This window comes from Schistocerca gregaria, chromosome 1 (assembly GCF_023897955.1).
Source record: "Schistocerca gregaria isolate iqSchGreg1 chromosome 1, iqSchGreg1.2, whole genome shotgun sequence".
In the NCBI taxonomy this organism is placed as follows: Eukaryota; Metazoa; Arthropoda; class Insecta; order Orthoptera; family Acrididae; genus Schistocerca; species Schistocerca gregaria.
Window position 1 is genome coordinate 1,160,467,588 of NC_064920.1, and position 72,089 is coordinate 1,160,539,676.

Here is a 72,089-nt window from a genome sequence, read left to right on the forward strand (position 1 = left end):
TATACATTTTTCATTCATTGAAACTGATGACTTGTGTGCAGTTGGTGATACACGATTCAGTTTTAATTAGGTCTTCAGAATGTAAATGTTACTCATAATAATCAAGGAATTATTTCTGTAAGCTTCCACCATAGTATGTCAAATCTGCTCTGGTATAAATACTCTATATACCGAACCAAAACCTTGTTTAAAATTTAGCAAATGTAATCAAAGTGTGCTCAGTTCTCACTCCACATGCATAAACTCCTTCTTCCATCTATGGGGAAGCAAATATTTCCATTGTCATACCAAACTTGGGGCAGACTTATTCTGAATTTTAAATTTACTGTGCTAAAAAGTGTATTACCCCAAACTCGAGTCAGCTTGCTTCATTTTCTTGTGGTAAAAACTGTGCTTTATTGGTTACTGCTACTTAATTTTTTCCCATTTTTCTTGAGTACAGTATGTCAATAAGCAACTGTGATTGTTTCATTATCCACAAGCCTCATTTACAATGTGAGCAGAGAGGCATTCCATTTAACTACCTAAAACACGCGACTTTCCATTTTAATCATTCTCTGGTTTTGCCTCTATTCTATATCTCCTGTAGCATTTTTCTACATACTAGTTTTTCAATCTCCTTCATAGTGATTTTGCAAAGTTATGTTCACCACAGCATATGCGACAGACAGCTGCTGGTGTAGGATCATAGAACCATGATGTGGCAAGTACTTTTGCCTTTGTCACAGCTGGACTATTTACTGTGAAGTAAGTGAAGATAAACAAACACCACCATGCATTCCATTGTGCCCAGTGTATTAGGTCAGAAGTGCAGAACATTTTTTGAAATATTGGGAGTTTTGGGGACTTTGGAACAACTCAGGTAAGCTCTTCACTATTTTCTTAACACCCACTCATGTTTCAGTGTAATTAAATGTTTCCGTTTAGTACATGCCATATTCCTGCCTTGGCAAGGACTTGTCAGTGGTATTCTTCACTATTATGTAACAGTTGTTCTGGACTCCAGTGCCAGAATTGATTCCTAAACTCGAGTACAACCACCCCAGCCTATAGCAATGCATACAGTGGTGACTCTTGGGTACCACCCATTGTAAGGCAAGTACATTCAACACCACAGAAAACAGTTATCTTCATTAACAATACAGTATCACAATAGTTTTCAGCACAGTCACACTGAATGTGCTTTGGTAAGCGTCTGCACTGGAATGCAAGATTGCTCTGCACTGGAATGCAAGATTGCTTAATAGAGATACAATAGTTACATTTTAGCACAAGAATATGTGTACTATGAATATGATGACATGTGTATGACACCTCTATAAGGAAAATCTGCATTGAACACTGTTACTCACTCCTAATTGCAGACAGCCACCATTGCATTCAGTGGGAATATTCTGCATGTGCTGCGTATTTGTTGCCCTTGTGATCATATATTATCAAAGTGAGGTAATACACATTAGTATGAAAATTCTAGAATTGTGAAGCATGTATATGACACAATTCCATTACAGATTACAAAATTGTGCTCATAATGCAGATCAACATGAAAGACTGCAATGGGGCTGGCCACAGAAAGCAATGGTTGTTTTCAAACATTTGAGAACATCTAATTTGGAAATATGTGAAGAATAATGCAGATTGGACACAACTGTCATGGAAAACAGAGCTGCATCACCACCATACCTGTGTAGAAGATTGGTCTAAGTGTGATGTAATCCACATTTACAATAATGTAGTTTTATGGCTAAGGTAAAGGAAGAAACAATAACTATGTGCCAGGGTGTCCCAGGAGGAATGGTCAGTATTCAGGGATGTACTAGAATGATCATTCAGTGTATAGGAGTCCAGTGAACATTGGGTCTAAACTGCACACTTTAAGAGCTATGAACACTTGTTCATCTTCAGTACTGTGAAACATCACTTCTACTGAACAAGTGCTCATAGCTCTTAAGGTACAGTCTGTTTTGCTGCAGTTGATTGTTCTTGTAATATCCCAGAATATTGGCCCTTCTTTCTGGGATACCCTATGCAAAATGCATGTTGCTCACATGTAATGGTATGTCTATTTTGTGTAATTGTCAGAAGGAAGAGGATCACTCTAAAAAAAATTCATTACTTAAAATTTTTCAACACCATTACACATCTTGATGGATTACTGCTTTAGGAATGACATAACTACAGATTTAAAAAGCTTTTAAGTTGAGTAATCAACTGGCTGGGTTGGAGATTTTCTCTGCTCAGGGACTGGGTGTTTTTGTCATCATCATCATCATCATCATCATCATCATCATCATCATCATCATCATCATCATCTCCATTTCCTTCTCATCGAGGCACAATTCGCTGAAGTGGCTTCACCTAAAAAAGACTTGCACTAGGCGATCAGGTCTACATGCCGGGAGGCCTTTGCCACACGACATCTCATTACAAAGCACTGAGAAAACCCACATGTTTATTACATAAATTTTAACTTACCGCCAAGAAAATAAGATTGTCTATGGTGCATTGGCATTCTTCCCTCTACATTTATTTTAACAAAAACTGAGAAGAAAAATGGAGTTTCAGCATAATTTTAAAATCTGGAACCTTTTCTGTAGCTCATGAAAAGTTTAGTTTTTTGGACATGTGGGGTTCCTCAAAATTTCCATTCAAGTGTCCCAGTGTATGTCACTCTGTCTAAATGCAGGGTTACTGTTATTAAGGTTAAATCATACTCCCTTATAAGAAGAATGGGAATTATAGCTGTCAGCTAAAGAAAATTGTTTTCAAATAGTAAAACATAACGAACCAAAGGCACATTATCATCAATAAGCAAAACTGACTTCAGGCACTCAAAATTATGCCATCTTTATTCTTTCCATGTCTTTACATATAATATGTGGTAAACCTGTGTGTAACAAATTTGGAAATGTAAAAAAGTGGAAATGACATTTCACACGAACACTGTAGAAATACAAAACATATTTCCAAAATAAGTACTGTTTCTGTAATCTGTGTGTGGATACAAGAAGTGAAGCAACACTTGGTCACCTGCCCAACCTTCACCTATTTCATTAACAAACATTCCAAAAACCTCATTGAAGTACCCTCATGTTTCTCCTCTCTGCTTACAGTTACACAAAAAACTTTAATGCAGGTATTTCCATATTATATGTAATCTTCATTTTAGTAATTTATACTTAAATTACAGAAATAAGAATAACAATCTAATTTAAAATTAGCTTTGTCCATCACCCTCTTTACTTTTCTTTGAGGGAGATTCAAGTTCAACAGTTACAGGTCCATCATTCTCAATGTTCACTGTCATGTAAGCACCAAACTTTCCATCTGAAACAGCAAACCAGTAAAATTTAAATAACTTAAATTTTAGGCAAACACCATTTTATTTAAACAAACACACACACACACACACACACACACACACACACACACACACACACACACACACAGAGAGAGAGAGAGAGAGAGAGAGAGAGAGAGAGAGAGAGAGAGAGAGAGAGAGAGAGAGAGGGGGGGGGGGGGGGGAGGGGGGGTGGCATGCGTGCACTCTCCTCACGTCACTGTGGCTTGAGTAGTTGGATTAGACAGCATACAAACTCATTCTTCCCACAGCATCTGATAAAATTGATTACTTACAAGAAAACAGTCTGGATGATTGACTGATCTGGCTTTGTAACATCAACTGAAACGGCCCTGCTGTGCTGGCATCACGAACAGCTGAATGTGAGGGCAAACTACAGCCGTAATTTTTCCCAAGGGCATGAAGCTTTACTGTATGGTTAAACAATGACGGCATCCTCTTGGGTAAAATATTCTGGAGGTAAAATAGTCCCCCATTCGGATTTCCGGGCGGTGACTACTCAAGAGGATGTCGTTATCAGGAGAAAGAAAACTGGCGTTCTATGGATCGGAGTGTGGAATTTCAGATCCCTTAATCAGTCAGGTAGGTTAGAAAATTTAAAAAGAGAAATGGATTGGTTACAGGGAATTAGTGAAGTTCGGTGGCAGGAGGAACAAGACTTCTGGTCACATGAATACAGGGTTATAAATACAAAATCAAATATGGGTAATGCAGGTGTAGATATATTAATGAATAAAAAATATAAGCATGGGTAAGCTACTACGAACAGCACAGTGAACGCATTAATGTGGCCAAGATAGACACAAAGCCCACATCTACCACAGTAGTACAAGTTCATATGCCAACTAGCTCTGCAGATGACAAAGAGATTGATGAAAAGTATGACAAGATCAAAGAAATTATTCAGGTAGTGAAGGGAGACGAAAATTTAATAGTCATGGGGCAGTGGAATGCGATAGAAGGAAAAGTAGTAGGTGCATATAGAATGGGGGAAGGAATGAAAGAGGAAGCCACCTGGTAGAATTTTGCACAGATCATAGTTAACACTTGGTTCAAGGCTCATGAAAGAAGGTTGTAAACATGGAAGCTGCCTGGAGACATTGAAAGGTTTCAGATAGATTAAATAATCGTAAGACAGAGATTTAGGAACCAGGTTTCAAACTGTAAGACATTTCCAAAGGCAGATAGGGACTCTGGTCACAATCTATTGGTTATGAACTGTAGATTAAAACTGAAGAAACTGCAAAAAGGTGAGAATTTGAGTTGGGACCTGGATAAATTGAAAGAACCAGAGGTTGTAGAGAGTACAAAAGCGAGCATTAGGGTATGATTGACAAGTACAGGGGAAAGAAATACAGTAGAAGAAGAATGGGTAGCTTTGAGGGATGAAATTGTGAAGGCAGCAAAGGATCAAGTAAGTAAAAAGACGAGGGCTAGTAGAAATCCCTGGGTAACAGAAGAAATATTGAATTTAATTGATGAATGGAGAAAATATAAACACGCAATAAATGAAGCAGGCAAAAAGGAATACAAACGTCTCAAAAATAATATCAACAGGAAGTGCAAGATGGGTAAGCAGGGATGGCTAGAGGACAAATGTAAGGATGTAGAGGCATATATCAGTAGAGGTAAGCTAGGTACTGCCTACAAGAAAATTAGAGTGTCCTTTGGAGAAAATACAACCACTTGTATGAATATCAAGAGCTTTGATGGAAACCAGTTCTAAGCAAAAATGAGAAAGCTGAATGGTGGAAGGAGTGTATAAAGGGTCTATACAAGGGCAATGTACTTGAGGGTAATATTATGGAAATGGAAGAGGATGTAGATGAAGATGAAATGGGACATATGATACTGCTTGATAAGTTTAACGGAGCACTGAAAGACCTGAGTCGAAACAAAGCCCTGGGTGTAGACAACATTCCATTAGAACTACTGATAGCCTTGGCAGAGCCAGCACTGACAAAACTCTACCATCTGGTGAGCTAAATGTATGAGACAGACGAAATACCCTCTCATCTCAAGAAGAATATAATAATTCCAATCCCAAAGAAAGCAGGTGCTGAGAGGTGTGAAAATTACCGAACTATCAATTTAATAAGTCATGGCTGCAAAATACTAACACAAATTCTTTACAGGCAAATGAAAAAACTGGTAGAAGCTGACCTCGGGGCAGATCAGTTTGGATTCCATAGAAATGCTGGAACAAATGACAACTAGTCTTAGAAGATAGATTAAGGAGAGGCAAACCTACATTTCTAGCATTTGTAGATATAGAGAAAGGATTAGACAATGTTGACTGGAATACTCTCTTTCAAATTCTGAAGCTGGCAAGGGTCAAATAAATACAGGGAGCAAAAGGCTATTTACAATTTGTACAGAAACCAGATTGCAGTCATAACAGTCGAGGGGCATGAAAGGGAAGCAGTGGTTGGGAAGGGAGTCAGACAGGGTTGTAACCTTTCACCGATGTTATTCAGTCTGTATATTGAGTAAGCAATAAAGGAAACAAAAGAAAAACTCTGAGTACGAATTAAAATCCATGGAGAAGAAATGAAAACTTTGAGGTTTCCTGATGACATTGTAATTTTGTCAGAGACAGCAAAGGACCTGGAAGAGCAATTGAATGGAATGGACAATGGCTTGAAACGAGGATATAAGATGAACTTCAACAGACGAAAAACAAGGATAATGGAATGTAGTCGAATTAAATCAGGTGATGCTGAGGGAATTAGATTAGGAAATGAGATGCTTAAAGTAGTAAAGGAATTTTGCTATTTGAGGAGCAAAATAACTGATGATGGTTGAAGTAGAGAGGATATAAAATGTATACTGGCAATGGCAAGGAAAGCGTTTCTGAAGAAGAGAAATCTGTTAACATCGAGTATAGATTTAAGTGTCAGGAAATCATTTTTGAAATTATTTGTATGGAGTGTAGCCATGTATGGATGTTAAACATGGACGATAAATAGTCTGGACAAGACAAGAATAGGAGCTTTAGAAATGTGGTGCTATAGAAAAATGCTGAAGATCAGATAGGTAGATCACATAACTAATGAGGAGGTACTAAATAGAATTGGGGAGAAGAGAAATTTGTGGCACAACTTAAATAGATTAAGGTATCGGTTCGTAGGACACATTCTTGATGCATCAAGGGGTCACCAAGTTAGTATTGGAGGGCAGTGTGGAGGGTAAAAATCGTAGAGGGAGACCAAGAGATGAATACACTAAGCAGATTCAGAAGGATGTAGGTTGCAATAGGTACTAGGAGATGATAGAGTAGCACATAGAGCTACATCAAACCAGTCTCTGGACTGAAGACCACGATAACGACAACAACAACAACAACAACAACAACATACAAGCAAACTGTCTGTATAGCTCACACTCTATTTCTTCATGCATAACATGTTTCGGGGCAGACTACCATCATCAAACCTAAGAAAAATAACTACTTTTCCTCCTCTAATGAATTTTGAGTTGTATCTATAGCAGCAGCAATTCAGGACCATTTTTGTAAAAGTGCACATCAAGGTCACAGAACTTTATAAAGACCTCCCGTCTTTAATTAACAAAACTGGTTACATCTACTAGCCATCTTAGGGTATACAGTGGAGGGTACTTTCCGTAACATTATCATTTTTGCCCTTTTCTCTTTTATTCACAAATGGTATTTGGAAAGAAGGGCTTGCTGGTAAGATTACATATAAACCTGAATTTCTCTTATTTTACTGTCATTGTAATTACACAAGATATATGTGAGAGGAAATGATATTCTGGATGACTATGATGATCATCATCTCCAGCAGCATTTACTACTGTAGTTTGGTATGCACCTCTCTTATGCTCTCATGCTTGGTAGAGGGGACTGTGATGAAATGAAGTACTCTTCTTGGGAGCTTTTCCATCTCCTTTAATAAACATAACTTGTAAGTGTGTCACACAAGCAATACTCAAGAATCGGTTGAACGAGAGTAATACAAGCAATCTTTGCAATGTAATTACATTTCATTAAATTGTTTCAATGAAAAAACAAACATTGCAATGAAACAAGCGTTCAGTTCATAGTGCTGTGGAACGTAGGGGGGGGGGGGGGGGGGGAACACAAATTGGCATCCATAAGAAGAAGAAGAAGAAGATCGCCAAAAATGCAACACGAGCATAATATGTAGGAAATTGTCCAAGCAACCTGCCACTGATGATGCCTTGCAGAAAATAAAGGCAAAACACGTATGGCACAAAAATTGTGTTTTATTCAGTTGCTGTTAGATGGTCCATAAGTAAAAATTATCAAGGTCCCGTAAAAGTTGTTTGATTACATTGCCATGTGTGGTCAGACATTATTGTGAAAAAGCAACACCTTTTGACAGTAATCCTCAAACCTTGTTCTGTGTTGCGCAGCTCAATTTCTTAATGGTCTCGTAGTAAGCATGTTCATTGACTGTTTGGCCTTGTGGTAAGAAATCTACATCTACATGACTACTTTGCAATTCACATGTAAGTGCTTGGCAGAGGGTTCATCAAACCACAATCATGCTATCTCTCTACCATTCCACTCCCGCAAAGCGCGCGGGAAAAACGAACATCTAAACCTTTCTCTTCGAGCTCTGATTTCTCTTATTTTATTTTGATGATCATTCCTACCTATGTAGGTTGGGCTCAACAAAATATTTTCGCATTCGGAAGAGAAAGATGGTGACTGAAATTTCGTAAATAGATCTCGTCGCGACGAAAAACGTCTTTGCTTTAATGACTTCCATCCCAACTCGCGTATCATATCTGCCACACTCTCCCCCCTATTACGTGATAATACAAAACGAACTGCCCTTTTTTGCACCCCTTCGATGTCCTGCGTCAATCCCACCTGGTAAGGATCCCACACCGCGCAGCAATATTCTAACAGAGGGCGAACGAGTGTAGTGTAATCTGTTTCTTTAGTAGACTTGTTGCATCTTGTGAGTGTCCTGCCGATGAAACGCATCCTTTGGCTCACCTTCCCCACAATATTATCTATGTGGTCTTCCCAAATGAAGTTGTTCGTGATATTAACACCCAGATACTTAGTTGAATTGACAGCCTTGAGAATTGTACTATTTATCGAGTAATCGAATTCCAACAGATTTCTTTTGAGACTCATGTGGATCACCTCACACTTTTCGTTATTTAGCGTCAACTGCCACCTGCCACACCATACAGCAATCTTTTCTAAATCGCTTTGCAACTGATACTGGTCTTCGGATGACCTTACTAGATGGTAAATTACAGCATCATCTGCGAACAACCTAAGAGAACTGCTCAGATTGTCACCCAGGTCATTTCTATGGATCAGGAACAGCAGAGGTCCCAGGACGCTTCACTGGGGAACACCTGATATCACTTCAGTTTTACTTGATGATTTGCTGTCTATTACTACGAACTGCGACCTTCCTGGCAGGAAATCACGAATTCAGTTGCACAAATGAGACAATACCCCATAGGCCTGCAGCTTGATTAGAAGTCACTTTTGAGGAACGGTGTCAAAAGCTTTCCGGAAATCCAGAAATACAGAATCAACCTGAGATCCCCTGTCGATAGCGGCCATTACTTCATGCAAATAAAGAGCTAGCTGCGTTTCACAAGAACGATGTTTCCTGAAACCATGCTGATTACGTATCAATAGATCGCTCCCTTCGAGGCAATTCATAATGTTTGAATACAGTATATGCTCCAAAACCCTACTGCAAACCGACGTCAATGATATAGGTCTGTAGTTAAATGGATTACTCCTAATACCCTTCTTAAACACTGGTGCGACCTGCGCAATTTTCCAATCTGTAGGTACAGATTTATCGGTGAGCGAGCGATTGTATATGATTGCTAAGTAGGGAGCTATTGTATCTGCGTAATCTGAAAGGAACCTAATCGGTATACAATCTGGGCCTGAAGACTTGCCCGTATCAAGCGATTTGAGTTGCTTCGCAACCCCTAAAGTATCTACTTCTAAGAAACTCATGCTAGCAGCTGTTCGTGTTTCAAATTCTGGAATATTCCATTCGTCTTCCCTGGTGAAGGAATTTTGGAAAACTGGGTTCAATAACTCCGCTTTAGCACCACAGTCGTCGGTAACAGTACCATCGGCACTGCGCAGCGAAGGTATTGACTGCGTCTTGCCGCTTGTGTACTTTACATACAATCAGCAGAATGCCTTTCCTGTCCCAAAAAACAGGTGCACATGACTTTTCGAGGTGTCAAAATTTGCTTAGGCTTAATCTTCATTGGGAATGAAGTGTGCCTCCATTCCATTGATTGCCGTTTTGTTCCAAGGGTGTTGTACAATACCCATGTTTCATCCCCAGTGACTATCCGAGAAAGAAAACAATCTCCTTCTCCATAGTAGAAAAACTGAAGTGCACTGCCCATCTGTTGTTTTTTGTGTCGTTCAGTAAAAATTTTGGGTACCCAACGTGAACAAAGTTTTCAAAATTTTAGTTTTTCAGTAACAATTTCATGAATTAGTGATCATGAGATTTGCAGAACTTCCATAGCAAGGGCACTAAGTGTAAACTTATGGTCGTGCTTAATCTTCTCTTCAATTGTGTGAACCAGTTCATCAGTAACCACAGACGGACGTCCACTTCATTCTTCATTGTGCACTTCATCAAGTCCATTGAACTGTCTGACCCATCTTCCAACCATTGAATCACTCTTAACATTTTGTCCGTAAACCTCGCAGATTTGCCGATGAATTTCCTATGGTTTAACTTTCTTTGCATTTAGGAAATGAATCACAGATCTGATTCCACAAATGGTAGCATTTTCCATTATGGCTGACATTACAAAGAAGCACTAAAAAGCACACGTCGGCAGCAGTGATCTGAAAATGCTGTACATGTCTTCTCCTTGAGTCAGTAACTGCTGCTCTTGCTTGGAACTGTGATCAAAGCACTGCTACGGATAGAAATAGAAACGGAACTTACTTTGTGGACAACTTTCTTAAGTCTCATTATGTCTAGTTGCATTTCCTTTGTTGAGAAATTGATTTTATTTCTTACCCATGTTCACCTATCTCAATACCTGTCACTTTGGCCTTTGTGTGACAACTGAAAGTAATAACCAATAGTACTACCTTTCTTGGTGGAACAACTTAGGGAGACAATTCAAAAGGCTATTTCAGATTTCTCTCTGTTGTCTTATGATTTGGTAAAAACGACCACTGAGTTGAGTGCATTCTCCAGCAGCAATATTCTAAGACTAATATTGAACCCTAGTGTCTCTTCCAGTAATTCACAACTTTGCTCACCACATATATTACGAAAGTCTATTGTACAATGTCCTTGAATTTTATTCCCTTTTTCAATTTCAAAGATGAATCTTTGTTGTTGATTGCATGGTTAATCAGAATTATTTTACTGTGTTTACCAAGCAGAATGGTTTTTCTTCCTTTCTTAGTATTTCTTTAACCAGTTGTTGTTGTCAATTGATTGTTCTTCAAAATGGAAATGTCAACATGGCTAGGCACCTACAAACAATTGTCTAGCATCAGGGTCTAAGCGGTTTTCGAGGAGGAACACTGTGAGTTGGATAGTGTTACCCTGAGGTGTAGTAAGCTGACTTTCTTTGAATTGGTGAATCTTATTGCACCAACTGTCCTCCTCAGAGTCTCTAAAATGCGAACATCTCATCTCACCTTTACAATTCTACTAGCTGTTGACAAGCTTGCTCCCAACTGTGTATGATTTGTTACAAAGGCTTGTATAATCCTGGCACCAAGGAAGGTATTTATGTTCCATTTGAGCCAATTCTGTAGGCAGCCCTGCCATTAAAAATGTAACCATGGCTCTAATAACCATGTACAGATCTGATCATGCATATTGAACAGAAAGGCTAATGGGAAATGGAGGTTAGCTACATACGTCAAGTGAAGTGTTAGATACCAGATTATTTGTGCTACGTATGGTTTTGTAGTACCATAGCTTTAATTTGAGCTACAGAGGTCAAGTGAAATTTCTGGTACTGGTTTTTGGAGAGATGTCTGGTTGCATGGTATCATGGACTTTGTCTGAGCTATTTAGGTCAAGTGAAATTTCCAATAGGGTCAATTAAACCAATTTGAGAAAATGTTCCAGCTGATAGTCTCAGATTTGGCTGAAATGTAGCACACCAATGCTACCAAGTGTGGAACACTCATGTACAAAATTTTAAGCTCCCCTGAAAATTAGTTCCAGAATTATGGCAATCTATCTTCAGACCAAACTTCAGGTCTTAATAACTTTGGAACTATTGCGCACAGTCCAGTGAAATTTTCACAACCCAGTAACATCCACTTAGAGAACACACTCTATGAATCAAAACACCAACAACACATTTCTGAGGGAAAATAAAAAATTCCAACATGTGATTAAAACAATGTAATACGTTAAAAGGTACATATTGTATATGCCCTCTATGCCAAATATAATTCACTCAAAAAGGGTATAAATTTTTTTGTGGTAAGCTTAGTGTGGCCTAAACACACACAGAACTCATCATGCCCATATCAGTCACACAAACAGAGTTACATGCACACGAAAATACAAAAATTTGAAAAATTAGCTGAAAAACATGGATTTTCTAAGTGTGGTAGCACAAAAGGGACAAGTGATATCCAAGCCAAATTTCAAACACTGCATAAGTAGACCATAATATAATATGTGGCAAAGGTCGCATGGGATTTGCTGAGTGGTCTAAGACACTGCAGTCATAGATTGTGCGGCTGGTCCCGGCGGAGGTTCGAGACCTCCCTCGAGCATGGGCATGTGTCTCTGTCCTTAGGGTAATTTAGGTTAAGTAGTGTGTAAGCTTAGGGACTGATGACCTTAGCAGTTAAGTCCCATAAGTTTTCACACATTTTGAATATGTGGCAAAATTTCAACTTGTTATTGCAAGGCATTTGTGTACAATAAAAGTTGACAGAGATGTATTTGGTTACGTTTCTTTTAACACAATTTAGCAAGTAATAGTAATGTGCAAACAGATTGTTTCAGATAAAGCTGCAGCAATTGTTGGGAACCATTAGGCAACACAAAGCTAAACAATGGTAGTTTTCAGGGACAGAATGAGTCGTCATTAGGCAGGAACAACAAAGGAAATAAGCAACAATTACAGGTTACTCATGTTTTTAAGATTCCAGTTCAGACTGGTCAGTACTGTTGTTGAAAGTCAGTATGGAGACAGAAGAGTGTACTAGTGGCGCTTTTGTTCAAAGAAGTTGCAGCATTGGTAGAGAACAAGCATCTGAATGTCATAAAATAACATATGGAACAAAATGTGGCATTCGCTTTTTACTGTATGATCTGGATGAATCAGACCAAGATTTGTTGCTATGGAGATCCGGGATACACCCTGTGGGCACAAGAAGTACAGTTCCAGGAAACTTTTGTGTTTGTTATCATCATATGAAAGTGTTTCTGGATAAGTATTCTTTCCTACAAAGAAGTTGTTTTGATCCATTTCAGATTCTTAAGAAGACAGTGAAGTGTAGCCTCAGAGAAATTGATATAAAATCAGTATTGAAAGTGAATCAGTGCATGGAACTTAACATGAAACCAGGACAAAAGTTATGTTCCAGGTGTATTACACTGCTAAAAAATGAATATTCTGATAATTTACATGACTGTGATGAAGAGTATCACGCACCTACAACCACAGCGGATGAGCAATTAAATGCTTCAGTGACTGCTCTTGGTTTGTCTCCCATGAAGACACACAAAGTTGGGAAAAGAGACAGGCCCAGCTATGGTAGAAGAAAACTATAAGAAGCTCAAATGGAATTAAAACACAAAATAGCTGACACACTAATGCTGGAAGAGGAAGAACAATCTGCTCCAAAGGAACAGAAATCATGCCAGAAATGCTCTGATTTGGACAAAATTGTGCATGATTTGAAAGAAAGAAAAAGTAGCTATTGCACCTTCTAGCTGGTCTATTGACTACACTGCAAAGGAACTCAATGTTTCTACAAACACAGTAAAGCAAGCTAGAAAAATAAAAGCAACCCAAGGAGTGCTTCCACACGACTTCAGCAGGCTCAGGGTAAGCAACTGAGTTCAGAAATAAAGGTGCTAGTTGTCGGAGTTTTATGAAAATAATGACTACAGCTGAATAATGCCTGGAAAAAAAGACTACGTAATGGTGAAAATGGGAAATGTACGTGTACAGATGTGAAAAAGACTGTTGCTATACAACATATCAGAACTAAATGTAGAATTCAAAGAAAAGTATCCCAATACCAAAGTAGCTTTATCATCTTTTTTCTACCTTTGGCCAAAATGGGTTGTGCGTGTAAGTGCAAGGGGGGGGACACAATGTTTGTGTCTGTGAGACCCATCAAAATGCTAAGCTGATGTTTGCTGCTATAAAGGATTCTGGTCTGGATTCCAAAGGTGCAATGAAGCTGCTAGTGTGTGACAGCAGTTCCTACCAGTGCATGATACACAGGTGTGAAAAGTGTCCTGGTAAGGCAAATCTTGCAGAACACATTAATAACAAACTGTATGGTGAACTGCATGACGATGAACTTGTTTCTCATAAACAATGGACACACATGGATCACACAAGTCTTGAAACAAAGCAAAGTACAGTGGAAGATTTTGTTGAAATGTGTTGTCAAAAAACGGACAAACTGACCACACACAGCTTCACAGCAACAGCACAATCAGCTTATCTCCAGTTTTGTAAGGATAATCTGAAACAAGATGAAATTATAGTAATACTAGACTTCTCTGAGAATTATCCATTTATAGTTCAAGACGCCATCCAAGGATATCATTGGGACAACAGTCAAGCAACTCTCCAGCCATTTACGATTTACTATAGAGGTGAATCAGGTAATGTGACTGTCATGAACCTGTGCGTTTTTAGTGACTGTTGAATTCATGATGCCATTGCAGTTCACGCCCACCTTCGCACTGTCATGGCATATGCAAAAAACAAGCTGCCTCACATACATTTTGTGAAACACTTCAGTGATGGGGCACCTAGTCAGTACAAAAACAGTAAAAATCTCAAAAATTTATGCATGGATTACCATGATTTTCAGATACACGCAGAATGGAATTTTTTCGCAACAAGTCATGGTAAAAATGTATGTGATGGCATTGGTGCTACCATTAATCACATGGCATCACGAGCTAGTCTGCAGCACCATACAGAAGGTCACATTCTAACACCTCTTCAATTCCCTTCACTTAAAACTTCCGGGCTGTGGTCAAAGTATAAAATTTTCCCCCGACGCTTCATCTCCAACTGCGGCAGACATCCTCATAGGTACAGTGGCAAACTGCGAAGATAACTCGAGGAAGCGCTGATTATATAAGCAGTGAAAGCGTCTTCATTCACCTCCAACGATAAGAAGCTGCTTTGTAAAACAGAAACGTACCCACCTAGACTTTATGGCTTACCCAAAGTGCATAAACCTGAGATTCCGTTGAGGCCAATTGTCAGTGCTATAGGTGGACCAACACACGAGTTAGCTGTAACCTTATGTTGGTAGGATGGACAGTCATATTAAAAATTCAGCTTATTTCATTGACAAGTTAAAGGAAACGAGCGTGGGCCTGGATGATATCCTTGTCAGTTTTGATACTGTGTCATTATTCACCATGATTCTGGTAAATGAAGTTGTTGTTGTTGTGGTCTTCAGTCCTGAGACTGGATCGATGCAGCTCTCCATGCCACTCCATCCTGTGCAAGCTTCTTCATCTCCCAGTACCTACTGCAACCTACATCCTTCTGAATCTGCTTAGTGTATTCATCTCTTGGTCTCCCTCTACAATTTTTACCCTCCGCACTGCCTTCCAATACTAAATTGGTGATCCCTTGATGCCTCAGAACATGTCCTACTAACCGATCCCTTCTTCTAGTCAAGTTGTGCCACAAACTTCTCTTCTCCTCAATCCTATTCAATACTTCCTCATTAGTTATGTGATCTACCCATCTAATCTTCAGCATTCTTCTGTAGCACCACGTTTTGAAAGCTTCTATTCTCTTCTTGTCCAAACTATTTAAGGTCCATGTTTCACTTCCATATATGGCTACACTCCATACAAATACTTTCAGAAAATACTTCCTGACACTTAAATCTATACTTGATGTTAACAAATTTTTCTTCTTCAGAAGCGCTTTCCTTGCCATTGCCAGTCTACATTTTATATCCTCTCTACTTCGACCATCATCTGTTATTTTGCTCCCCAAATAGCAAATCTCCTTTACTACTTTAAGTGTCTCATTTCTTAATCTAATTCCCTCAGCATCACCCGACTTAATTCGACTACATTCCATTATCCTCGTTTTGCTTTTGTTGATGTTCATCTTATATACTCCCCTCAAGACACTGTCCATTCCATTCAACTGCTCTTCCAAGTCCTTTGCTGTCCCTGACAGAATTACAATGTCATCGGCGAACCTCAAAGTTTTTATTTCTTCATGGATTTTAATACCTACTCCAAATATTTCTTTTGTTTCCTTTACTGCTTGCTCAATATGCAGATTGAATAACAGCGGGGAGAGGCTACAACCCTGTCTTACTCCCTTCCCAACCGCTGCTTCCCTTTCATGCCCCTCGACTCTTATAACTGCCGTCTGGTTTCTGTACAAATTGTAAATAGCCTTTCGCTCCCTGTATTTTACCCCTGCCACCTTTAGAATTTGAAAGACAGTATTCCAGTCAACAATTTCAAAAGCTTTCCTTAAGTCTACAAATGCTAGAAACGTAGGTTTGCCTTTCCTTAATCTTTCTTCTAAGATAAGTCGTAAGGTCAGTATTGCCTCACGTGTTCCAGTATTTCTATGGAATCCGAACTGATCTTCCCCGAGGTCGGCTTTTACTAGTTTTGCAATTCGTCTGTAAAGAATTCGTGTTAGTATTTTGCAGCTATGGTTTATTAAACTGATTGTTCGGTAATTTTCCCATCTGTCAACGCTAACTTTCTTTGGAATTGGAATTTCTATATTCTTCTTGAAGTCTGAGGGTATTTTGCCTGTCTCATACATCTTGCTCACCAGATGGTAGAGTTTTGTCAGGACTGGCTCTCCCAAGGCTGTCAGTAGTTCTAATGGAATGTTGTCTACTCCGGGGGCCTTGTTTTGACTCAGGTCTTTCAGTGCTCCGTCAAACTCTTCACGCAGTATCATATCTCCCATTTCATCTTCATCTACATCCTCTTCCATTTCCATAATATTGTCCTCAAGTACATCGCCCTTGTGTAGTCCCTCTATATACTGCTTCCATCTTTCTGCTTTCCCTTCTTTGCTTAGAACTGGGTTTCCATCAAAGCTCTTGATATTCATGCAAGTGGTTCTCCTTTCTCCAAAGGTCTCTTTAATTTTCCTGTAGGCAGTATCTATCTTACCCCTAGTGAGATAAGCCTCTACATCCTTACATTTGTCCTCTAGCCATCCCAGCTTAGCCATTTTGCACTTCCTGTAGATCTCATTTTTGAGATGTTTGTATTCGTTTTTGCCTGCTTCATTTAGTGCATTTTTATATTTTCTCCTTTCATCAATTAAATTCAATATTTCGTCTCTTACCCAAGGATTTCTACTAGCCCTCATATTTTTACCTACTTGATCCTCTGCTGCCTTCACTACTTCATCCCTCACAGCTACCCATTCTTCTTCTACTGTATTTCTTTCCCCCATTCCTGTCAATTGTTCCCTTATGCTCTCCCTGAAACTCTGTACAACCTCTGGTTCTTTCAGTTTATCCAGGTCCCATCTCCTTAAATTCCCACCTTTTTGCAGTTTTTTCATTTTTAATCTACAGGTCATAACCAATAGATTGTGATCAGAGTCCACATCTGCTCCTGGAAATGTCTTACAATTTAAAACCTGGTTCCTAAATCTCTGTCTTACCATTATATAATGTATCTGATACCTTTTAGTATCTCCAGGGTTCTTCCATGTATACAATCTTCTTTCATGATTCTTAAACCAAGTGTCAGCTATGATTAAGTTGTGCTCTGTGCAAAATTCTATCAGGCGGCTTCCTCTTTCATTTCTTAGCCCCAATCCATATCCACTTACTACATTTCCTTCTCTCCCTTTTCCTACACTCGAATTCCAGTCACCCATGACTATTAAATTTTCATCTCCCTTCACTATCTGAATAATTTCTTTTATTTCATCATATATTTCTTCAATTTCTTCGTCATCTGCAGAGCTTGTTGGCATATAAACTTGTACTACTGTAGTAGGTGTGGACTTCGTAACTATCTTGGCCACAATAATGCATTCACTATGCTGTTTGTAGTAGCTTACCTGCTTTCCTATTTTCCTATTCATTATTAAACCTACTCCTGCATTACCCCTATTTGATTTTGTGTTTATAACCCTATAGTCACCTGACCAGAAGTCTTGTTCCTCCTGCCATCGAACTTCACTAATTCCCACTATATCTAACTTTAACCTATCCATTTCCCTTTTTAAATTTTCTAACCTACCTGCCCGATTAAGGGATCTGACATTCCACGTTCCGATCTGTAGAACGCCAGTTTTCTTTCTTCTGATAACGACATCCTCTGGAGTAGTCACTGCCTGGAGATCCGAATGGGGGACTATTTTACCTCTGGAATATTTTACCCAAGAGGACGCCATCATCATTTAATCATACAGTAAAGCTGCATGCCCTCGGGAAAAATTATGGACATAGTTTCCCCTCGCTTTCAGCCGTTCGCAGTACCAGCACAGCAAGGCCATTTTGGTTATTGTTACAAGGCCAGATCAGTCAATCATCCAGACTGTTGCCCTTGCAACTCTTCAGGAACCACATGTTTGTCTGGCCTCTCAACAGATACCCCTCCGTTGTGGTTGTACCTACAGTACGGCTATCTGTATTGCTGAGGCATGCAAGTCTCCCCACCAACGGCAAGGTCCATGGTTCATGGGGGGGTAAATGAAGCTATGTCATGCATAATGGATATTTTTCCTACCGATATTGTGGCATTATTCCGAGACTGCCTCACCACAACCTACTTTCAATACAATAATAACTTTTAAGAACAGATTGACGGGGTTGCTACGGGCAGTCCTCTTAGTCCTGCTGTGGCTAACCTATTTATGGAGACTTCTGAACAAAGGGTTTGTAGGCTACCAGTAAGAGACCAGCCAGAAGCTATCGCTATGTCGATGACACGTTTGTAATATGGACACACAGAGCAGAGGAATTGAATGCCTTCCTGGCACATTTAAACAGCTTTAATCTGAAAATCCAATTTACTATGGAGATGGAAATGAATGGGCAATTGAATTTCCTGGATGTGTCTGTGATTAAAGAACAGGACGGAACATTGGGCCATAAGGTGTATAGAAAGGTCACACATACTGATCGTTACCTACATAAAGATTCAAACCACCACCCTAGACAAAATGAGGTGTAATGAAAACCTTGGTAGACAGGGCGTACAAAATTTGTGAAACTGTTTAATTAAAAGATGAGATTGAACATCTATGGTCAAGTTTCATGAAGAATGGCTGTTCTAACAAGGATATAGATTGAGAACTTCACTCTAGGCAGAGAATCAAGAGCAACGACGTCAACAGTCACCCAAGGGCAAAGTTTTTCTTCTGTTCATTAGCAAGGTCACAGAATGCACTGGGAAAGTTTTAAGCAAGTATGGGGTGGAAACTATTTTCAGACCCACTAAAAAAATAAAAGAATATTTAGGATCGGCAAAAGATGCACTAGACCCTTTGGATACACCGGGGATATATAAAATTCCGTGTAGTTGTGGCCAGTTTTATATCGGTACCACAAAGAGAAGTGTGAACACACGTCTTGTTGAACATAAGAGCAATTTCTGCCTGGGTGACATGGATAAATCGGCCATAGCGGAACATGTTTATCAGGAAGGTGATCATGAAATAAAATTCAGCGGGACAAGTGTCATATCAAAAACCTCGCATTATTATGCATGCATGTATAGAGAGGCTATCAAGATATCAAACACCGCAATAATTTTAACAGGAAAGACGAAGGTGTTAAGCTGGATAAAATTTGGATGTCAGCGTTGCACCGCAAGCGTGATGATCGATTACTTACGATCGAGAATGTTGGCATTACCAGAGACAATCTCATAGCCGACGCCATGTGATCAACAGTGGCGGTACTGCCTATATAATCAGTGCTTCCTCGAGTTATCTTTGCAGATCGCCGCTGCACCTCCGAGGATGTCTCCCGCAGTCGGAGACGAAACTTCAGGGGAAAGTTTTATACTTCGACCTCTGCCTATTAGCCCGGAAGTTTTAAGTTAAGACAATACCGGCTGTGAAAGCTTACATTGTATGACCTGTTCAATTATTTACCTGGGTACAAAAAAATATCTCTGGCATACAATCATTCTATGTTTCGAAAGATGAGGTGAAATCAGTCGAAGAGTTGGTAAAAAGCAGACTAGAACACATTAAAACTGTTGCAGGCACAAGGAGCCATCATCACTTCTCTCCAGCGGACTCTAACAGTGTGGAAATGAGCAGACTCTCCGGTTATAACTATAGGTTCATGCACAACATGTGTCTTCACAGTGTGTCTGACTCAGGATACAGAAGCAAAAGCAGCAACATACAATCAGGTTGCTATGTTATTGCTGTTTATGATGACAAAGGGTACTTAGGATGTGTTGCAGAGTGCTGTGAAACAGTAGGTGATGTATTTGTGAACTTCATGGCGCCAGCAGGACCAGCAAGATCATTTCATTGGCCACTTTTGGCAGACAGGTGTTGGATTCCTTTTGAACATATTCATTTTATAGTTCCAGTTCCTGCACATTGTCAGGAAGACAGTACAATTTGTCACTCAATGTACAGAGTACAGTAGCTAAAGTGTGGAAGGACTTCTGTTCGAAGCACAGCAACTGGTTTTTAGCAGTTAAGGTGCAGTAAACATTTATGATAGTTGTGTTAATCTGTCTATATGTTGTTGCTTAGTGATTAAACAGTTGTGAGAGAGGACGAGAAGAGGCAGAACAGTTTACGATATGTTTTTACAGAATTGCGTTGTGGAACGATGGCCACATCACCAAATACATCTGTCAACTTCCACTGTACACAAATGTCTTGCAATAACATGCTGAAATTTTGAGATATATACGAGGGTCAGTCAAAAAGTAATGCCTCCTATTTTTTTTTCTACGTTTAATTGTCAGGAAATTTAAATGCAATTACATAGGTTGAAAACCACAACATTGAGGATCATTTTGTCATTTTTCAATGTAATCTCCGCCCATCTCTACAGTTTTGGTCCATCTTTGAACAAGGGCATGTATCCCAGCACGGTAAAAATCACAGCTCTGCTTCCTAAGCCATTGACGCACGGATGTTTTGACGGCCTCCTCATCTTCAAAATGAATCCCACGATGAGCTTCTTTTAGTGGCCCGAACAGATGGAAGTGTGATGGTGCCAGGTCAGGGCTGTATGGGGGATGAGGCAAAACTTCCCATCCAATTTTGACAATCTCGTCAGAGGTGTGACGACTGGTGTGTGGTCTTGCATTGTCATGCAAAAGAAGAACATCTGCCATTGATTTTGTTGGGCGAACTCGCTGAAGACGTGCTTTAAGTTTTTTGAGGGTTGTGACATATTGAACAGAATTTATTGTGCATCCCTGCTCCAAAAAATCAACCAGAATCACACCCTCTGTATCCCAGAAAACTGTTGCCATAACTTTCCCTGCCGATCGCACAGTTTTGAATTTTTTCTTCCTCGGCGAGCTTGTGTGACGCCACTCCATTGACTGCCTCTTTGATTCGGGTTCAAAAAAATGCACCCATGTTTCGTCCCCGGTCACAATTTTTTTCAGAAACTCATCTCCCTCCAAACGGAAGCGCTGCAAGTGTTGGGAGGCTATTGTTTTCCTTGCCTCTTTATTCTGATCGGTTAACATTCTTGGAACCCACCGTGCACAAACTTTTGAGTACCCCAATTGTTTAATAATCGTGATCACACTGCCTTTACTAAGAGAAATAATGCGACACACTTCATCTGCAGTCACCCGACGGTCACCACGAATGATGTCATCAACTTGCTGAATGTTGTGTGGAGTCACTGCACTCACTGGCCTGCCGCTCCGCTTTTCGTCAGTCAACGGTGTTTGCCCTTCAGCTTCCTTACAACGACGAACCCATCGTCTAACAGTGCTGACATCCACTGTCACAACACCATACATCTTCTTCAGTCTTTCATGAATGTGTATGGGCGTTTCACCTTCTGCATTCAAGAATTCAATCACACAACGCTGTCTCAAACGAACATCGATGTCGGCCATCTTACAAACTTCTGCTGTGCTGCCACCTGTTGACACAGAAAGTTACTACTGCAGTGGATTGCAGAAGAAGGTTTGAGGAATGGCGCCAAATTCAAATTTTTCACTTAATTTTTTTAAGTAGAAAAAAAAATGGGAGGCATTACTTTTTGACCGATCCTCGTACCATTATGGTCTACTTATGCAGTGTGTGAAATTTGGCTTGGATACCAATTGTCCCTTTTGTGCTACCACACTTCAAAAATCCATGTTTTTCAGGTAATTTTTCAAATTTTTGTATTTTCGTGTGCATGTAACTCAATTTTTGTGACTGAGATGGGCATGATGAGTTGTGTGTGTGTTTAGGCCACATTAAGCTTACCACAAAAAATTTTATCCCCTTTTTGAGTGAATTATATTTGGCATAGAGGGCCCCTACAATATGTACCTTTTAACATATTACATTTTTAAATTTACATTTTGAAATTTTTTATTTTCCCTCAGAAATATGGAGTTGGTGTTTTGATTCATGGAGTGTGTTCTCTAAATGGATGTTGCTGGGTTGTAAAAATTTCACTGGACTAAGTGGAATAGTTCCAAAGTTATTAAGACCTGAAGTTGGGTCTGAAGATAGATTGCCAGATGCGGGTTGCAATTTCCGGGTCACACCACCTTCTTTCACAAGTCATAATTGTGGAACTAATTGGCAGGGGAAACTAATACTTTGTACACGAGTGTTCCACACATGGTAGAATTAGTGTACTGAATTTCAGGCAAATCTGAGACTATGAGCTGGAGCCCCTGGTTGAACTGACATGGAATGGCCCATTACTTTTTTTTATAGCTTGTGTGAGTTTATGGTATCACAGAAGACTTCATTTGAACTATATAGGTCAAGCGAAATTTCCAATATCAGGTTTTGTTGAATGTTGAGATTTTTTTTTGTTGGATTTTTGCACAAGTATAGATTTTGTTATTAGGACTACTGGATATTTAGTTTTTCCCTGTCCAAAACTCCCTAATTTCTGTGATTGCCCCATTAGTTTTGTGTTATTTCAGCAATTAAATATTTCCTGTATTATTTCTGTCTGTTCGCATGTGTAATGTGTAATGTCGCGGTCATCTTATTGTATTAGCCTGAAATAGGAAAGAGCTTGATTTGTGATGGTAAATGCTGGTGCAACATACCTCTGGGGGAAAAAAAAAAAAAAAAATTTACAAATCAAGCTCTTAATAAGGGTGTCCTCCATTTTGATGAGGTCACAGGCCAAAGGTCAAAGCTGACAGGTTATCCTCGATGAAGCATGTTATCTAGGATGTAGAACTAATGTAGAACTAATTTTAGGTATGAGCCAGGGAAGGGAGTTTATATCCATGCTGTTCATATTGTCAACTAATGGCCTCGCAGATAAAACTTTATGCAGACGATAAATTTATCTGTAATGAATTACTGTCTGCATAAAGCTGCACAAATATTCAATAAGCTCCCCCCATGAACCATGGACCTTGCCATTGGTGGGGAGGCTTGCATGCCTCAGTGATACAGATAGCCATACCGTAGGTACAACCACAATGGAGGGGTATCTGTTGAGAGGCCAGACAAACGTGTGGTTCCTGAAGAGGGGCAGCCTTTTCAGTAGTTGCAAGGGCAACAGTCTGGATGATTGACTGATCTGGCCTTGTGACAATAACCAAAACGGCCTTGCTGTGCAGGTACTGCGAATGGCTGAAAGCAAGGGGAAACTACGGCCATAATTTTTCCCGAGGGCATACAGCTTTACTTTATGATTAAATGATTATGGCGTCCTCTTGGGTAAAATATTCCGGAGGTAAAATAGTCCCCCATTCGGATCTCCGGGCGGGGACTACTCAGGAGGATGTCGTTATCAGGAGAAAGAAAACTGGCGTTCTACGGATCGGAGCGTGGAATGTCAGATCCCTTAATCGGGCAGGTAGGTTAGAAAATTTAAAAAGGGAAATGGATAGGTTAAAGTTAGATATAGTGGGAATTAGGGAAGTTTGGTGGCAGGAGGAACAAGACTTCTGGTCAGGTGACTACACGGTTATAAACACAAAATCAAATAGGGGTAATGCAGGAGTAGGTTTAATAATGAATAGGAAAATAGGAATGCGGGTAAGCTACTACAAACAGCATAGTGAACGCATTATTGTGGCCAAGATAGATACGAAGCCCACACCTACTACAGTAGTACAAGTTTATATGCCAACTAGCTCTGCAGATGACGAAGAAATTGAAGAAATATATGATGAAATAAAAGAAATTATTCAGATAGTGAAGGGAGATGAAAATTTAATAGTCATGGGTGACTGGAATTTGAGTGTAGGAAAAGGAAGAGAAGGAAACATAGTAGGTGAATATGGATTGGGGCTAAGAAATGAAAGAGGAAGCCGCCTGGTAGAATTTTGCACAGAGCACAACTTAATCATAGCTAACACTTGGTTTAAGAATCATGAAAGAAGGTTGTATACATAGATACATTATATAATGGTAAGACAGATTTAGGAACCAGGTTTTAAATTGTAAGACATTTCCAGGGGCAGATGTGGACTCTGACCACAACCTATTGGTTATGAACTGTAGATTAAAACTAAAGAAACTGCAAAAAGAAGGGAATTTAAGGAGATGAGACCTGGATAAACTGAAAGAACCAGAGGTTGTACAGACTTTCACGAAGACCATAAGGGAACAATTGACAGGAATGGGGGAAAGAAATACAGTAGAAGAAGAATGGGTAGCTTTGAGGGATGAAGTAGTGAAGGCAGCAGAGGATCAAGTAGGTAAAAAGACGAGAGCTAGTAGAAATCCTTGGGTAACAGACGAAATATTGAATTTAATTGATGAAAGGAGAAAATATAAAAATGCACTAAATGACGCAGGCAAAAAGGAATACAAACGTCTCAAAAATGAGATCGACAGGAAGTGCAAAATGGCTAAGCAGGGATGACTAGAGGACAAATGTAAGGATGTAGAGGGTTATCTTACTAGGGGTAAGATAGATACTGCCTACAGGAAAATTAAAGAGACTTGGAGATAAGAGAACCACTTGTATGAACATCAAGAGCTCAGATGGGAACCCAGTTCTAAGCAAAGAAGGGAAAGCAGAAAGGTGGAAGGAGTATATACAGGGTCTATACAAGGGCGATGTACTTGAGATCAACATTATGGAAATGGAAGAGGATGTAGATGAAGATGAAATGGGAGATACGATACTGCGTGAGGAGTTTGACAGAGCACTGAAAGACCCGAGTCGAAACAAGGCCCCCGGAGTAGACAACATTCCATTAGAACTACTGATGGCCTTGGGAGAGCCAGTCCTGACAAAACTCTACCATCTGGTGAGCAAGATGTATGAAACAGGTGAAATACCCTCAGACTTCAACAAGAACATAATAATTCCAATCCTAAAGAAAGCAGGTGTTGACATCGACATCTACATCTACATGACTACTCTACAATTCACATTTAAGTGCTTGGCAGAGGGTTCATCGAACCACAATCATACTATCTCTCTACTATTCCACTCCCGAACAGCGAGCGGGAAAAATGAACACCTAAACCTTTCTGTTCGGGCTCTGATTTCTCTTATTTTATTTTGATGATCATTCCTACCTATGTAGGTTGGGCTCAACAAAATATTTTCGCATTCGGAAGAGAAAGTAGGTGACTGAAATTTCGTAAAAAGGTCTCGCCGCAACGAAAAACGTCTATGCTGTAATGACTTCCATCCCAACTCATGTATCATATCTGCCACACTCTCTCCCCTATAACGTGATAATACAAAACGAGCTGCCCTTTTTTGCACCCTTTCGATGTCCTCCGTCAATCCCACCTGGTAAGGATCTCACACCGCGCAGCAATATTCTAATAGAGGACGAACGAGTGTAGTGTAAGCTGTCTCTTTCGTGGATTTGTTGCATCTTCTAAGTGTCCTGCCAATGAAACGCAACCTTTGGCTCACATTCCCGACAATATTATCTATGTGGTCCTTCCAACTGAAGTTGTTTGTAATTTTAACACCCAGGTACTTAGTTGAATTGACAGCCTTGAGAATTATACTACTTATTAAGTAATCGAATTCCAACAGATTTCTTTTGGAACTCATGTGGATCATCTCACACTTTTTGTTATTTAGCGTCAACTGCCACCTGGCACACCATACAACAATCTTTTCTAAATCGCTTTGCAACTGATACTGGTCTTCGGATGACCTTACTAGACGGTAAATTACACCATCATCTGCGAACAATCTAAGAGAACTGCTCAGATTGTCACCCAGGTCATTTCTATGGATCAGGAACAGCAGAGGTCCCAGGACGCTTCACTGGGGAACACCTGATATCACTTCAGTTTTACTCGATGATTTGCCGTCTATTACTACGAACTGCGACCTTCCTGACAGGAAATCACGAATCCAGTCGCACAACTGAGACGATGCCCCATAGCTCCGCAGCTTGATTAGAAGTCGCTTGTGAGGAACGGTGTCAAAAGCTTTCCGGAAATCTAGAAATACGGAATCAACTTGAGATCCCCTGTCGACAGCGGCCATTACTTCGTGCGAATGAAGAGCTAGCTGCGTTGCACAAGAGCGATGTTTTCTGAAGCCATGTTGATTACGTGTCAATAGATCGTTCCCTTCGAGGTGATTCATAATGTTTGAATACAGTATATGCTCCAAAACCCTACTGCAAACCGACGTCAATGATATAGGTCTGTAGTTAAATGGATTACTCCTACTACCCTTCTTGAACACTGGTGCGACCTGCGCAATTTTCCAATCTGTAGGTACAGATCTATCGGTGAGCGAGCGGTTGTATATGAGTGCTAAGTAGGGAGCTATACTATCAGCGTAATCTGAAAGGAACCTAATCGGTATACAATCTGGGCCTGAAGACTTGCCCGTATCAAGCGATTTGAGTTGCTTCGCAACCCCTAAGGTATCTACTTCTAAGAAACTCATTCTAGCAGATGTTCTTGTTTCAAATTCTGGAATATTCCATTCGTCTTCCCTGGTGAAGGAATTTCGGAAAACTGCGTTCAATAACTCCACTTTAGCGGCACAGTCGTCGATAACAGTACCATCGCCACTGCACAGCGAAGGTATTGACTGCATCTTGCCGCTTGTGTACTTTACATACGACCAGAATTTCTTCGGATTTTCTACCAAATTTCGAGACAATGTTTCGTTGTGGAACCTATTAAAGGCATCTCGCATCGAAGTACGTGCCAAATTTCGCGCGTCTGTAAATTTTAGCCCATCTTCGGGATTTGGCGTTCTTCTGAACTTCGCATGCTTTTCCTTTTTTGTGTACCACGGGGAATCCGTTCCATGTCTTACCAATTTATGAGGTTTGAATATCTCAATTGCTGTTGCTACTATATCTTTGAATTTGAGCCACATCTCGTCTACATTTGCATAGTCAGTTCGGAAGGAATGGAAATTGTCTTTTAGGAAGGCTTCTAGTGACACTTTATCTGATTTTTTAAATAAAATTATTTTGCGATTGTTTCTGATGGATTTGGAAGAAATGGTATTGAGCCTAGCTACAACGACCTTGTGATCACTAATCCCTGTATCAGTCATGATGCTCTCTATCAGCTCTGGATTGTTTGTGGCTAAGAGGTCAAGTGTGTTTTCACAACCATTTACAATTCGCATGGGTTTGTGGACTAACTGCTCGAAATAATTTTCGGAGAAAGCATTTAGGACAATCTCGGAAGACGTTTTCTGCCTACCACCGGTTTTGAACAAGTATTTTTGCCAACATACTGAGGGTAGGTTGAAGTCCCCACCAACTATAACCGTATGAGTGGGGTATTTATTTGTTACGAGACTCAAACTTTCTCTGAACTGTTCCGCAACTGTATCATCGGACTATGGGGGTTGGTAGATGTGAAAATAACCAAACAATCAGTTTAATAAGCCACAGCTGCAAAATTTAAAACACGACTTCTTTACAGACAAATGGAAAAACTAGTAAAAGCCGACCTCGGGAAAGATCAGTTTGGATTCCGTAGAAATGCTGGAACACGTGAGGCAATACTGACCTTACGACTTATCTTAGAAAAAAGATTAAGGAAAGGCAAACCTACGTTTCTAGCATTTGTAGACTTAGAGAAAGCTTTTGACAATGTTGACTGGAATACTCTCTTTCAAATTCTAAAGGTGGCAGGTGTAAAATACAGGGAGCGAAAGGCTATTTACAATTTGTACAGAAAGCAGATGGCAGTTATAAGAATCGAGGGACATGAAAGGGAAGCAGTGGTTGGGAAGGGAGTAAGACAGGGTTGTAGCCTATCACTGATGTTATTCAATCTGTCTATTGAGCAAGCAGTAAAGGAAACAAAAGAAAAATTCGGAGTAGGTATTAAAAAACACGGAGAAGAAATTAAAACTTTGAGGTTCGCCGATGACATTGTAATTCTGTCAGAGACAGCAATGGACTTGGAAGAGCAGTTGAATGGAATGGACAGTGTCTTGAAAGGAGGATATAAGATGAATATCAACAAAAGCAAAACGAGGATAATGGAATGTAGTCGAATTAAGTCAGGTGATGCTGAGGGAATTAGATTAGGAAATGAGACACTTAAAGTAGTAAAGGAGTTCTGCCATTTTGGAGAGCAAAATAACTGATGATGGTCAAAGTAGAGAGGATATAAAATGTAGACTTACAATGGCAAGGAAAGCGTTTCTGAAGAAGAGAAATTTGTTAACATCGACTACACATTTAAGTGTCAGGAAGTCATTTCTGAAAGTATTTGTATGGAGTGTAGCCATGTCTGGAAGTGAAACATGGACAATAAATAGTTTGGACAAGAAGAGAATAGAAGCTTTCAAAATGTGGTGCTACAGAAGAATGCTGAAGATTAGATGGGTAGATCACATAACTAATGAGGAAGTATTGAATAGGATTGGGGCGAAGTTTGTGGCACAACTTGACCAGAAGAAGGGATCGGTTGGTAGGACATGTTCTGAGGCATCAAAGGATCACCAATTTAGCATTGGAGGGCAGCGTGGAGGGTAAAAATTGTAGAGAGAGACCAAGAGACGAATACACTAAGCAGATTCAGAAGGATGTAGGTTGCGGTAGGTACTGGAAGATGAAGAAGCTTGCAAAGGATAGAGTAGCATGGAGAGCTGCATCAAACCAGTCTCAGGACTGAAGAGCACAACAACAACAACTTGATAAGATTTCAAAGAGGTGTTAAGATTGGCAACTTGCTTTAAATGTTCAGGGATGTAAAATCTTGCACTCCAAAATATGAAAAACCATATCATATAATTACAGTAGCAATGAGTCACAGTTTGAAACTATTAACCCAGTTAAGTACTTGGTTGCAACAATTTTTAGGGATGAAAGAGAACAGTCACATATGCTCAGTTGCAAGCAAGGCAAGAGAGAGACTGCGGCTCATTGTTAAGAATACGTTAAGCCTGGTGGTCTAGCGTTGAAGCGCATGCCTTAAAACTGAAACATCACAGAATTGAATGCTGGGAAGTATCAGTCTGCCTTTAATCTAGCCCTCACCTCTCAATGATGTGAGGGGTCACCAGGAATGATGTGTTTGGATTCCTTATTGAACTGTTGGTCCCCATTCCACAGATAAATGGGGTATATCCCCTTTCTCTGGATGGATAGCTGATGTAATCAAAGACATGCAATTCACCAAAGTGGTGTCCAATTGACAGACCTGTATTCACCCATTGAGCCACATCAATTACTAGTATAGATAGAATATGAGGGTGGATTCAAGTTATAATACCTCTGATTATTCCCCCCCCCCCCCCCCCCTCCAAAAAAAAAAAAAATTAATGATACAAAATCTGTGAAACTTGTGTCACTTCTGTATGTAATCTCCCTATAGCTGTACACCTTTTTCACAATGTTGACACCATGATCCACAGTTGCTGCAAGCACTTCTTTAGGAGTCTGGTGTGACCACTGGAATATCTCTTGACGAAACAGTGGCACAGCTAGTGAATGTGCAACTATTAAAAGTGTTTTTAATAGTTGGAACAGCCAAAGGTCACAAGGAACCATGTCAGGAGAGTAAGAAACATGAGAAATCACTTCAAAGTTTCTGCTGCAAAGTAACTACAGCATCACATTCACTCAATGCACTGGTGCATGGATCTTGGTGATAGAACACACATGCATCCCTTTCCAGCCTTTTTCAGGCAATGCTGGAAGGAGCTGCTTCTTCAAAACATCCCGGTAGGATGCAACTGTCACCTTAGTGCTCTTTGGTATGCAGTGAGTAAGAATTATGCCATCTCTGTCACAGAACATAGTGCCTTTTTTTTGTTTTTTTTTTTTTTTTGTGGGGGGGGGGGGGGCAGTGAATGTTTGTCCTTTCATTGAGCTGACTGGTGCTTCATGTCAGGATTAAAATGGCATCCATGTCTCATCCATTGTCACAATCAACAAAAGAAAAGTCACACTCATGCGATCATCATGTGTCAATGTTGCCTGGCAACATGACATGCGCACATTCTCGTGGTCCTCTTTCAGCATTAGAGGCACCTAACTGGATGACACTTACCACATTTTCAGGTCTTCATGCAACACTGTGTGCACAGACCCCATGGAAATGCCAACACTGAAGGTGATTTGTTCTGCACTGATTCAGCAATCCTCCAAAACAACTTTCTCCATTGGCTTGATCATGTTGTCATCAGCCTGGCTAGTGTGAGACCAAGATTGTCCTCATTTGCTGTCACACGATGTTCTACCTTGTTTGAACTGTCGCACCTGTGAACGCACATCAGACATATATGACACCACCACATCTCACTCAGCTGTTGATGAATTTCATTTGATGACACCACACAAATGAAGAAAACAACCATTTTTAGTATAAAAAACCGTCCCTCATTCTAGCCACTACATTTGTGTGTGCTGTACAGTGCTACCATCTCTGTCACACTTTCACAAGGTGTGATAACTTGAATGCACCTTATACTATGGAAATGCAATCAGTCTACTACATACACTGCATACAAAACGTTCATGTGACCTACGTTAGAATATTGTTCAGGTGTATGAGACCCCTACCAGGTGGTGCTAGCAACGATATTGAATATAAACAATGAAGGATAGCACAAATGGTCACCGATTTGTTTGATCGATGGGAGAGGGTCATGGCAATGTTGAAAGAACTGAATGGTAGACATCTGAAGACATATGCAAACTATACTGGAACCAAACATTCCATAAGTTTTCACTTTACAGTGGTTTGCAGAGTATAGATGTGTAAATCAAATGCAGTCTCTCTCTCTCTCTCTCTCTCTCTCTTACCCCCCCCCCCCCCCCCACCCCACCCCTCTCCGACTCTGGAAAATGGCAAAGTTATTCACCTTTTACAAAATCATCCTTGTACTGAGTTCTCAGCAGTTTAAGAAATCGGTTATAAAATTCCTCGGAGCTCTCTGCAGGCATTGCACAGTGGAAGTCTAGTTTGTTACCTTTTAGTACATGATACAATGTGAACTGACTGACACACAGGATTTCTAAGTTTTTATCTCTTACACTTAGATTCCACCTCTTTCCATTGTCATCTTCAAATATTCGAAGATTTAAAAGTTTACGAGCTCTGTAAATTAAAAATGAAAGTTACTTCTACAGTTGATTGTTCAAATGGCAAATAATATGTTTTCCAGCTGCAGAGAGAAATTACTCACAGGTACTCCATATCTGCCTCTGTGTCATCTCTTGAAATTCCGACAAGGACACACAACCCTTTCCCGATGGAGCTGATAACCTCTCCATCAACTGAAACATAAAATCTTTTGTGGGAAATGAAACAAACAAACTTTTAATTACAATACTGGATCTGGATAGTACAGCACATCTAAAATCACACAGAAAAGGGCAAACAGATTAATTAATAACAGAACCAGTCCTCCTAGGATAAACAGGATATGATATAGGGGGATGATAAAATATTCACAGAATTATCCACATGGAAGGTCAAAAAAGAAACGTTGCTAAGCCATAAACTGAGACAACTTAATCTCTTATTCACACTCTTCCTCCAATGTGTAACTGAGCATATGAACAAAACGTTTCTGCACATGTGCTTCAATAGCTTTTAAATACACATGTCGGCAGTGAGTTCAATCCACCTACCTGCATCACAAGCACCACAAAGACAGTATATTGTACAGGAACTGGCCTTCATGTTGTGAAAGTGAGGTCAATTTCATCAACCTGATGTCACAGAGGATCAAAATATGGTGCTCTGTTGGAAACCAAGTAAATTGCCACCTACATTTATCTTGTATATACCTAACAAGAACCACATCTGCTGACAGACTTGGCCAGGAGATTTAGAGCTTGTCAGAATAACATGTATGTTGTTTATCCCAACCTCTGAAAAGTGCACATCTTTTTTCCACAAAAGGAGCAGATATGAAGTGTGCTGTGCAACGTTCTGAATGTATTGCAGCATGAAAACTCATCGTAATTGGAGCTTATGTCTCAACAGACCATAGTGCTTATCACATCCTATGCATCACTGCTCAACACAGTAGCACTCTTAATTCCTTTTTTTTTCAGAATCAAACTTAGGACAGTTTTCACAGTTGAACAATTCTAACACTTATGAACAGCAGACAACCCATAACTGAAGCAGTGATTTATTCTTCAGACTGACTCAAACACTCTTGACATAGATCAAATCATTTCATGCAAAATAAACCTTCACCCATCTTGTATTTTTCAATATGTCTCAGACTTAAACACTAAGCTACACAATCTTCAGTTTGTTACAACCACCTTCATTTTGTTTTCACATTTGTTGTCTTCACCAACTAACAACCAAATTGTCACCTTTCAACTTAACTTTGACCTCAGGCTGCACTGCAGATCAGTTTGTCACACAATCAACATTTGAGGGGGAGGGTCTACTTCTACCCTTTAGGAACTGCGATCATTAAGGCATGCCCCCCACACTTCCTACTAATTGGATTCCCAAAAAAATGCTCGAAACTAATGACCTCTCATGTGACATGGATGGGGGGAAAAAACCACACACACCAACTCTTTCGATAAAAGTATAAAATTCAATCAGTAGTAATCATTTTTCATATAATGCTGCAGTTTACAATTATACCGGAACTTAATGTCTACAGGTAACTAGTGCGAATTTAGGGCTACATACTTAATATTTAAATGCTGTTTACGTGGTCTTAAAAGAAGCCAAATTTTTAGTTAGAATTAAACAAAACAATTAACTGATGTGCGTTTGCATGTTGTTACTCTAGTCGATGTATGACAATATTGTCGATAAAAAATATTCTTTAGAATTGGATTTCACAACGGGTTATTTACATAATGTACCTGTTACACTTGCTTTTAATACTCTCTGGATGACAGCTTTCATAATTAACAAGGCCGAGCGACTATTTAAAAAAAAAAAAAAGTCGCCTTGACTGCTCTGTCAGATATTCAATGGGACGAGTACAATATTCGAACACTTTTGTTACTCGCTCCCAAGAAAAACTGAACCCGACTTTCCAGATGTTGTAATTTTTGTTCAGAAACCAACGAGCTGAAATGACCAGATAAGGACTTCCTGCGCGACATGCATTCATTTGCTAGTACACCATTTCGTTGAATGTCGTCTGCTTTGTTTAGCAACAACCACAGCATATCAGTATATCAGAAGTGCAAAGCCCATCCACAGACATAAGTTATGAATGTCTGTGAGCACATTCATGCAGTATAATTAGCTATGGAGTGAACATTCAAATGCGCAGAACGAGAATAACTGTCTGCAGCTCATGCCTTGTAATTTTGGGATGGCGCATTTTAGCCTATATAGCGCTTAGCTTATTTTGAGTACTAAGTCGGGCTCACACACGCAACAAAAGTGTTGCCATAGCTAGTGGCATAACGCAGTAGCGTCTGTGAACTCACAGTATATAGTGGCGTGACTGAGAGATGCAACTTTTGTCATGTCACAAAAAGTTCAATTTGGTTGTACTTTGCTGCGCCAGTTTCCTTCAACCCTTTCTTCGGGTGACACCATTTCGAATAACGAGCATTCTGTCGCAGTTATCGTGGAGTAATTGCTGCTGTACTACATTAGATTTCAGTGTATCATTTTATTCCTGAAAAAAAAAGGAAACAGTGGTCGGCACCTACACTTCTGCAGCTTCTGGAAGTACAAGAACAGCAACTTCTGTTTTATTTTCTGCAGCAGTGTGTGTGTGTGTGTGTGTGTGTGTGTGTGTGTGTGTGTGTGTGTGTGTGCGTGCGCGCGCGCGTGAGTGCGTGCATACACGTATCCCACAATCTTAAAAGATTTTTGGATAAATAAACTAAATCTATATAACCAAAAAAGCGAGTGGTATAAATTTCGTGACTTGTGGCATCAATCATTGTGTAAATTGTGTATTTATATGCAGGATATATATTCCTTATTGTCGTTTCTTGTTACTAATGTTATTTTATTCCCAAGAATAAGCAGCTTTCACTCGGTTAATACTCGGCAGTAATCAAATGTGCATTTGGATCGGACTTGCTTAACTCTTGTGCAAAAAAGGGTATGCAGTATACTGCTGCATCCATTTTCAATAAGCTGCCACTCGAATTCAAAAGTCATAACAGTAATCCACGAGCTTTCAAATCGAAACTGAAGAGTTTCCTCATGGGTCACTCCTTCTATTGTGTCCAGGAGTTCCCTGAAAAATTAAGCTGATTCTTATTGTACTGCTGATGTTTTTATCTGTTATTACTTTTATGTTGTAATTTCATGTCCTGACACGTTCCATGACCTTGGAGATTTGCCCTCAATTTGGTCCTACGGAACTTGACGTGTTAATAAATAAATAATTCCCGAGTGTGATTTGGCAGCTGTTAAACTAAAAACTGGTTATTCAAAATACCTATATGAAGGAATACAGTGAAACTGTAAACTCTTGGATGAGTGGCGTGTCTGTAGATGATATTTACATGCCAACTGTTGGTTAGTTTGCCATGGCAGACAGCATTTTCGTTTCTGAGTGTTATTTATTTCATAAATGTATTTATGGCCCTTGATTTACACCTGTGCGAAATTATTTTCTGATCCAACTTAATTGTATTTAAGTCCCGTCGCAACTCTTTCGCCATAAACTGCCCTAAAACATACATGCCCACCTATATGATTTCAACTGACGCCATATTGTAAGCTGTGCAAGTACATAGAATTTGTGGCGTCCTATATCAAAGGTAGCTCACGATGCCACTACAGAAAGCAACAAGGCATGGCGCCACATAGGCTGTGTGTGCGAAACCAACTTTATTACAGCGCTGCTATGGATACATCACCCTCAGAAGTACTGTGAAACTTCGTTTACGCGTTTCACAGGCATTTTATCAATTTGATACCAGGGTCTGAAGTTGGCTTAAATATGTGAGAAGCAATGGTATTGCGCTTTTCCCCAGTGTATCGTAGCTCATATTCAATTTTATTTAAGTTCTTCCACTAACAGAATTAGAAGTGACAGCCAACAATACTTTCCTTTTACATTTTCTGTTGCACTTACTCATATTGACGAATCTTTGCTCCAATTAATTACTTTACAATGACCCTGTAGACGGCGCCTGAATGCCACGAAAAACCAACGTATTTGGAGCCACGAAATTGTTATAGTAAATCCGGTTAGTGATCTGTACTACTTGCTTGTCCATTATTACTTTCAGTTTTTTCTTATTTACCCTTCTGCTTTTTATAGACAAATAAAATTTCTGTAGTATTATTTCACCAACTCATTAGAAAAGTAAAACTATACACTACACACAAAAAACAAAAAAAAATACAAGATTAATGCTTGAATGTTGGTGTGATAAAATAAGTGACAGTGAACAATATTATTTTTAGGTTTTCTATTGCACTTATTCCCATTGCCGAATCTGTTCTAATTAATTAGGTTACAGTGACACTGTCCAGAAATTTGAGTCATGCAGAAATACTTAGAAACACACAAGGGATTGAAAACCTGCATAAATTGGAAGAAATCAATCAGACTCTCATCTATAAATTTTATTTGCCAATTTATCGGCGACAAATGGAAATTTGTACCAAGGCCAGAAGTCGATCATCCATCCCCTGTTCACTAGACAGATGCATTAACCATGTAGGTCACCTCGGCACAGTGGTTAGACACAACTGTGTGACCTACCCAAGCATGCTTTCCCTCAGACCAAAGGAATATTTGCTGTACACTACCAAGGTAATATCCTCTAGCCCTTTTTATTCTTTCTGCTTGTCGTATCACACGAAGTCTCACACAAGTTTGGGCAAAGAGTGAATTGCACTTATGATCGTTTTAGATTTCATGGTGCATGTATACAGACACACACATACACACAAATGCGCGTGTGCGCGCGAATATTGTCTGTACTTTCAGACATGTTCGAATGAAATGCGCAGTAACTGGAAGATAGCACAGGTTACACCTGTCTACTGGTAGCAGAAGTGATCCACAAAACTACTGTCAAATATCCTTGATACCCATCTGTTGTAGAATCTTAGAACATATCCTGACCTCAAACATGAGAGGCATCTAGAACAGAATGATCTCCTCCATGCCAACCAGCATGGATTTGGTAACACTGACATGTGGAATCCAACTTGCAGTTTTCTCACATGACATCCTGGAAGCCATGGATATCAGTCACAAAGATGCAGTATTTCTCAATTTCCAAACAGCATTTGACTCACTACCACACCTATACATGTTACCAAAAGTACAATGATATGGGGTATCAGATGAAATATGTGACTGGATTGAGAATTTCTTGGTAGGGAGGACAGGGTATGTTAACTTGCACAAGCCATCAAAAGGTGTTGGGCAACTCTGGGTGTGTCCCTAGGAAGTATGTTGGGACCTTAGCTGTTCACGTTGTATAATAATGATCTTGCAGATGTTATAAGTAGCAACCTTAGATTTTTCGAGATGATGCATTTATTTACAATAAAGTACATTCTGAACAAATCTATACATATATTCACTCAGATCTGGATAAGGTTTGTAAATAGTGCAATGATTTTCACCTTACTTTAAAAGTTAAAAGCAAACAGACTTAGTATCCTATGTATGTAGCATTAGTGAGTCACAATTGGAATCTATAAACTCATACAAATACTAGGATGTAACACTTAGTAGGAAGACGCAGTGGAATGATCATCACATGGGATCAGTCGTGGGTAAAGCAAATAGCAGATTCTGGTTTATTTGTAGAACACTAGGGAAACGTGACCCATCCTAGAATATTGTTTAAGTCTGTAGGACCCAATCAAATAGGACTAGCAGCGGATGTAGAATGTATACAGAGAAGGGCAGCACAAACGATCACAGATTCGTATGACTTGAGGGAGAGTCTCCCTGAAATGTTGAAAGAACTGAACTGGCAAACTTTTGAAGATAGATGGAAACTATTCTGAGAAAGTCTACTTACAAAGTTTCAAGAACTGGCTTCAAATAATGATTCTAGGAATATATGAAAATCCACTACATATTACTCCCATATGCATAATGAGGATAGATTTGATTAATTACAAAACACACAGAGGCATTCAAACAATCATTTTCCCACAATCCTTATGTGACTGGAATGGGAGGAAGCCCTAGTAACGGACACAAAGCGGTCTCTCTGCCATACACTTCACAATGGTTCACAGAGTACAGATGTAGACGTAGATCAAAATTGAATTCAGTTTTTAATTTTCATTTAATGCTAATGTATCTTAACACAGAAGTGGTCTTCAACCCCCCTGCACTGAGAGATGTTTGTCACTGCAACAATGAGTGAAAAAATAATTCTCATTAGTACTAAATATCTGTTCATTAAGCTACTCATTACAGTGTGAACATCCTTCTTCTGCATTTAATATTACCATGAGGTGTTTCAAAGCAAATCTGAATTTGAGTGGCACTTAGTAGACCTGATGATACACTGGAATTTATAACGCCACTAGCTGTACCTTTTAAGCATATATAACTATGTATCACGATAAAGACAAAATTCAGCTGTAGGCTATATTATGATAAATAGTTAATCCTCTAAATAAGTATTACAATGTGCTGAGCAATACAGAGGAAGAAAATTTCCGCTACACTGAATATTGTCCCAACAGTGTGTATCAATGTCATACTAGTTTAAGAACTTGTTTCTTGTACTTTTGAAGACAGAGTAAGATAGCTTATTACTGACTTGCTACATGAGAATATAACCTTTGTCAGTATGCCAGTAACAAACACTTTTAAACTAGAAAGACAGTTATGTGCTGTGCTGAATATTTCCAGTCGAAAGAAAGAAACAGTACAAAAATACTCAAGACATTACAATTACAGAACAACTCAGAGGCAACAAGCAATAATATTCAATAAATTCCATTTTGGCTCACACAGTCCAGTGTAATGTCAAATAGAGCATTCTTTCTTACAAATGTTAAAAATTAAACAATAGTTATCTGAACATATTCACAAATTATTAACAGGCAGAATAAATTGTAGTAGAGGTCAATGCACTAGAACTATCTTCTCACTCCAATGATAGTTTCAAAGTAAATAACACACAAGTCTCATATTTTCATCACTGAATGTACTATATAGTTCTTTATAATCAGAGTTTAGTAAATAGAAGCATTCTGTACTGTGGAAATCCGCTCACATTATATCATACAATCATGTGCACTTTATGTAGGATATTTTTGCTATGGTACTTAATAATGAATGGCACAAAAATTGCTATTCTCTAACTAAGATTACAAAGCATATTCAGTGACAAGAAACAACACCACACAAAGTAGAATTATATACTCATTCCATTGCAAGATTAACAAAGTTGAATGGCAGGCATGTCAAAAAAGCTACTAACATGAAATCTCTATTAAATACGAGAAAGACAGGAATCTCAAGAGTCCATCTTAATTTTCATTAACAACCAAGACTCACACTTGTCTCTTCGTTGCCATGTATAAGAATCATCGATTCATTTGCTGCTGCTAGCCATGATTGTATGGAAAAACGATTACCATAATTGTCATTGCTGATAGGACGCTGACATCTGAACATGTGTCATCTAAATACATGAGTTCATAGTACCTGGCTTAGACATAAAATCGGTGTGATATGGAGATAATGTGAATTCGGAAATGCTTGCATGTCAACCTCGAGACACATACACCATCAATGCTAGGTTTCACGTGGTTATGGCTTAATGGAACACTATCATCATCACATGTCAGATTACCTAGGCGTTGTCCACTGGAGCGACTAACCAAGCCTTAGTCAGGTTGCTGTACCCATTTGGCTAAGGACATGGCTGATTACATTTGCTTGCCAGCTGCTGAAGCATGCAAGATACCAGCACACTTTCCCTTGCCTACTGTCAACTCGTGTTCTCCGTCGTCTATTTAGGTTGCGTTTCGATGGAAGTATTTGGGACTGCACGTATTTGCTGCTGGAGAGCATCACAGTTGCATTGTAGGGTCCTCACCTAGTTCTCTAACTGGAGTTGTTGATTTTTATCCTCAAAATCTGCCTCTCTACTCCCTGCGCTGCTCTATTCAATTTGTGTCTGAGGGCTCCAGCGAGTGGTAAAGTAGGTCTGTGATTAATAGCTGCGAGTTGAGCGAAGACGACGTACCAGGAATCACTGCACTATTGACTATGAAAGATAACTGTCCCATCCAAATTTGCCTAAGTGTAGCCTCAGAAACCTCAGTTGCAGAAACAAGTGATTGTAAGTGTTGCCAAAAGACCAAAGGAATCTTGTCTCCCATTATTTCTCTTTGCAGCACTTGTTAAACGCGAATGTCCACTGGTCTGGGCACTCATTGGAGTACATCAGTTTTGATGTGAGTATATTTCCTTTTCAGAGGAGTATTGTGCACCATGTCCAAGAGTAACAATGGTGTTTGGAAGTCCAATGCTCATGTAGTGATAACGAAGTACATGGTATCGTCCACCATTCTGTAGGCTTCGAAAGAGAGGTTGAGAAGTCGAAACCAAAGATCTGGCTGCTGTGGCATATACAGGAGCGCAACGAAATTACTATGCGCTGCTGAACATATGTTGCAGCCCGTTGGCGAAATGACTGTGACTTGGTCGGACGTTAACATTGGTTGCAGAACAGTCTAAAATTCTTCATCTCGTCCTGCGTTTCGCAAGTATAAAGCCCGTCCAAATAGGCAAACTGATTTTACTGTTAATTGGTGTATCTTCTATCAGAGTCGGTCACCACTTGTGGGCACTACACTTCACAGTCGATTAAAGATTCTGTAACTTTATTTTCTTTATTTTCATCACTTTCGACATCTTGATAACTCCGAGAAACCAACACACATTAAAAATTTCAAGGAAATTACATACAATCACTAGGTTACAAAGTAAGAACATAGACTCTTTTCCATCTGTCATCTAGGTCACGAGTAATTCTATCACAATACTTGTTTTACATGCTACAGAATGATGAAGGATGTAAACTAGAAATTCCTGTAAGCCATTGTTTAAGTGTTTAGGTATTCTAAGTTTCGTGTATACTTGTATCATGGAGGTTCTCGATTTCTAAAACTAACGTAATGGACAAGAAACAGCAGATTATTTAAACACTGTTATTTATCACCATAATGCTGTTGTTATCTTCAAACTGAAGACTGGTTTGATGCACCTCTCCACACAACTATGTTACACACTGTCCTTTTAGTCTCCAAATAACTTTTGCAATCTATATTATTTTGAACCTGCTTACTGCTTTCATTTCTTTAATAGCATAAACTACAAAAGATTCCAGCAGCAGATATAAAACTAGAAATAAGAAAGAAAGGAAACGAAATTAAAATGAGCAAGTGATAGTCGAGGTGGCAAGCGCAGCTACACCTTAGGAGTAACTTTCACAAAGGTGGAACATGCACAGTGGGGTGTTCTGTGAAACCAGGTGACTTGATGGCAGTTTCCCATTCAAAACCTCAGTGCAGCCATGCGAATTACTGTTGTGAGTCATTCTCCATTCCATATGACTTTTTTCCTTGTTTGCAATCATCTACAAACTTCCTTTGGAGTCAACAGGCATTATCGCACATAAATCGTTCCTCAGTACACAATCACACACACACATGTGCCCCATCTGCCTGCTGTCTGCTAAAAGACGCAAATATTCTGACTAAAGGTGCAATTTACACACAGCCCTCGTTTCCAGGTATTTCGCATACACAAATGTGCTTGTGCAGTTGTGCTACTGGAAATTTATTCATATGCACAAAGCTGAACACAAAAAAAGGCATCGCATGGACGCACCTATTTCGTAGGTGCTGTGGATTTGATATAGGCCTTTTGCATTTAATACCAGGAATAAGCTGGGCACGTAGTTTTGAGGAGCAAAATAAATGGGCATCAACTAGTAACACTGTCACGTCACTGTGTATTCACACTATCTGGCACATTGTGTCATGTCAGTTCGCTTAGCCCTGTACCAAAGGGTGAAAGTGAGGTTATGTTCTACCATCTGTGATACAATATGTCAGATTATAGTATTGGAATTGAGGAACAAACAACGACAAAGGCTACAAATGGCCAAACCGAACTTCATAACGTATGTTGTTGATCAAAGATGTTCTGTAAAGTCCTGAGAAGTGAAACGACATTTCAAAACATGAAATTTATATGCTACAGGAAATGTATACATACAAACATCAAAAAATACTTATCAAGGAATAAATGGAGCCTGTTTACCTTATCCATTATATTACTCTATACATAACTAATAACGTCATAAACAACTCATTTCCTGAAACTTCCTGGCAGATTAAAACTTTGTGCCTGACCGAGACTCGAACTCGAGATCTTTTGCCTTTTGCAGGCAAGTGCTCTACCATCTGAGCTACCGAAGCACGACTCATGCACGGCCCTCACAGCTTCACTTCTGCCAGTATCTCGTCTCCTACCTTCCAAACTTTACAGAAGCTCTCCTGCGAACCTTGTGTTTCATTTATGTTGCAAGCTATTGTTCGAACTAAACGGAGTCTTGGCGTGGCTAAAGGTTCCATGGTCCAGCACGAACCAAATATTTGAAATTATTAAATCTACGAAGTCCGATAGAGAATTATTTTCAGAAAAATCACTCACAGTCAAACTTACAATGAACAGTCCTTACGCAAAAAGCCATTATCAGGAGCCCAAAGTTTCTTTAAACCGATCACATATTATTATCAATATCTATTATTATTTGTCTGTCCTATGGTATTCTCTAACCAGACAGGGAAAGGCACGATAAAACCAAAACGATCACGCAAGTTCGGTCATGGGTAAAGCTGATGGTAGACTTTGGTTTATAGGTAGAGTACTGGGGAAGTGCAAGAAGTGTACAAATCTCTCGTGCGACCAGCTCTAGATTATTGCTCAAGTCTATGAAAACTGAGCCAAGTAGGACTAACAGAGTATATTGAACCTCTACAGAGAAGGGAAGTATGAATGGTCACGAGTGCGTTTAATCCGTGGGAAAGTGTCACAGAGGTAGTGAGGAAACTGAAATGGCAGACTCTTGAAGATAGACATAAATTCTCTCAAGAAAGTTTCCACACAAAGTTTTAAGAACTGAGTCTAAATTATGAGTCTAGGAATATTCTACAATTCCCTATTTGTAGCTCACATAGGGATCTTGAGGATAAGATTAGAATAATTACTGCACACACAGAGGCATTCAACCAACCATTCTTCCCGCACTCCATACGTGAATAGAACGGAAAGAAACCCCAATAACTGGTACGTGCCATGAACCTTACGGTGGTTTATATGTAGATGTAGTCTTCAGTATGTTAGGGAAGTGGTCTGTTTAAATGATTGATTGTTGAAAATAAAGAGTGTGTTATTTTATCATAGACAAGTTTAATTCATTTGTTAGATATTTGATCGCACTTTGCAGAGTTTTCGTTTTCCAAGAGCAAAATAGCGTTCTTTTACATTTGATTTTGGAACTTTATTAAAACTGGCAATGTCATCACTTTTATGGACTAAGCCAAGGAAATTAATATGAGTATTGTGATCACGAATTTAACTTTTTATCCTTATTATAAAACTTAACTCTTATATATTTGTAAAAGAAGGAGAGCACATCTGAATGTGTAATGAATTTTTCCCCATACTCGGACGGTGGCGTCACGCCAGTTTAGCTGCTTGCAGGGATCGATCTCTAAACCAAAGATGTAAAGTTCTAGCGTTTGCTATGCCGAACACTTTGGTATTGTTTGTGTTAATGCATTGTGTTGTAGCAGTAAGTATGAGGTTATGTGTTTTCACGTTTATGCTCTGAGTTGCGTGAGTACATAAATTATAGAAACATGAGATATGGCCAACTTGTGATGGGCCCTGCTGGCAGCGGGAAGGTAATGTGATTTTTTTCTCCGATTTTGATTGCATTTATCGAATTGTGAGTGATCGTTCATAAATTAAAAGTCCTCCGTTTACAGTCTACATACTGCTCTACGTTAGTGAAACATGCAGCGGATGAGAAGAAAGTAATCAACGTTGTGAATCTGGATCCAGCAGCAGAATTTTTTGACTATGATCCAGTCGTTGATATTCGGCAACTTATTCACGTTGATGACGCAATGGAAGACGAAGAATTGAAGTTTGGGCCAAATGGTGGTTTGGTATTTTGTATGGAGTAAGTTCATATGTTACCTGCAGGAATATCAAATATGATTCCAGAATATATTTCATGTTTGAAACCTACTTAGATAGTCGGACACTTTTTGTGTTAGATGCTATGTGTTCTGTTTGACTGTGAGCCGTATCAGTTTTAAAGCAGTGAAGCATTTCGTTGAAACTGTGTGTTTTAAATAGTGAATTATTCGACAGATGCTACCTTACAGCTTTTTAGTTTTTCTGCCACGAGATGGATATCATCAGCTCCATTGTTTGTGTTTATGATTGGAGTAACATCACTTTGGACATTGAGGTACCTGGCAGGGTTTGCTCCTTTTGTTCTTCTGTATATTTAAATGATTTGAAGCAGTAATGATGTTCGTCTTGTTTCTAATTCGATACAATATTGACACTCCACTCATTTTGAATACGTCCTTTTTCTCTCTCATTGACGATTATTTTACATGTCATTGTGGTATTTCTGATTTTACTGGTGCTGTTTTTTTACTGTAGTTTATGCCAACCATTTGTGTGGTGTTATGTTCACTTCAGTGCTCAAGAGGGTGACATCTGGAGATATATTACTTACCATAGCTTTATTTGATACGAATAATTGGAGGGGAAGGACATGAGTAGAAGAATGAACCATGATGAGTGCTACAAGACAGGTAGGGTTGGAAAAAAAAAAGGTTGTGACAGACTATTTATAGGTATCAGGTATTGCATGTCAATGGAAGCAACAGTTGTAACTTGTATTAAACAATACACACTGCACATTGTGGGATCTTGCTTTGAAGGGGTTTTCCAGAATTCGCACAGGAGAACTGAGTTCTTTCCTGGAAGATGACTGTAATGTATCCAGAGCCCCCCCTACTGGGAACCAAACTGCAGCCTTCCACACATGCATTGGACCACAGGTATTGTGCATCACTGTCAGGGAGCCAACCCAAATTTTGTAACTAGTTGTATCCTCCATTACACTGCACTGGAGATGTTACTGGAAACCCTTGTTTTCCTGTATATCTAATGGCAGGAAGTGTTGGTATTTTCCAAGCTGTAGTTGGTTGGTTGTAAATATGAGTTTCTATTTATAAGGAATACAAACGTCTCAAAAATGACATCAACAGGAAGTGCAAAATGGTTACGCAGGGATGGCTAGAGGACAAATGTAAGGATGTAGAGGCTTGTCTCACTAGGGGTAAGATAGATACTGCCTACAGGAAAATTAAAGAGACCTTTGGAGAGAAGAGAACCACTTGTATGAATATCAAGAGCTCAGATGGAAACCCAGTTCTAAGCAAAGAAGGGAAGGCGGAAAGAAGGAAGGAGTATATAGAGGGTTTATACATGGGCGATGTACTTGAGGACAGTATTATGGAAATGGAAGAGGATGTCGATGAAGATGAAATGGGAGATAAGATACTGCGTGAAGAGTTTGACCGGGCACTGAAAGACCTGAGTCGAAACAAGGCCCCGGGAGTAGACAACATTCCATTAGAACTACTGACGGCCTTGGGAGAGCCAGTCACGACAAAACTCTACCATCTGGTGAGTAAGATGTACGAGACAGGCGAAATACCCTCAGACTTCAGGAAGAATATAAGAATTACAGTCCCAAAGAAAGCAGGTGTTGACAGATGTGAAAATTACCGCACTATCAGTTTAATAAGTCACAGCTGCAAAATACTAACACGAATTCTTTACAAACGAATGGGAAAACTGGTAGAAGCGGACCTCGGGGAAGATCAGTTTGGATTCCGTAGAAATGTTGGAACACGTGAGGCAATACTAACCTTATGACTTATCTTAGAAGAAAGATTAAGAAAAGATAAACCTATGTTTCTAGCATTTGTAGACTTAGAGAAAGCTTTTGACAATGTTAACTGGAATACTCTCTTTCAAATTCTGAAGGTGGCAGGGGTAAAATACAGGGAGCGTAAGGCTATTTACAATTTGTACAGAAACCAGATGGCAGTTATAAGAGTCGAGGGGCATGAAAGGGAAGCAGTGGTTGGGAAGGGAGTGAGACAGGGTTGTAGCCTCTCCCCGATGTTGTTCAATCTGTATGTTGAACAAGCAGTAAAAGAAACAAAAGAAAAATTCGGAGTAGGTATTAAAATTCATGGAGAAGAAATAAAAAATTTTGAGGCTCGCCGATGACATTGTAATTCTGTCAGAGACAGCAAAGGACTTGGAAGAGCAGTTGGACAGAATGGACAGTGTCTTGAAAGGAGGATATAAGATGAACATCAACAAAAGCAAAAAGAGGATAATGGAATGCAGTCAAATTAAATCGGGTGATGCTGAGGGAATTAAATTAGGAAATGAGACACTTAAAGTAGTAAAGGAGTTTTGCTATTTAGGGAGTAAAACAACTGATGATGGTCGAAGTAGAGAGGATATAAAATGTAGAATGGCAATGGCAAGGAAAGCGTTTCTGAATAAGAGAAATTTGTTAACATCGAGTTTAGATTTAAGTGTCAGGAAGTGTTTGCTGAAAGTGTTTGTATGGAGTGTAGCCATGTATGGAAGTGAAACATGGACAATAACTAGTTTGGACAAGAAGAGAATAGAAGCTTTCGAAATGTGGTGCTACAGAAGAATGCTGAAGATTAGATGGGTAGATCACATAACTAATGAGGAGGTATTGAATAGAATTGGGGAGAAGAGGAGTTTGTGGCACAACTTGACAAAAAGAAGGGACCCGTTGGTAGGACATGGTTTGAGGCATCAAGGGATCACAAATTTAGCATTGGAGTGCAGCGTGGAGGGTAAAAATTGTAGAGGGAGACCAAGAGATGAATACACTAAGCAGATTCAGAAGGATATAGGTTGCAGTAAGTACTGGGAGGTGAAGAAGCTTGCACAGGATAGAGTAGCATGGAGTGCTGCATCAAACCAGTCTCATGACTGAAGGCCACAACAACAACAATTATAAGGTTATCTTATGTGCAAATATATATCACCTCCTGCATCAAACACTACCATACAGATGAAACTGAACTTAATAATCTTCGACTTCTCATTTGTCGTGCACTGTTGTGTGCTTAAGATAGTGCTTTGATATTGCATGTTTACCTCAGTGGCTCGGGTGTTTATGCCTGTATAATGATGGTATTCATCTTATTGTTCTGATACCATAAGTAGATTTCATCCTGTAACGTAATAATGATGTGACCTGTGATATCATCATGTCATACTATACAATTCTCTTTTGTACATTTTAGAAGTCAGTATGTGGTGACATACTAATCAGTAGCATGGCCCGAAGTCAGCCAACAGATGTGAATGTGAAATCTTACACGTAATGATTTACCTTATCTGTAGAGTAGCTTGAGGTATAGCTTAGGTTGAAAGGTGACAATGTCATTATGTGTTGGCAAAGCAATATCAAACGCTTTAGTTAATCCCAATTCTTGCACTGTATGGCATGGCTGACCAATGTGACATTCCACATTGACAAGGCATCTTGTTTATCAAGAATTGAACAAGTACTGGACACATTACCATCATGCACCTGGAAACAACTAGGTCACATGTGCGGCGTTTTTACGAGGCCTCCATATTAGTACCACCTCTCAGTGCGGACACCAGCACTTGCTACTCATCAGCAGTAACCTCAGAAGTTAAGTCCCATAGTGCTCAGAGTCAGTAACCATCTAATGATCTTGAGGAGTTGCGTCGACTAAGAACTGTGGCAATTACACAGCATAATCTAGCCACTGGTGTGAGAGACTTACACATTCACTAGATCTACCACGAAAGCCTGAAGAGCGACGAATGACACTCATTTTAATCCTGGGGGAACTGGTAAAGTAGCTGGCTTAGGAAGGGTCCGTGTTGTAGTTCTCTAAAAGACAAGTCATTGCTCCTGGCAGATGCTGGAATAATTTATTCAGGGGAATCCTTCGCCAGACCCTATGGAGTAACTATAGGTGCCTACTCATTCAGCAAATAGAGGGAAACATAATGTTTTTTTAGGTTCGTGAATAGATTGCTATCTTTTGTATTCTAAGTTAAAAGGAACATTAATTTTCACTAAGAGGTATGCAGTGACCCGTTCCCCATAATTCTTGAGGTATAATATGTGTACGTAGTATGTACCAAAATACTCATTGCACATTTGTCTAGTATGTAATACAGATGTTCTGAATTTACATTGTACCTTTAATTGCTATGACAGAAATTACATTAAATCTGGAACAGTCCCCCCCCCCCCCCCCCCCCAAAAAAAAAAAAAGAAAAAATGGGTGACAGAAGTGATCCTGAAAACTACCATCCAGTATCATTGACATCCATTTTTTGTAGAGTCGTAGAACATATTCCAAGTGCAAACTTAAGGAAATACGGTACATATATCTTAAACACAATTTCATGCCAGCAGGCATTGATTCTTATAACATTACTCATGTGAAATACAGTCTGCCCTATTCTCATATGACATCCTGAAAGCCCTAAATCAAGGCATTCGGGTAGATGCAGTATTTTGTGAGATACGATGATGATTTGACTCAGTAATGAGCCAACACTTAGTGCCAAAAATAGTTGTCTGGGCCACAAAAGAAATTTGTGACATACTCATTGTTAGATGTAACAGGCATAAGATGTGACTTGTTGGTGCTGCACATTTTAGAGGTTTTGATTGAAATAGACATTTGCAAGTGCCGCGATAAACTTAATATGTTATCATCAATTGTAGGCTTGAACTACATTGTAGTCTTTTAAAGTTTTTAAGCACAATAGGCCTATCCTCATTGAAAACAATCTTTCTCTAATTTCATTGTGCAATTACATGATAAACCGGTTTGTTTCAGAATTTTCAGATGTTTATGAAATTATATTTCCGTAAATTACTAGTGCGGATGCTTTGGGTACTTCATTTAATTGGTATAAAATTGGTTGTGGTTTACAGTTCAGCCAAAGTGGACACCATCCATGAATTTCATTGTATATAAGTGCAAATAAACATGCGTTTTTCAGAATTTTTGGAAGCTACCATTGTTCTTTGCTCAACAGAATGGGCTTTATGATTTAGTTACTGTAGAAATTTCATAAAATACAGCATTGCATCCAGTTTTCCCTTAAAGAGGAGTAGCCCTATATATTATCTGCATTTATCGTAAATTAACTTGGTTTTCAAGTGTGCTGACAACTATAATTAACATCAAAATCGTTTAGGAGACTAGTAATGTTTACCACAGATTTTTATGTTGCCTTAATAGAAAACTCGTTTTGTGAATCTCCTTCAATTCTTATTGGGGATTAGCAACTTTTTAGCTCAACTGATCAAAATATAATCAACAGGCTTAATTTAATGTTATTTTTTCTCTGCCTTGAAATATATTGCTCCAGCCAAAATGCAGACCCACTGTGAATGCTGTTCTCAACTATGGAATCAGTTGGTTGACATTTGTAAGCATCTGGAAATAGCCCTAACTGCTGTCAACTGATTGACAGCTGCTGCGAATTGGTGTGTTGGATGAGCTCCTGAGAGTCATGTACCTGTGATACCTGTACCATAGGTACCTCAAATATTAACCTTTCCTGTGGATCCTGTCTCCTCTGCAGAAAGTTCAAGATCTGTCAAAACACGCCCATTTGACTGCGAGTGGTGTGTCAGTGGGGAGATCTAGGCATCCTGTACAGGGTGGACGACGACTCAGTGTGTTGTATCGATTTCCCTAACCAACAAGTCTGAGGTGCTATCTTTTACTGAAACTGAGCTTTGGGACTCACTTCACCTGTTTAGGGGAATCGTGTTTTGTCTCATGTCAGCAGGAGGCGAACGCGAAAGGTAGGTATCTATTAATCATCGGCAGTTCACATGTACAGCGGATGGTGATACCCCTTAGGGAAATGATAGCAAGGGGCAGGGAAGTACACTAGTGCACTCAGTTTGTATTCATAGAGGCTTCATTAAACATGTTGAGGAGGCTATTCTGGCAGCCATTGAGGGAACAGGGTGCAGTCAACTGCAGATTTTGGTAATGTTGGAACAAATGGTGCCTGTCATCTGGGCTCCGAGGTAATTGTTGGGTCATTCCAGTGATTGGCAGGGAAGGTTGAGAAGACTAGCCTTGTGCATGGAGTTTCAACGAAGCTCAGAATTTGCAGCATAGTTCTCAGAACTGATCGTGGCCCTTTGGTTCTGAGTCGAGGGGAAGGACTGAACCAGAGTCTTCGAAAGTTGTGTGATAAGCTAGGCTGTGACTTCCTGGACTTGCGCCACAGGGTTGAGAAACTAGGTCATATGTTCACTACATATCAGAAGCTGCTGCTCAGGTAGCTGACTGTGTCGGGTGCATTCAATGTTTTTTTTTTAGATTAGGCAAGTCTCCTTCCAATACAGATCATGATACCTGAAGGAAACCCAGAAGTATCAGCATAAGATTGAAAGAAATGCCTCCCAAAGGTGAGAGTGTTAAAATCCTAATGGTAAACTGCTAAAGTATTTGCAACAAAGTGCAAGGGTTTGAAGCACTTGTGAAAAGCAGTGAAGCTTGCATAATACTATGCACAGAGAGCTGGTTGAAACCTGAAATTGTTACCAGTGAAATTTTTGGGGAAAATAAAAGTGTATGTCGAAAGGATAGGCAAATGGGAAATGGAGGTGGTGTATTTGTCACAGTAGACAAAAAAACTCAAATCCACTGAAATAGAAATTGAAGCTGCATGTGAGAATGTTTGGGCAAGACTCAGTATCAGGGTGGGCATAAAATGATAATTGGATTCTTCTGTCTCCCACCAGTGGAGACTTTAATCATCCAACAATTAATTGAGAAAAAATAACACATTCTGTGAAACTATACTAAATGCATTCTCTGAAAACAACAGATAGTTAGGAACTCCACTCATAATGGAAACAAATTGGATCTAATGGCAACAAATAGACCTGACCTTTTTGAAGAAGACCACATTGAAACTGGTATCAGTGACCATGATGCAGTCATGGCAACAATGATTACCAAAGTACAAAGGACAGCTAAAACAAGCAGAAAGATGTATATGTTCAGCAAACTAGATAAAAAATCAGTAGTGTCATATTTCAGTGAGGAACTTGAAACATTCAACACAGGTCACAAGCAACTAGAGGAACTCCAGCTCAAGTGTAAAAGAGTAGTTGAACAAGCACTGGATAGGTATGTACCCAGGACAACAGTTCATAACGGAAGGGAACCTTAATGGTATACAGTAATTCTAAAGAAACAGAGATTAGTGCATAGTATGTATAAAACAAAGCATAGGGCTATAGATAGATGCTGAATGAAACATGTTCGGCTGTTAAGAGAGCAATGCATGTTGCCTTCAGAGACTACCATAGCAGAATATTGTTAAATGATCTTTCACAGAACCCAAAGAAATTCCGGTCAGGTGCAAAGGCTGTTAATGCCACCAAAGTTAGTGTCCAGTCCCTAGCGATGAGACAGGAATGGAAATTGAGGGTAGCAATGCAGAAGCTGAAATGCTGAGCTCCATTTTTATATATTCCTTTACAAAGGAAAACCCAGGAGAATTTCTCCAATTTAACCATCGCACCACTGAAAAGATGAATGAAATAAGTATTAGTGTCAGTGATGTTGAGAAACAGCTGAAATAATTAAAATTGAACAAAGCTGCAGGGGCCAATTGAATCCCTGTCATATCATATACTGAATTTGCGACTGAGTTAGTGCCTTTTCTAACTAAATCTATTGCAGATCCTTCCAACAAGAAACCATGCCTAGTTCTTGGGAAAAGGCATAGGTCACACCCGTCTACAAGTAGGGTATTAGATGTAATCCACAAAACTACTGTCCAATATCCTTGGCACCGAGTACAGAATCTTAGAACATATTCTGAGCTCAAACATAATGCGGTACCTTGAACAGAATGACCTCCTCAATGCCAACCATAATGGATATTGAAAACATCGATCTTGTGAAAACCATCTCGCATTTTTTTCAGAGACATACTGAAAGCTTTGGACCAAGGCAACCAGGCAGATGCAGTGGGTCTTGATTTCCAAAAAGCATTTGACTCAGTACAACACCTATAATTATTATCAAAACTATGATCATGTGGGGTATCAAGTGAAATTTGTGACTGGATGATACTTTATGGTAGGAAGGACAGAGCATGTTATTTTGAATGAAGAGTCATTGTCAGTTATAGAAGTAACTTTGGGTGCGCCCCAGGGAAGTGTGTTTGGAGTCTTGCTGTTCATGCAGGACATTAATTACCTTACACACAATATTAATAATGAAATTAGGCTTTGTAGATGATGCAGTTTATCTATAATGAAGTACTATCTGAGAGAAGCTGCATAAATATTCAGTCAGATCTGATGAGATTTCAATGTGGTGCAGAGATTGGCAACTTGTTCTAAATGTTCAGGAATTTTGCTCTTCATTTAAAACGAAAATATGTAATATCCTATAACATCAATGAGTCATTGTTGGAATCAGCCAACTCATACAGATACCTGCTATGGGTATGAAATGAAATGATCACATAGGTTAAGTTGTGGGTAGAGCAGGTGGCAGACTTTAGTTTATTGGTAGAGCACTGGGGAAGTGCAATCAGTCCACAAAAGAGATTGCTTACAAATCACTTGTGCAACCCATCCTACAGTATTGCTCAAGTGTGTGGGACTTGTACCAGATAGGACAAACAGGAGTATTGAACTTATACAGAGAAGAGCAGCATGAACGGTCACAGGTTGGTTTAATCCATGGTAGAGCGTCACAATGATACTGAAGGAAATGAACTGGCAGTCACTTGAAGACAGACATCAACTATACACTGAAAGCCCACTCACCTACATGATAGCTTGCAGTTCTCAATTAAGTGCCTGGCAGAGGTCTCATCAAACCATCTTCAGGATATTTCTCTACCTTTCCACTCTTGAACAGCACCCGGGAAAAACAAACACTTAAATCTTTCTATGTAAGCTCTGATTTATCTTATTTTGTTATGATGATCATAGTGGGTGCCAACAAAATATTTTTGCATTTGGAGGATAAAGTTGGTGGTTGAAATTTCATTAGAAGATCCTGCTGCAACAAAAATTGCCTCTGTTTTGGTGACTGCCATCTCAATTCACGTATCATATTTGTGACACTCTATACCTTATTTCATGATAAGACGAAACACGTTGCCCTTCACTGAACTTTTTTGAGTCCTCCATCAATCATATCTGATGTGGATCCTACACCATGCAGCAATACTAGAGAAGAGGATGGACAAGCATAGTGTAGGCAGTCTCTTTAGCAGACATTGTTGGAATTTCTAAGTGTTTTGCCAATAAATAGCTGCCTTTGGTTAACTCTCTACACAACATTATCTATGTGATCATTCTTGTTTCAGTTATTCACAGTGATAATGTCAAAGTATTTAGTTGAATTAAGAGCTTTTAAATTTGTAAGATTTCATGTGTAACCAAAATTTAGTGAATTTATTTTAATACTCTTAGAGGACTTCATATTTTTCATTATATCGAGCCAGTTGCCAGTTTTCACAACACACACAGCTTTAAGAACCGGTATTAAGTGGTGATCCTAGGACTATACTGCAGCTCCCTACATATCACTCCTGTAGAGACCTATGATTATAGTTTTAGTCCGTTTCATGTACCCTTTGTGCAATAAACTGTAATAATGTAGAGCGAGTAATTTTACATTCACATCACACATTAATTTGTAAATATAATGACACGCTGAACATATATAAGTTGTTGTTGTTCATTATATTTATTTATTTTAAATATACAGATGTGAGTTAGTAATTCCTACCTAGCACCTTTTACAGATTACAATAATAGAAATTATTATATGGAATAGGAGGAGTTGTCAAGGAGAAACGTTCTCAGTTTATTTTCAGATTTTGCTTTTCTGTCTGTCAGATGTTTTACATCACTGGGTAGATGTTCAAAAATTTTAGTTGCAGCACTGTGCACCCATTTTTGTGCGAAAGACAATATTAATGAGGAGTAAAGAATGTCATTTTTTTCTTGTCATATTGTAATTATGTACATCATTATTCCTTTTGAACTGCAGTGGTTTATTTACAACAAACTTCATGATGGAATGCTTGTATTGTGAAGGAGTAATCAAAATACCCAACTCCTTAAAATATATGTAAAAGATGAGCATGAGTGGTCTCCACATATTATTCTTACAGCACATTTTTCAGCAATGAAGACTTTTCTAAGCTGTGCTTTTTTCCAGCTTAAATTCTTGACACCTGATAATTTTGAAGTTTGCACCCAATTTATTATTTCCTCTCCATGCGTTACACTTATCATTGGTGTTGTGTGTGTAGATCTGCAGGTCTGAATATATTGTGTCCTTCTAAAATTGAGAGTTAGGCTGTTCACAAGAAAACAGTCAGTGGCACTTTTAAGAACCTTGTTTACTGTTTCTTCTGTTCCTGTATGTAGGCTTGGATTGATTACAATACTAGTCTCATTGACAAATAGAACTAATTCTGCTTGTTTTGTATTAGACAGAAGATCATTTACACATATGAGGAACAAGTCTTGGGGAACCCCATATGTGGTTTCTCCTTAGTCACAAGAATCTTCTCGAATTACATTGACTGAGTTACAGATTTCTGCATTCTTTTGGTTAGGTATCCCATTATTCATTGTGTAACTATAGCATCAATTCCATAAAACCTCAGTTTATGTAGGAGAATATTGTGATACACACAGTGCCTTAGAAAGATCACACAAAATACCAATCAGTGCTATTTTCATACATAATGCTTGTAAAGTATGGTGAGTGAATATGTCAATGGCATTGTCAGTAGAGCAACTAATTGCAGCATGCACAAATGCCTGTATGGTTGAAGCCAGTTTTCCTACACGTCGTACATGAGTGGCATGGAAAGAAACCATAATATGTGGTACTATGCGGAATTTCCCATTGTGCAGTTCACAGCTGTTTGCAGATTTTTGATGTGGTGGAGGTAAATAAAAATGTGGTAATACCAAATAGGAAACACATTATCATGGGTAGTACAGAGTAGGAAACCTGCTGGCATCCAAAACAGCATCCAACCATCTTCGAATTGTAGTACACATCCTGTATGGTTTTCAGGAGACTCTTTTGCCATTGATCGTGCAAAATAGAGACAAGTTAACAATGATGGAGTTGGATCTTGATCATGTACTCTTCTCTCCAAAGTAGATCACAAAGATTCACTAATAATGAGATCTGGGGACTCTGGTGGCCAGGGATCAATCTCATGCTCACAAAACCCATCTTGCATGAAGAAAACTGTGTGAGCAGGGCCCCTGTAGTCTTGGAACACATCATCACTGTTGGGGAACAAACATTTTAGTATGGGATGGACCTGATCAATCAAAATAGTCATATAATTCTAGGCAGTAGGGGTGACCATGCAGAGTAACTATGCCATAAAATACCAAGATATGGCTCCTCCAATCTTCACTGAACACCTACCATTTTTTGCTCTTGGGGTGTAAACTTGGCAAGAAGTTGGAAACAGTGGGAAACAGGACTCTTCCATTGCTTCACAGTCCATACGTTTAGGATTTGGCACCTCATTTTCCTGTTATGGGCATTTGTATGATTGATGAGTGGTTTCAGAATTCCAACTCATCCTGCAATTCCATGCTTATGTAGTTAGTTAGTTAGTTATAGCTCCACTTGTATTGTTTTGATGCTGACAGGATTCATGATTGAGACATTCAGCTCTGCAGTGACCTTAGCAGCTGTTGGCCTCTTTATATTTCATCACAGTCTTCTTCATTGAATAACTCAACATACACTTTCAGTTGCTTTGTGATAGCAGATGATATTTTTCCACTTTCTCTGTGTGCAGTATGGTTATGGAAGCACCCACCGTATGAGCACCAACTGTCTACCCATGTTCAAATACTCTTAGTTCTGACTTAATGCTCTCTAATTACACCGAACACTATTCTGACCACTGCTGTCACTTGCGAATGTGTTGAGGACATTGCACAGGTACTGTTCATGATAATATACAACAGCAAAACCTGCAGGCTTGTGTAGCATCTGCATTTATATTCAAGCCTGCATTTCTCGTGGCATTTCCTTATTTTTGTTCAACCTCTGTAGAAAAGCCCATTGACTCACATGAACTTGGGCATCACGTGTTGGTAGCAGGACAAGAGGTAGAATGAGAACAATGCCATTATCTTTTTTGTGGGGTAATGTTGGCAAGACTTCCTGTGAAGTGTTATGTGAAGGCGAGATGGCGTGTTGAATACACAATGAGAGAACAGTTGGTGGGTGATTTGTTTCATAGCAAAGATTGAAAGTAATTGTGCCAAATCCAAATATGAATATAATTACAGCAGTTGTGATTCTAAAGTTTGCAACATATTTGCTGTTAAAAAAAATGAAAAAAATTAAATGTGCTGCATAATCTGTTCATTGCCTTTACTCTTTCTCATGAGATCACACCGACCTGGTCATCTCATAACCAAACTATCTCCTTTCAACCTAAGTATACCTGAGGCTGTGCTACAGTTACATCTATTACCACAACCTGCATCCAAAATCTAAAAGAAAATATTGGAGCTGTGGAAGGGGCAATTTAAGACAACATTCTATGTCTCAACATTCATAAATTCAATGCTCGAATATATTGTAGCTTTTCTTGCCTCTCATCGGTTACCAATTACTGTCATCATTAGATACATGAAACAGACACATGACCAAGGTATTTACCACGAGGGTGGTTTGAGAAGTTCTCGGAATCAGGTCAGTGCTAGTGCAACGAGTTATTCAATTGACTGCTGCATGTAAACATGTGCCACATCAGTGCTCTTTGAAGAGAGCTGTGGCTGTGACATGGCTCTGTCGTTCCTGCATAATAATGTGCGAAGATGGAAAAAATCGAGGTTCGAGCAGTGATTAAGTACTTCATAAAGAAAGGTATAAAAGGAAAGGACATACAAGCTGATTTCCAGAACATACTGGGGGATTCTGCTTATTCATATTCAACCGTTGCCAAGTGGACAAATGAATTTAAATTTGGTCGGGAGCACTTAGATGATGAACCACGCAGTGGTTGGCCAAGATGTGTCACTACTCCGGAAATCATTCCAAAAGTGCACAAAATGGTCATGGAGGATCGCCGATTGAAAGTGAGTGAAATTGCTCATGCTTGCCAGATGTCATCTGAAAGGGCATTTCACATTTTAACTGAAGAATTAGAAACGAAAAAATTATCTGCAGGATAATAGGTGCCCCGACTCTTGACGCTGGATCAAAAACGCATGAGAATGGACATAATGTAACAATGTTTGGCTCATTTTAGGAGAAATGAACAAGATTTTTTGTGCTGGTTTGTGACCACAGATGAAACTTGGGTGCACTACTATACTCCAGAGACAAAACAACAGTCAAAGCAGTAGAAACATGCTGATTCTCCACCAACAAGCAAAGCAAAGATAATTACTTCTGCAGGAAAGGTCATGGCATCAGTGTTCTGGGATACAAAGGGGATTCTGTTTGTAGATTATGTCCCCACTTGGCAAACAATTACTGGAAAATGCCATGCTAACCTCCTGGACAAATTTCAACAAAAGATACACGAAAAAATGCCAGGTTTAGCAACGAAGAAAGTCGTCTTCCATCAAGACAATGCATACCCGCACACATGTGCCATTGCCTTGGCTAAATTACTCAAACTAAGGTACGAATTTTTGCCACACCGGCTGTATTCACCTGATATGGCTCTGTCAGACTTCCATCTCTTCCCGAAACTGAAAATTTTTCTTGGTGGATGAAGATTCACATCAAATGAAGAATTGATAGCCAGGGTTGACAACTATTTTGCAGATCTGGAGGAAACTCATTTTTGAGATGGGATCAAGGCACTGGAACATCATTGGACCAAGTGCATTAATTTACAAGCAGACTACATTGAAAAACAAAGCAAAAAAAGTTTGTGGTGTAAGTACTTTTTTTTATTCCATTCTGAGAAGTTTTCAAACCACCCTTGTATACAGGAAAAGTGCCCTGGCTAGTCCTGCCTGTATATTAGACTTGAGCCTTGAGTCAGTCTGTCAGTGCACAGCTATTGGTGTCATAGCCATACTGTGTGTGGCAGTAATGATGAAGTAACGATATCGTTATTTTGTGTGTTTAGCTGTGAACAACTGTCAAGCAATTTCTTGTTCCCATCTAGGTGTAAATCTGAAACTTTTCCACCATATCATCACCTGCATGTGGAGAGGCCTTAGCAGTGTCATCCACTCCTTACGAAGGGAGAGTATTTAATTATTTGAACAATAATATTTTTAATCACTGATTCAGACAAGAGGCAAAATTCAAATCCAGTGACCTCAGTCACATGCTGATTGCATGAATATTTAACAAGGTGGAAAACTTGATAAGCAAATTCCTATTGTAATATCATTTTTTTTCAGTCATCAGTACCCATCAGTGTGTTGCCTAGATGAAGAACTATTGGATGTGGTGGTAAAGTAGTTTTAATGTCAGCCAAACAGACAGTTGAAGAAAGTCGCAAGATGTCGTCAGTCGGTAAAGAGTGGACACATTGTGCTCAAACTGAAGCTACAGACATGTCACCATGAAAGGACACTTGTGCACACCCTCCTGGCACCTCCAGCGAATGACCAACCTAAATGACAGGGAGTGTTCCCCATCACTCTCCCCTCCCCCCTTCCCCCCCCCCCCCCCCCCCTGCAGGTTCGGGGGAAAGAATAGGCCCGAGGTATTCCTGCTTGTTGTAAGAGGCGACTAAAAGGAGTTCCACACGTTTCAGCCTTCATGTGATGGTCCCCTGTAGGGTTTGACCTCCATTTTTCAAAATTTTCCCGAAGAGTGAGGCAATTGGGGAAGGGCGCCTTACATGGTGCATCGTGTCCGTTGTGCATTGAGATCTTTAGCCCACTTTCTCGTTGTCACATTTCAGTCCCGCTCATTCTCCATCTCTTCGACGAGGACACCTACCTGGGTGCGTTTTCTACCATGCACTATGCAGTGTCGCATTCTGCATCGACGATGACCATTGACTTCTTTGCAGCTGATATCCTGCACAGTAGCCAGTCCATTGTGGTGGGGCCGCCATGTACCCTGTTGGTTGTAGCCCCCTGACTACACAGGGATTGCTCTTCTGATGCCTGCGCCATTAACTCCCCCGCTTATGCCAAGGAAGGGGTATATGCCCGTCCCCTGGGGCATCGGGACTCCGGGGAGTGGGCATCTTGCCAGGTGTCCTTTGCTGTGGATGGGTGGCGCCCGTGGAGAGGGCCCTGGTTGGAGTGGGTGGCATCAGGGCAGATGACATGCAATGAAACATAGTCCATCATCTCTTGCTGGTGGTGAAACACCAGCAGTCTCTAAGCGTTCACAAGCTCAATTCAACGCACAGAAGTATGACCCCAAATCGTTCCTCTCCCTGGCCACACCATGGGAGGAACGTCAGGCTAAGGATGCCAGCAGATCTTTCTTATTTGCCTCGGTACTTTGTATGTTCGAGAGCTGATGGGGAATCTTTCATGATGATGAAGCCTCAGTTTTTTGTGGAGCATTTAGGGGACAAGTTTGGGGAGGTGGAGGGATTGTCCAAAATGAGATCTATGTCAGTCTTGATCAAAACTGCATCCCCTGCCCAGTCACGGACGTTACTCGCTTGTGACAACTGGGGGATGTTTCTTAACCATCATGCCCCATAAGAGCTTAAGTATGGTTCAGGGTATCATGTTTCACAGGGGCCTCTTTTGCAGTCTGATGATGAGCTGTGCGCCATTTTAGAGCGGCGAGGTGTACATTTCATCCGGTGTGTCCACCAGGGTCTGAGGGATAATCAGGTTGCCATCGGTGCCTTCATCTTGGCCTTCGAGGGTGATACATTGCCTGAGAAGGTCAAGGTGATGGTCTACCGCTGTGATGCAAAACCCTATATCCCTCCCCCGATGTGGTGCTTTAAGTGCTGGAAGTTCAGCCATGTGTCTTCCCGCTGTAATTCCAGCGTTACATGTCGAGATTGCGGACGCCCGTCACATCCCATTACTCCATGTGCCCCGCCTCCTATCTGTGTCATCTGCAGAGAGCACCATTCACCTTGCTTGCCAGACTGCAGGATTCTCCAGAAACAAAGGAAAATTATGGAGTACAAGACCCTGGACTGACTGCCCTACACTGAGGCCAAGAGAAAATTTGAACGCCTGCATCCTGTACGTATGACATCGTCTTGTGCCACTGCTACAATAGTTCTGGCACCATCAGCTCCGCCAACCCCCGTCACCTCTCTGAGCCGGAAGACTACACCTGCCCCCTTGATGGTGGAGGCCACTTCCCTCCCTGTTGGTTCTGCACGCACCACCTACTTCGGAACCAACCTCCCCCCCCCCCCCCCCAACCATCAGGGACGTCCGTCCCCACTCCTAAGCTGGAGAAGCGTAAGTCTTCTTTGGCTTCTCTCACTAGGAAGGGTTCCCCTGCGTCACTCCCTTCCCAGGTTTCTGCTAGTGGGAAAGATGACACCCACCAGTTGCTGAATAGCTCAAAAGCAGGTAGTCATAGGTCTTCATCATCATCCTCAGTCCCCAAGACTGAGCCAGTGAAGTCCTCCTAGCCAGGGAAATCCAAGGAGAAGCAAGAGAAATAAAAAAAAAAGTTGACCCATAAGACCAAGGAAATTGCTATGGCACCCACACCACCGCTACCTACAAGCTCTGTGGGAGAGGGGTGGAGATTCTATCGTCCACTGAGGAACTAGATCTCGCCAGACCCTCAGACACAATGGATATAGACTGCTCAGGCAAAAAGTGGGTGGCAGCAGGTGACCCTGAGGCATCTAATGCCTCAGTGAATGTTGCATGTCTTCCCTGTCTCACGATGACTTCATCCTCCAGTGGAATTGCAGCGGTTTTTTTCATCGCCTGGCTGAGCTATGGCCACTGTTAAGCTTTACACCTGTCATCTGCATTGCCCTCCAGGAAACCTGGTTCCCGGTAATGCGGACCCCTGCCCTCCGTGGCTATAAGGGATATTAGATGAACCGTAGCGACTATGATCGAGTGTCAGGTGGTGTTTGCGTTTATGTCCTAAACTTAGTCTGTAGTGACACTGTGCCCCTTCAAACCCATCTTGAAGCTGTGGTTGTCAGACTAAGGACAACACAGGAAATAACTGTATGCAATGTATATCTTCCTCCAGATGGTGCAGTACCCCCAAATGTATTAGCTGCACTGATTGATCAACTCCATAAACCTTACCTACTTTTGGGAGATTTTAACACCCATAACCCCTTGTGGGGTGGCACCGTGCTTACTGGCCAAGGCAGAGATGTTGAAACTTTACTGTCTCTGTTTGACCTCTGCTTCTTAAATACTGGGGCCGCCACACATTTCAGTGTGGCTCATGGTAGTTACTCGGCCTTTGATTTATCAATTTGCAGCCCAGGACTTCTCCCATCTATCCACTGGAGAGCATGTGACAACCTGTGTGGTAGTGACCACTTCACCATCTTCCTGTCAGGCCCACGGACGCGTGCCCAGGACTGGGAAACTTTCACCTCTGCTGTCACCATTGAATCTCCTCCACATGGTAACAACGATGTGATGGTTGAGCAGATGACTACAACAATGCGATCTCTCGCTCTTTAAGGTGGCTCCGGTTTAAGGCAATCCCTTGGTAATTGCCGGAAGTTGCTGAAGCAATTAAGGAGCGTCGGCGAGATTTACAGAGACTTCAACGGCACCCTTCCCTGGAGCACCTCATAGCCTTTAAACGGCTCCATGCCCACATCACCAACTTACCAAACAACGGAAGCAGGAGTGTTGGGAGAGATATGTCTCGACCATTGGATGATGTCTGTCACCTTCCCAAGACAGGGCAAAGATCAAACATATTTTCGGGTACCAGACCCCAACAGGTATTTCCGGTGTTACCATAAATAGTGTATTATCTACCAACACAAACGAGATTGCTGAGCACTTTGCTCGAGCCTCTTTGTCGGAGAATTACCCCCCCCCTCCCCCCTGCCCCCAGCCTTTTGCACTCTCAAACAGCAGCTGGAAGGGAAAGTCCTCTCATTCACTACACGCCACAGTGAATCCTATAACGCCCCATTTACAGAGTGGGAGCTCCTCAGTGCCCTTTCACATTGCCCCAACACAGCTCCTGGGCCTGATCGCGTCCACTGCCAGATGATTAAACATCTTTCATCTGATTACAAGTGACATCTTCTCGTCATCTTCAACCTGATCTGGTGCGATGGCGTCTTTCCATCGCAATGGCGGGAGAGCACCACTATTCCAGTGCTCAAACCTGGTAAAAACCTGCTTGATGTGGATAGCTGTCGGCCCATCAGCCTCACCAACATTCTTTGTAAGCTGCTGGAATGTATGGTATGTCGGCGGTTGGGTTGGGTCCTGGAGTCATGTGGCTTGCTGGCTCCATGTCAGGGCAGCTTCCGCCAGGGTTGCTTTACCACTGATAATCTCGTATCCGTTGAGTCTGCCATCTGAACATCCTTTTCCAGATGGCAACACCTGATTGCCGTCTTTTTTGGCCTACGTAAAGCATACAACACAACTTGTTGACATCATATCCTTACCACATATTATGTGTGGTGTCTCCGGGGACCACTCCCGATTTTTATCCAAAAGTTCCTGTCGCTCCATACCTTCCATGTCCAAGTTGGTGACTCCCATAGTTTCATCCATATCCAGGAGAATGGAGTCCCTACAGGGAGCCATCCACAAGGTGCAGTCATGGGCTCTAGCCCAAGGCTTCCAGTTTTCCACCATGAAGACGTGTCATGCATTTCTGTTGGCATCATACCTTTCATCCGGAACCAGCACTTTACCTTGATGATGATCCACCCACTGTAGTGGGGCATATCGATTCGAAGGTCTGGTTTTCGGCGCTAGTTTTACTTGGCTTCCTCATCTTTGTCAGCTTAAACGGAAGTGTTGGCAGCACTTCAGTGCCCTCCGCTGCCTGAGCAACACCAACTTGGGTGCAGATCACTCCACGCTGCTGCAACTCTACAGAGCCCTTGTTCAACCCCGCCTTGCCTATGGGAGTGTTATTTATGGTTTGGTGGTGCCCTCAGCATTGTGTTTGCTTGACCCATTGCTCCATTGCAGAGTTCGACTACCAGGAGCTTTTAGGACAAGTCTGGTGACAACTGTACTGGTGGAGGCTGGAGTCCCTCCATTGAATATCAGATGTGCACAACTGCTCACCAGTTATGTTGAACACACACTCGTAGCTCTCTTGAACATCCTAATTACTCTTCCATGTGGGCCTCTCGCAGGGAGTCAGTTGTCATCTGCTGGCTCTGCATTGACCATGCTTGGGCCACCCACGGTTACCTCCTGCGCCGTGAAGACCCACCTCAGTGTCGGTGCGGCACCCAGTTGATAGTGGCCCATATTCTGATGCACTGTCCCGCTTTGATTGTCCAGCGATGACATCTTGGATTACCCCAGACTCGTTGCCACTCATTTTATCTGACTATCCCTCATTGGCTGATATAATTTTACATTTTATTCGAGAGGGTGGGTTTTATCATTTGATCTAAGTTTTAGTGCATGTCCTTTGTTCCTCTGTGTCCTCCACCTTAGTGCTTTTAGGGTGGAGGTTTTAAGGTGTTGCAGAGTGGCTGGCATTTCCTTTTTATTCGCGAGGTCGGCCAGCCACTGTAATCTGCTTTCTTGTTTTACTCACTTCTGTTTCTAGAGTGTCTCTGTTGTTTTCTTGTCCTCTTTGTTCGTTGCCTTTCCTTCGTTCTTTTGGTTTTTCCTTTCTTTCCATTTTGTGTTATATGTCTTGTCTGTTTTATTCTCACACTTGTGGCATTGTTTTATTAGGAACAAGTGACCTATGACTTTGTAGTTTTGTCCCTTCTCCCCTCTTTTAAACAAACCAACCAACTCACCACTCTGGCAATTCGGGCCAAAAAAGCCACAGGAATGAACAACACTGCCTTCCCCTCCCCCTCCTCCCCCTCCCCAATTATCTCTCCCGCCTTGGTAAGGCTGAATAAAGAATTTACTTCTTTTGTTGGCTACAGGAAATGCTTTTTCCTGGAGGATGCACTTCATTGTGTTTCCTTCAAGGTAGGAAAACTTCTTAGAGCCGCTCTCTGGCCCCCATTCTGTTGCAGATTTCAAATGGGGCCCATTTGGACATATGATCATGACGTTGTTGTTAAAACCTTAATGTGGAAGTCACTGTCATCTTGTGTTAACATGAACTGGTGTTCATTACTTTGGAATCAGTCGTGTGCAAAATCATAGCGCTAACATCCACTTATGCCACGAGATTATGCCATGTGCTGACCTTGACCATTATAATTACATGCACACACAATTTACTCTATGAGCTGTCTGTATACTATGCACCGATGTTGATGGGGTAGGAATTGCCATGCTTATCAACCTTTGTTTTCACATCCCTTACCTCTCAGGGTCAGCAACAGAATCGCCCGCCTTATTCTTAAGATGAAGTCCCTTGCTTCATTAATTAGGACTCCATGAGGGCCAGACAAACATGACTGTTTACCCATCAAGTTATTCGGAACTGTGGATTGATGATGTCCCTCCTATAGAAAATCATCCAGATATATTCTTAAATGGGCAATAAATAATCATTCCATTGACTTAAATGGACAATAAATAATCATTCCATTGACTTACTGGTTTTTTGCAGTTTATTTGTGACCTTCCTCCTGTCCTATATTATATAACTATCCCTGGCGGAAACATGTACTGTAATGGTCAGAGGACTGAAGACGTACAAGGAATATAAGATATATTTTGCCTGCTGGTAGGGAAGTGGTGACAGATTGGACAGCTAATTTCATCCACACTACAAAGATACATAAACCAATCTTGCCAATGTTTGTTGTGGGCTTCCTAAATTTAACAACTAATGACCGAGGGAGAGAAATGATTCCCTCCCCAAAGAAGTATTAGTACAGGCAGAATTGACTCTGTGAAACATTGCTGGCTCTCGTTTAACAAGATTTCATGAAATTATGAATGTAAGTGAATAGTAAAATCCTCCCACCTGTATCTCTGATAGGGATTGAATAGCATACTCCACTATCTATTGATAACAAACAGGTAAATATAAGGAGTATCTTTTATAACATCTGAATGACCCACTTCTATAATATCTGAATAACCCAAAGAATTTGTCATGCAGTATATTATTCTAAATGGCAAGTGGTGTCCTTACTGAGTGAAGTGGCACCATGTTTAAGCTACTGGACCTGCATTTAGCAGGATTGAGATTCACATTGCTGTCTGGTCATCCTGATTTTGGTTTTCCATGGCTTCCTTAAATAATTTGAGGCAGTTGTCGAGATGCTTCCTTTGAAAAGACTAGTTGATTTCCACTATCTCTTATCCAAGCCTTGAATGATACTCTTGTCCCTAATTACTTCATTCTAAACAGTATGTTCAACATCTTCATTGCTTTCTTTAAGTATACATTGAAAAAAAGTAAAACCTGGAGTATTTCAAGTAAGATTTTGTTCAAAGTGATTATGTAGACATCTTTCATGTATGGTTATGTGGTGTAGCCTAATTTATTTGACATAGTTATGTATACAGGAATATGCACAGAACAGTTTTTCAGGTGCATGCACAGATGTTTGCTTGGTTGCTGGTGTAATTACTAGCCTTTGATTGTAGTTGCCATATAGCTAACACAGATATTCAGTCCATAGAAAGTAGATCATCTGGTAACATGTGGCAGGAGGAGCTGACCCTGCATGAACCACAACTTTCTTTTGAATTTGTTGGACTTTACAGTTTATTGCCTTATGTCCAACTGGGAGCTTGTTGAAGACCTCTGCACCAGCATAAGGAACATTACTCTGAAGTCTGCATAAGGAGTCTATTAGTAAAAGAAAATGTTAGTGATCCCCCCCACACACACACAGATGCCCTTGCCGTTTTTTGTGATGTTAGGGCAGTATACCAAGAAAAGGAAGAGGATTGCAGATACACAGTTTTTAACAGTGAGTTATATATATTAAGAAAACTGAAAAATAATCATCGTGTTTTCTCTCATAGGTATCTGGTGGAGAATATTGACTGGTTGGAAGAGCAGCTAGGTGAGGATGAGGATGACTACACTCTGTTTGACTGTCCTGGGCAGATAGAGCTGTATACACACATGACAGTCATGAGACAGCTTGTTGAACATCTGCAGCGTCAGGACTTTCGCCTTTGTGCAGTGTTCCTCATAGACTCTCAGTTTATGGTAGATCCTGCCAAGTTTCTGTCTGGCACAATGGCAGCATTAAGTGTTATGACAAATTTAGAACTTCCACACATAAATGTCTTGAGCAAGATGGACCTATTGAGCAAGACTGCACGATCACGTCTTGACAGGTAAAGCTTCTGTGCTGTATCTTGTGTAGAATAATTATTTTTTGCCACTTTTCTGAAAACTCTTCCCCATTTTTCAAACTTTGATTATTTAAATAATCCTAAATTGCTTATGTCCTTTTTGTTGTCTGTTCAACCCTTTCAGCACCTTGAGAAACTATTTTATAGTTGCAAAAATTAACAGTTTATCTCGGGACTCTGATTAATTATAAAAGCTGTTCTCCAGTGGTCATTGTTTCAGGAACTGCTATGCATGCACTAACCTCCAATCTCAAATAAGAGTGTGGTTTGATAAATCTGGTAAATTTCCATAAAAAATGGAACATTTTTCTTGCACCTTCATGGATGGTAATCTTGATTATTTAAAGGATTGTGTAAAGAATTTTAACAATGTACTGCATTCAGTTCATTTTTGACAACTATATGAATTGTTCAGTGAGACTATGATTGAAAATGGGGAAAACTGAGTTTTGTGCTGTTATCATTTGAAGGGTGGACTGCCATACAGATCAAAACAGAATTGGATGAAGTTCATGCAAATGCTGCAACAACTTTGAAGACCATTTACTTTTGGATTAATGACTTTAAACATGCTTGGGCAAGGATTGAAGATGATATGCTCTCTGAATGTCCAGTTGAGGGTACCACAAAGGGAACTATTGAGAGAAGCCGTGATATGGTAAGGCAAGGCCACCAACTAGAAATAATTGAGATTGCTGAGACCGTAGGTATCTCAACTGACTGAGTGCATAATGTCCTGCAGGAAGAATTGGCTATGTAGAAGCTGTATGTGAGGTGGGTGAGGCCACCAACTAGAAATAATTGAGATTGCTGAGACCGTAGGTATCTCAACTGACTGAGTGCATAATGTCCTGCAGGAAGAATTGGCTATGTAGAAGCTGTATGTGAGGTGGGTGCCACGATTCACGATTGGCCACAATCTATCAAAAGTGCATCTGGAAATACATTTCAACACAATATCTGGTGATATTTAATCACAATCCGCAAGACTTTTTGTGTTTATTTGTGACTCATCACTTAACATTTCCGGGCTGAGATGCCATAGTCCATACATAAGACACTCCCCTGATATTTCGCCTTCGACTGTGGAAGGCATCCTTCGAGGCAATCAGCGAACTGCAGTGAGAGATCTAGTGAGTGCCATGTATACAAGCCATCCAGAGGGCGCCGCTATCAGTCGAATGATGTCAGGTGTGCTGTGATCTCTGATATTGCCAACTTTCTCAATTGAAACTAAGGTGATCATGAAATAAAGGTTAGTGAGACGACCATCATAGCAAAAACGTTGCATTATTATGCGCGAATGTACAGAGAGGCCATTGAGATTGCCAAACACTGCAATAATTTTAATAGAAAAGATGAAGGAATTAAGCTGGACAAGATATAGATGTCAACGTTGCAGCAACAGTGTGACAATCAATTAGTTTCAATTGAGAAAGTTGGCAATATCAGAGATCACAGCACAGCCGACGTCACGCGATTGACAGCAGCGCCCTCTGGATGGCTTGTATATACGGAGCTCACTAGTGCTCTCATTGCAGTTCGCCGATTGTCCTCGGAGGATGCCTTCCGCAGTCGAAGGCGAAACGTAAGGGGGAAAGTCTTACGTATGGACCTCGGCATCTCAGCCCGGAAATGATAAGTGATGACAACATCTGCCGTGGAAGCCTTCATTCTATGATTATTTGTGAAACCTGGATCCATCATTTCATGCTATTGTCAAAACGACATTGAAAACACTATATAAAGTTTGGTGAAAATGCATCGATGAAGGCAAAGGTCACTCTTTTAGCTGGTAAGGTGATGGCCAATGTTTTCTGGGATTCCCAAGGAATAATTCTCATAGATTACTTGGAAAAGCATAGAACGATTGCTCGATTGTTTGAAACTTGCAGTGCCTGAAAAAAGACAAAGACTGGAATGCAGAAAAGTTCTCTTTCACCAGGATAATGCACCTTCTCATACTTCAGTGACAAGTATAGCAAAAGTGCACGAATTGAGCTTTTAATCAGTTCCTCATCCATCCTGTTCACCAGGCTTGGCCTCGAGTGATTTCTTCTGTTTCCCAACTTGAAACTTTGGCCTGCTGGGAAGAAATTTTCATCAAATGTGGAAGGAATAGTTGGAGTCAACGAGTATTTTGTAGACTTTGACAGAACCTATTTTTCCAAGGGGATGAAGAAGCTGGGGGATTGCTGGACCCGCTGTATATCTGTCAAAGGAGACTACATCGAGAAGTAAGGTGAGTTGTGTACAGAACAGATATTTCTTTCTTGTTTTTTTTACCAGACTTATCAAACCACCCTTGTAGACCAGTATGTTTTTTCAGTATTTCTTCATACTACAACTTTCCTTTGTATGGTGTTGATTTCAGCTAGCTTATGAATAACAGGACCTGATAAAATAATGCAATTACCTGTTTGCAGTGTACATTTACTTGAAAGAAATAACTATTTTCCTGCATTGAGCACATATTTCGAAATTTTGTCACCATGGGCACATGACAGATTTGGCCTCCATGGATCTTGTGTGCAATACAATTCCAGAAAAAAGAACACCAATTGAGAGTTTTATAATTCACTACACATTTATTATAGAAACAGGAAATGTAGAGTACATGAAATTATTACATTTATGTTTCAATAGCTCAAGTAGTTCTGAGATATCATGTAAGGGCTGTTGTGGTTGGCAGGAGAGCCAACCGTATTGCTAAAGGAAGCTGAAATGCACGTGTTTTAGCTCACACAGGCTGTGTGAGGTCTTTAACATGACAAGGGAATTATAATTGAGAAAAACGGACGTAGGTGATGGAATACTTAACTTTAATCCATTAATGACGAACGTCGCTCTTGACGATACATGGTTTACAATATCAATAGTACTGACTGTGGCGCCTTGCTAGGTCGTATCAAATAACGTAGTTGAAGGCTATGCTAACTATTGTCTCGGCAAATGAGAGCGTAGAAGTCAGTGAACCATCGCTAGCAAAGTCGGCTGTACAACTGGGGCGAGTGCTAGGAAGTCTCTCTAGACCTGCCGTGTGGCGGCGCTCGGTCTGCAATCACTGATAGTGCCGACACGTGGGTCCGACGTATACTAACGGACCGCGGCTGATTTAAAGGCTACCACCTAGCAAGTGTGGTGTCTGACGGTGCGGTGACACCACAAGGGCCATTGCTGAAACATTCGTATTAGTGCACAGTTTAACAAGCACTAACTCTGCCATGTGGACAATCCTACGGGTGGCAAATACTAGCTTGAAATATGTTATTCTATGCGTGCTCCACCTGTTTGGGTAGCTCTGTTGTCTTAGCAGATGAGTTACATGAATTACATGTCATTCCATCACGCTGCCCACTTGCCCAATTGGAGACAAATCCCAAGTTTGTGCTGGCTGCACATTTTATACAGTATATTAAGTTTCATGGGCAGAATGTTTGTGAGAATTATTGTGTTGGAACAGCCTATCATCACCTACTGCTAGAACAGCATGAAAACTGGCGAATAACATTCTGCATGTACCAACCACTGTCAGGATTCTCTCCACAAACATGAAATTGGAAGAAGAGTGGTAACTTACTACATCCCAGTCCATATGGCCTATGGTGGAATCAGCATAGCATTGACGAATACGCTCTTCGAGATACCACTCATGAGGTACCTCTTAAACACAAATGCCTGTAATTGTGTGCAGGCATACTTTGTTTTCATTGCTGAATACTGCAGTGGACATGACTTGGACTACATATCAGTGAGCTAATTTAAGCAAGACAATGGCAAAACAGGCCAAAAAATTTGAGCACCTTAACCATGAACAAGGAACTCCTAGGTCCAGTGACGTTCACCATACTGTTGTCAAATTCTCTGATAAGGACTTGTCGAAGCCTCTATCTCAATTCTCAGTAAGGATATGAACTTAATGCTCAAGTTTCACAATTGCTACCAGTTACTGAATGGAATAGAACAAGCAATGTAGCATTTCCTGAAGAAGCAGCAAATGAGGTAAGCCTTGCTACTCGCTGGATTTTACCGACAGCCAATCCCTGTAAGTCCATTATTATTAGGGTGAAATCATTCAGGGAAGGATGAAGATTTAATTGTCTTATTGCGTGGCAAGCATAATGCTACCATTGTCCTCAGTGCTACATATTATCATACGAAAGGAGGTCTGTTATTGAAAGACAGGACATATCAAATTCTCAACAGGATCCCACTTTGCACTTACCAGGAAGAGAAGGGAGCTACTAAAGAACTGTGGTTTCTCTGAGTACCTTTGAAGAATTTAAGACTGAGAGCATCTAGACTACCCAGGACGGAAAGTCTGCTTAAAATATACAGACACGGTGTACTGCTGAGATCAAGTGGTTTTGCTATGAATTCTATTACCCAAAGGCTAGCAAAGTTCTTAACCGAATTATAGGTACCTGTAGAAATCACCTTAAGAAATCACATGTTTGTTGTTATCGTAAAGCAGATGAAGGTAGTCCCAAGTGAAGTCATGGTCAGCCTCAATGTTGTCTCCTTTTTTTATGAAGGCACCAGTGGAAGCAACATTGAAACTATTGGCTGCTCATTTCTATGCTGAAAATTTAAAATTATTTTGGCACATCTTAATGACCATTTCTTTTTTGTACAGTGGAAATTATTATGAAATAACTGATGGAACAGGTATGGGTTCCCCACTGTCACCAGCCATAATTTTTTTTTTTTTTTTTTTTTTTTTTTTTTTCCTGGAGGATTGAGAAGAACGAGCATTGAACAGTGATCCTTTCTATCCATCCTGCTTCTTCAGATATGCTGACAATACATTTTTAATCTGGTTGCATGTCAGTGATGTGCCACAGCAGTTCATCAACTGTATGAGTGGTATGCATTGTAACATACGATTTACAGTGCAAATGGAGTTGTCTTTTGTAAATGTGTTGGTTGAAAGTAACTCAGATGGGCGACTTGGCCTTTCTGTTTATAGAAAAGCGATGCTTACGGACGTGTATCTCAGCAGGAGTGACTTTCACCATCCAGCTCAGAAGGGATCTACACAGAGCCAGAACTATTTTGGTCCGGGACCACCTTGGCTCGGAGATTAATCACCTGATGATGGTTGTGAGAAGGAACAGGTATTCTGTCCATGATATCAGTTCAGCACTGTCACAAAAACAAGGTTGTGACACTTTTCCATAAGGGCAGGAGGATCGCCATGTAGCATGACTTCCATTCTGCAGTGCAGCATCTAGTAAGGTGGGTAGAGTCTTAAACAGAGAAAGAATCTGACTAGTCTGCCAGCCAGCCAGGGAGATTAAATAAATATCGTGACACGTTAAAGATAATCTCGGCCTGAGAGTACCTGGGATTTATAAATTTAGTTTTGAGTGTGGTAAAAGTTATGTGGGCCAGTCTGTATGGACTCTTGCCTATCACTGTGCTGAGCACCAGCATCGCCTTATATACAGGAATTTTGAAAAATCATCAGAGGCTGTAAATAAAAACAAGATTTTGTTGAAACACACAAGAATTCTTCCCCACACATCAAACTATTGGGAATATGTGGTCAGAGAAGTACTTCATTGTAAAACGATGTGATTATAGTTTTAATAGGCACACTGTCTATGCACTTAGCAATGTATGGAAGCATGTACTGGATAAAGAAAGAGCATGGAGGAAGACTTTTTGTTGTGAGAGATGATGCTGCAAGAGATGCCAGATAAAGATCGTAAACATAATCAGTGGATGTAAGGAGTCCCACCACCTCAGTTCGCACCATTTCCGTAATGTCACTAAGACGTAGTCCAGACAATCACTTGCAGTCCTCCAGAATATAAAAGACAGAATCATTTCCAGTTTCGTGATGGTCAGGCTTAGCACCTGAAGGTGATGATGGAGGTTGTCATCAAAAGCTTCACATTTTGACTTTATTTGATATAGCAAGTAAACCAACATCTTAACCATGGCCTCTGTTGTGAAAAACTTTGTAGCCATGAGTATCACATGTCCTACAGTCATAGGTTGTTCCTCGTACAGTCTTGGAGGCAGCAGTCTGTCAGTCAGAACAGGCCTAGGGCATAATCTGTGAGTTGGTTTATCTGTGTATACTGATGCTGGAAAGATAACTCCGATGAAGTTTGTGACCTCAGCAGTATGTAAACTTGAAAACATAAAACTGACAATAGAACAGAAAAAATCTAGAAAGTTCCCTGATGTTATATGCCATTATACCTAACTCAAGAAATAAAAAGTACATTCCTGTGAGAGCAGCAGGAACATGTAGCATAACCATAAAAGTTTGCTTAACTCTGATGTCCATAAGCTTGCTGCTTGTTAAATAACAAATAATTGCAATGCTTGAATCATCTCGTGAAAATTTAAGTCAATGAAAAGGAAGTAATTAACATATTTGAGGGGTGATCATAAAATTTTAATTATCATCACCAAAAAGTTAAACTTGT

At 40.2% G+C, this 72,089-nt stretch overlaps 2 protein-coding genes across 3 annotated transcripts in view; one reads left to right on the forward strand and one right to left on the reverse strand.

Annotated features, from left to right (window-relative positions):
* Positions 1–2,822: 2,822 nt before the first annotated feature.
* On the reverse strand, positions 2,823–33,532 carry LOC126284159 (D-aminoacyl-tRNA deacylase 1). 2 transcript variants are annotated; one of them, XM_049982886.1, is made up of 4 exons: positions 31,759–33,532; positions 31,311–31,401; positions 30,987–31,222; positions 2,823–3,327 (listed from the first exon to the last, which is right to left on the reverse strand). In XM_049982886.1, the coding sequence occupies exons 1-4, from the start codon at positions 31,808–31,810 to the stop codon at positions 3,218–3,220; spliced, it is 489 nt and encodes a 162-aa protein (XP_049838843.1). In that variant the 5' UTR covers positions 31,811–33,532; the 3' UTR covers positions 2,823–3,217. The 2 variants fall into 2 exon arrangements, with proteins under 2 accessions (XP_049838843.1, XP_049838852.1); XM_049982895.1 differs by having other exon boundaries at positions 32,971–33,467.
* Positions 33,533–42,801: 9,269 nt separating this feature from the next.
* The window catches only part of LOC126284142 (GPN-loop GTPase 3), a 31,006-nt gene continuing 1,718 nt past the window's right edge, over positions 42,802–72,089 (forward strand). Inside the window, exons 1-3 of the mRNA XM_049982862.1 lie at positions 42,802–43,003; positions 43,088–43,284; positions 65,308–65,628. Coding sequence (XP_049838819.1) covers positions 42,959–43,003; positions 43,088–43,284; positions 65,308–65,628 — 563 coding nt within the window. The 5' untranslated portion in view covers positions 42,802–42,958. The remainder of the gene's footprint in view (positions 43,004–43,087; positions 43,285–65,307; positions 65,629–72,089) is intronic.

Coding starts and splice junctions, on each gene's coding strand:
- LOC126284159 (XM_049982886.1), bottom strand. CDS start 31,810: ATGAAGGCCAGTTCCTGTACAATATACTGTCTTTGTGGTGCTTGTGAT. Junction 31,223..31,310: donor GAGGCAGATATGGAGTACCT/GTGAGTAATTTC, acceptor TTTAATTTACAG/AGCTCGTAAACTTTTAAATC. Junction 3,328..30,986: donor CAAGGATGATTTTGTAAAAG/GTGAATAACTTT, acceptor TTGCTGTTTCAG/ATGGAAAGTTTGGTGCTTAC.